Below are 71,100 nucleotides of genomic sequence, written 5' to 3'. Positions count from 1 at the left end.
CACACTTGTCTGTTTCTCTATCAGTGGTCCTCGTTAAAGGACCGCGCCGTCCGCCGAGCCGGTGGGACTAGCTTAGAGCAGCCGTTCCCACTCCGCTTTGGATGCTGTGCTTCTGTTAATGGAGCTTACGGTGCCCTTAGCCACGTTGGCAGCTTCCTGTTGTGGTTTCTGTCCCTCTCATCTCCATAATGAGACGGTTGCTCGAGATTTGACCCTGGGGGTGATTCGGTGAGAGGAGCTGGGATCTCGTTTTTTTTCATGCATTGTAGTGTGAGATTGCTGGGGAATCTTTGCCCTTGGGATTACAGTAGGAGTCATGTTCAAGGCCCTGAAGATCAGGTCCCCATCCCCATAAGGTCTGTGTCAGGCCCCAGGGGACTTTTGGCCTGGAAGAATGGGGGCGATGCCGATTTTCCGGGAAAGAAGGTCGAGTTAAACTCTAGTGTTTCAACAGTGTGAAAGCAGCCTGGGGCAGGGATAAAAGGGAGTTCAGGATGGATATACACACTGCTATGTGTATAACAGATAAACAAGGACCCGCTGTACAGCCCAGGGACCTCTACTCAATACTCTGAAATGACCTCTATGGGAATAGAATCTAATAAAGAGTGCATATAAGCCTATCTATAAGTGATTCACTTTGCTGTATAGCAGAAACTAACACAACACTGTAAACCGACTATACTCCAATGAGAAATTAATCTAAAAATATAAATAAAGAAAAGCACCTGGGTGTGGAGGCGAAAGGGGACCTGTGTTCTGGGTTCCTGAGCCCCATGCACCACCCAGGGTAGGCCTGCAGCGGGGCCACTGGGAGTGGGCATCACAGAACAGGTGCTGAGGTGCCAGGAGGAGGGGCAGCTGGGCACAGCGATGGGCCCACATGTGGGGAGCGCCTGCCCACACCTTCCCCAGATTCCCTGTGCTTTCAGGAGCCAGGAACCCACACACACACACGCCCCCCCTCCAGGACAGCAGGACCCCAGGGATGCTTCAGCTGTGTCTGTGAGAGCATTTCCCTACAGCCCACCCAACCTCAGTTTAAAAACCTTCGGATCAGACTGGCCAACCCTCGGTTTTTCACAAAGCAGGCTGCCCAGGAGCCAGCACCGTGGGGGCGTTTCTGGAGGGGGAAGATTCTCTCTCTCCTGATTTGTGTTATTATTTCCAGCGCCAGGGCTTCAGCAATCGTGAAGTCAGAACCTAGTTCTATAAATACTTCTGACTTGAAAAGCCACGTTCCCTTTCTCTACTTCAGAATCTGAGCCCGAGATGGCAGCACCTCCCTCACGTCCCACCCGCCGTCCAGAGGACGAGCAAGGTCGCTAATAAACACCACCGAACCGCACCTCCTTTCACACGTCGTGCATGAAAACATCACAGCCCCTTGAACAGCAGACAAGTGTAAGGGCTGGTCTGATGAGCAACTGAACGCCCGAAAACCCCGCAGCCCTGAAATGTGGCGTCTCCAGCAGCTTTCCTCTGAAACATCGATTGTCCTGACTTTACTCCAGCTGAAGTGAAGGCGCACTTGGAAGGTTTAGTTAGTAAAGGAAGGGAAATCCAGAGGCTAACTCCATTCTTTAAAAAAAAAAAATCCTTTCAAGAGCAACAAAGCCTAGGGGCCTCCCCTGGTGGTCCAGTAGTGAAGATTTCGCCTTCCAACGCAAGGGACGTGAGTCTGATTCCTGGTTGGAGAGCTAAGACCTCACACGCCTCGCAGCCAGAAAGCAAAACTTAAAACAGAAGCAATGTTGTAGCAAATTCAATAAAGACTTAAAAAAAAAATCCACATTTTAAAACAAATCTTAAAAAAACAACAACAAAAAGAGCAACAGAACCTCTTCTCAGCATGTGCACTGAACCTCCCAGGTGGAGGAGGAGAGGTATTGGCGGGCATTAGCAGGTACACCCGGAGAAGGCGATGGCTCCCCACTCCAGTACCCTTGCCTGGAAAATCCCATGGGCGGAGGAGCCTGGTGGGCTGCAGTCCATGGGGCTTCAAAGAGTCGGACACAACTGAGCAACTTCACTTTCACTTTTCACTTTCATGCATTGGAGAAGGAAATGGCAACCCACTCCAGTGTTCTTGCCTGGAGAATCCCTGGGACTGGGGAGCTTGGTGGGCTGCCGTCTATGGGGTCGCACAGAGTCGGACACGAGTGAAGTGACTTAGCAGCAGCAGGTATACGGGAATGAAGCAGTATTCTTGCTAGGAACTGTCAGTGATTCTGAGGCCAACAGAAGTCACGATGATACAACCACTCAGACAAAGCCTAACAGTGGGAAAGACTTCCAGTAGAGATGGGCAGGGGGTGGGACCACAGGAAGGTCCACGCTGTGCCCAGGCACGCCCTCCAACTCTGGGGCCCAGTCTCCAGCGGGGAGTGCCCCCCTGACTCACATTCAGGTCAACCTGCACAATCTTTGTCACATGGAAGGGTTCAGGTAGCAGCGTAGGGCCACCCTCTTCCTACCCTCAACACACATACAAGCACAAGCGCACACACACAGAAGGAGCAAACGGCTGTCTCAGGATGGAGAAAGAACAGAGAAACTTAAGGGTGACAGGCTCACAGTCAGACTGATGGCAGGCCGTTGCCCTTGACCCCACCTCCGTCGTTCGGAGGCGATGCTCTCAGAGCATCCAGGGAAGGGCCGAGAGGGACCAGAGAGCTCTTCATGGAAACAGAAATAAAGGCCTCACAGAAACCCCTTTGCTCTTCTTGGGCTCTGAAGACATTCCGCACAACATGAGACCTGGCGCCTGGCACAGATGGAATCAGCCTCCACCCCTCCCAAAGACTGTGTGACCAGGAGAGGTGAAAGGTCAGCGGGTACTTTGGTGGGGAAACAGATGCTAAGACAAAAGAGAAACCGGTTAAATTTATTCCAGCAAAAAGGTTGCATGAGAACAAATCACTGTATTACAGGTAACAAGCCTCAGCCAACCCTTTGTGGGCAGTGCCTAACTTTACATCTTTCCCAGGGTAACTCAAGGATGAAGAAATGGGCGCTGGGAGGGGAAGCATCCTTTGGCCAGTTGGGGTCTCTCCACCCCTGTGCTGCCTCACTTACAGAGATGGATCTGCGCCTGTGACCAGCCAGGAAAGGGAGGCAGACTCAGGTCTGCCCAGGCTGGTCCATCACAGGTAACTTTCAGCAGGATGATCCCGAGTAGGGCTGTCACTGGGGGAGCTTGAACACACGCCTGGGTCCCAACCCAGAGGTGCTGACCCAGTCGACCAGGAACACAGCCTGGCTTCAGGATTTTAAGTCATACCTTCTCGGGCTTCCCTGGTGGCTCAGATGGTAAAGAATCTGCCTGCAACACAAGAGACCCAGGTTTGATCCCTGGGTCAGGAAGATCCCCTGGGGAAGGGAATGGCAACCCACTCCAGTATTCTTGCTTGGAGAATTCCATGATAGAGGAGGCTGGCAGGCTACAGTCCATAGAGTTGCAAAGAGTCAGACACAACTGAGCAACTAACACGTTCACTTTTCACTTTGCTGCAGAGCAAGGGGAAATGGGAGAGAAGAGAACCGAGCATTCTGACTTTTAAACTTCATTTCCAGAGAAAATAAGGGTGGAAATGAAAGTGGAACTTTCTTCAGGCCCTGGCACGGGGCCAGAAAGGGGGGATGAGACAGGTGGAAGACTCACACTTGGTCCGCAGGTAGCAGCGCAAACCCACCTGGATGGCAGGGGAGCAGGACAGGCCTTTGAGTTTCCTGTGCTGAGACCACACTGATGAGGAAGGAGACAGGCTGGATCCCTAGGAGAGTGAGGGTGTCTGACCCTTTGGATTGTCTGGTTTTGAGGATGAGGAGAGGGTCTGCCTGGTAAGGACGGCCAAGGTCACCATGGGCAGGTAAGCAGCGGACTCCATATGCCTGTGTGACCACAGAAAGACATTAGGTGACCTCTGAAGGTTCTCTGTAGATGGTTACTACAGCCATGAAATTAAAAGACGCTTGCTCCTTGGAAGAAAAGTTATGACCAACCTGCTGCTGCTAAGTCGCTTCAGTCGTGTCCGACTCTGTGTGATCCCATAGACTGCAGCCCACCAGGCTCCCCCTTCCCTGGGATTCTCCAGGCAAGAACACTGGAGTGGGTTGCCATTTCCTTCTCCAATGCATGAAGGTGAAAAGTGAAAGTGAAGTCTCTCAGTCATGTCTGACTCTCCGTGACCCCATGGACTGTAGCCTACCAGGCTCCTCCGCCCATGGGATTTTCCAGGCAAGAGTACGGGAGTGGGGTGCCATTGCCTTCTCCAATGACCAATCTAGACAGCATATTAAAAAGCAGAGACATTACTTTGCCAACAAAGTTCTGTCTAGTCAAAGCTATGGTTTTTCCAGTAGTCATGTGGATGTGAGAGTTGGACTATAAAGAAAGCTGAGCACTGAAGAATTGATGCTTTTGAACTGTGGTGTTGGAGAAGACTCTTGAGAGTCCCTTGGACTACAAAGAGATCCAACCAGTCCCTCCTAAAGGAAGTCAGTCCTGAATATTCATTGGAAGGACTGATGCTGAAGCTGAAACTTCAATACTTTGGCCACCTGATGTGAAGAACTGACTCATTGGAAAAGACCCTGATGCTGGGAAATATTGAAGGCAGGAGGAGAAGGGGACAACAGAGGATGAGATGGTTGGAGGGCATCACCAACTCAATGGACATGAGCTTGAGTAAACTCCAGGAGTTAGAGATGGACAGGGAGGCCTGGCGTGCTGCAGTCCCTGGGGTCGCAAAGAGTTGGACACGACTGAGCAACTGAACTGAACTGAACTGAAGGTTCTCCATCCTCCATCAGGGCTGAGATGCAGCTATGGGGACCTGGCTGGCCTTCCAGCCTCTGACACACACCTGCGGGGTCTTGCCTGACACAGGAGCCAAAGCAGAGGCAGAAGAGCTGAGCCAGAAGCTTGCCTCTGCCCTGGGACTTGGCATCACCAGCAGCGTCCCCAGCATGCCATCCTCCCACTGACCATCCACCTGCTACCAACCTCCTGTATGGTACAAAAGTCCATGTCGGGTCCTTTCTGTCTTGGCTACTCTCGGTCAACCTCATGCTACCTGGATACCCAGCCCTGCCTATCCAGAGGGTCAGCCCTGTGGACCGTGGCCTCCTGCTCACTGGAGTGCTGCTCCTGTCAGATTCCTGGCTGCCTTCCCTGAACTCACTGAGCCCGTATGGGCAGCTCTGCCTTGCTGTGGCCTGTGCCTGGGCCCTGAGCTCAGCACCAATAATCCCACCAACACGGTAGGCTCGGCTTCACCAGCACCCCATGGACCAGGATGCAGGCCCCAGCATGCAGACGAAATGCAGCTGCTGGGGCCGCCTGACCAACCATGGGGGACGGCCAGCCCCGTACAGCCACCCAGCATGGGATCACAGCCCAAATAACAACCTAACCTGTGAAACCTTGGGGAAGGAAATGCAACCCACTCCAGTACTCTTGCCTGGAGAATCCCACGGACAGAGGAGCCTTGGGGTCACAAGAGTCGGACGTGACTGAGTGACTTTCACTTCACTTCACTATGAAACCTGGCTCGAAAAGTATATTTTTGGTTAAAAAAAAAAATCTATGAAATTCTTGGTTTGCCAGAGTCAGGAAATTAAAACCAAAAAAAAAAAAAAACCAAACAAACAAACTACGTTGGGCAAGATTTTATCTTGACAGTGTTCCTTTAACTGACGTAAAATGTGAAGAAATGGACTGTAATTGCCTCCAAGGAAGGGTGCAGAGATTCCTCAGTACTGGATCCAAACTTAAAATAGGGATTAGTGGGCCTGATGAGAATGCCCATACGATTTTTTTAAATCTCTCCTCTGATTTCCCCTGGGGGCCCACGTGATTTCCCCTGGGGGCCCACCTGATTTCCCCTGGGGGCCCACCTGATTTCCCCTGGGGGCCCACGTGATTTCCCCTGGGGGCCCACCTGATTTCCCCTGGGGGCCCACGTGATTTCCCCTGGGGGCCCACGTGATTTCCCCTGGGGGCCCACGTGATTTCCCCTGGGGGCCCACGTGATTTCCCCTCTGCAGTTCAGACATTCGTCCTTACAGACCAGGAACTCACCCATTAACAAACGGGTCACCCCCCCAATCAGGCCATGATGACAACTTAGTGCCATGTATCCTGCTTTGTGATGTAATGGCCAAGACCCAGTGAGGCTGTGTGCAGCGAGGGCTCCCCTTCTGGGCCGGGGATGTGACAACCGGCCGGCAGAGGTGGCTGACACAGCGAGATGCTCCACTTCCAGCTGAAAGTGAAAGTCGCTCAGTTGTGTCTGACTCTTTGTAACCCCATGGACTGTACAGTCCAGGGAAGTCTCCAGGCCAGAATACTGGAGCGGGTAGCCTTTCCCTTCTGCAGGGGATCTTCCCAACCCAGGGATCGAACCCAGGTCTCCTGCACTGCAGGTGGATTCTTTATCAGCTGAGTCACCAGGGAAGCCCAAGAATACTGGAGTGGGTAGCCTATCCCTTCTCCAGCAGATCTTCCTGACCCGGTAATTGAACCGGGGTCTCCTACGTTGCAGGCAAATTCTTTACTAGCTGAGCTACCAGGGAAGTCACTTCCAGGTGGGTCTGTGCAAACCCAGGGAACTCTCAGGGGCCGAACTGTCCCCTCCCTTCTTCCCTTCTTCCTGCCCCAGAGGTCAGCCCACAGATATCTGGGCACCCACACAGGCCTGAGCGGCAGGAAGGGACTGCCTCTATCCTTGGTCTACTGCCCTGAGAGACTGGGAGTAGGTTTGTAGAAGGGAATGGAGGCACAGCAGGGCCCCTCCGTAAAGCCCAGAGTGGATAGAGGGAGAAAGCGTGAACAGAAAACCGAATGACAGCCAGCTTGCCCACTTCATGGAGTAGGTGGAGATGGGGGGTGGGGGAGGGATAGAACCAAGAGGCGCCATCAAGAGTATGAAAAAGGAAGGAGGTGCTGGCCCGAGCTGCAGTTGGACGAACACGCAAACACCATGCTTAATGGACAAGCCGGAAACAAAAGTCCACAGATTGTGTGGCTCCACAGTACGAAAAATCCAGAACAGGCAGAGAGAGAACATCCAGTACAGAGACAGAGGGAGATCAGAGGTGGACAGGGGTTGGCATCGGGGGACGGAGACTGCGGCCGCCGAAGGCACAGGGGTCCCTCCAGAAAGGACAAGAGCACCTTGGGCCTGGAGAGGAGAGTCCCATACCGTAAATGTCCTTAATGCCACTGAATTGGACACTGTAAGCTCTCTCATTTTGTGTTAAGTGGATTTTGCCACAATAAAGTAATAAAATGTTTTAAGTGCAACACAAACACATCAGTCCCAAGAACAAGCAGTGGTTTCCAGGTAGCCTGGGCCCCCAGGGCTGTGTCTCCTTCCTGCACTGTGTTTGGAAAACCCCCGGAGACAGAGCAAGTCATTTCCAATCTTGGGGCCTCAGCCTGGGTTCCTGTCCCTCCTGCCACATAATGGTGGTGTCTTTAGACACGTGGGATATCTCTACGAACATGCTCATCCACAGCCCCAGATGTCAGAGGATAGACAGGCAGCAACAAGTCTAAGGGTAAGTTACAGGAAGCCAGGCTTCAAAAAGCCTAATGGTACCAAGTCTTCAATAAGCGAATGCTTGCTGGGTATTTACCTCTGGCCACGCCATTGGCGTGCAGATTGCCTTGGTGTATTTCACCGTCATAGGTGCTGACATGTGGTCGGAAGCTGAAGAGGCGGATAACGGGCTGCCCAGAGTGGCCGTGTCCAGAGCCAGCTGGTCCCACTTCTTCACCGGTGGGACCCACTTTCTCTTAGGTTCTGTTTTAATTCTCAGATTGTGCTGATATGTCTGTACTGGTCCTGGCCACATGGAGGGATCCAGTGGTCACCGGGGAAATTTAAGAGCACTGGACTGATGGACAGGAGGTCAGTGTTCTAGATCCATCTTGATCATCGGTGTGTGACTTCAGGCGGATTAGAAACCTCTCTGGCCAGCAATACCCTCTTCTGTAATAAAGGGAAGTTGAACTAGAGAAATGGTTTTCCAACTATTTAAGGTGGCTCAGACGATAAAGAATCTGCCTGCAATGAGGGTTCAATCCCTGGGTCAGGAAGATCTACCAGAGAAGGGAATGGCTACCCATTCTGGGATTCTTGCCTAGAGAATCCCCTGGACAGAGAAGCCCATGGGGCTGCAAAGAGTCGGACATGACTGAGCGACTAACACTGACTTTTCAAGTAGCAGAATTCATTCTTTTTAAAAAATTTCTTTTATTATATATGTATTAATATAGTTGTGCTGTACTATTCACTGTGCTGTACCAACTTCATTAGACAGCAAAGCGACTCAGTTGTACACGTACAGACATTCTTTTTTATATTTTCTTTTCCACGGTGGTTTATCATGGGATATTGAATATAGCTCCCTATGCTTTACAGTAGGACCTTGTTGCTTTCCCATCCTGTATAGAACACTTTGCATCAGCTAATCCCAAACTCCCAGTCCATCCGTCATCCACTCCCCTCCCCGCTGGCAACCGTAAGTCTGTTTTCTGTGTCTGTGAGTCTATTTCTGTTTCATAGCTATGTTCATTTGTATCATTTTTTTAGATTCCACGTATAAGTGATATCATATGGCATTTTTCTTTCTCTGACTTACTTCACTTGGTATGATCACCTCTAGGTCCGTCCATGTGCTATGTCACTCTTTTTATGACTGAGTAATATTCCACTGAGTAATATTCCATTGCGCATGTGTACCACAACTTCTTTACCCAGTCATCTGTCCATGGACATTTAGGTTGCTTCCATGTCTTGGCTTCTGTACCATTCTTAAAATGAAGCTTGACTCAGAAGCCCAATCTATAAAACAGATGAAAGTGAGCAGCAGCTCCAGCTTCAGGCGGAGAAGGGAGGGTGCAGACCCCCTCCCCACGGCCTGAGAAGTTCCTGGAACACTTCCCTGGAACTCCAGGACTTCGTGGAACACAGTTTGAAAACCACTTGACAGATATTCAAAGTCCTTTTGCAACTGAAACCTGAAAGCCTTCGTTCCAAGCATCACTCCTGAGACATCCTTTAACACTGAGGAGCGACTTGGAATCCTCTCTCCCTTTGCTCAGAGCTGCTCCTCTGTGTCGGTGGCCTTGTGCTGAGTTAGCAACGGTTTCAGGGAAGAATCCCTCTAAACCAACTTCTGAGTGCCTCCAGCCCAGCAGAGCCCTCTTTGGGGACAAGCTGTCCAATTCTGAACATGTGTGCTTTCTCTCAAGAGCCCTGGAATGATGAGGCTGGATGATCTATAAGGATTTTCTATCAACCATGGTAGCACCACTTCATTCTTCATAAACTTGATACTGTTGTCTTACTGGGTCCCTATAATTAAACTTGGCCAATAAATAACTGGGCAAGAAACGTCAGGGAGAATATGAGTCTCTCATCCTCGTTCTGGAAAGATCAACCAACAGAGACCTCCCCCAAGGAAGGAAACCTGTGTTTCGAACATCCAGGCTCAGGTCAACACCATTCTCCCCACTCACTCTCCGGGCATTTAGAAATTCAAGTTTGCTGCAGTGCTGGGAAGAGGTTATACAACTCTTATGATGCAACGTTCAAGGCAGCCGACAACCAGTAACTCAGAGGCCCCGACAAACAGGGATATATAAATAGCGGCCACAGCATAATTTATTTTCAGTATCTGGGAGTCGAGGGGATCCGCAGATCGGCTGTGAAGCATTTAGGCATTAAAGCTGAGGTGCTTAACAAACAAGAAAGACGCAGGAGAGAGACGGAGGGGAGACAGATTGGTCTCCTTCAGAGAAGATGGAGCATCTGAACCAATTAACTTACAATTATGTGGTATGGGCAACGCCATACAATAGGGAAGGAATATTCTCCCCAGCCCCTTGCTGTGCTATTTGGATGACCTGTATCCCCCGGGGGAAGAGGCACTCCTCTGGGGCTAGTCTCCACCCACGGGCAACGCACTCCTCTGGGGCTGGTCTCGAGCTGGAAGAGAGATTACATGGGAGACACTGTCCCAAACTTCACTCCCAGCCCCTGTCATCATTTTGCAGATTGCTGGCCTGACATCAGTAAACTAACAGAAAAACCCAGTTTGAATTTAGTCAAGCATCACAGTACCTTTCTTTGGGGAATAGCAAGAACACATTAGAAAGCTCTTTCTCCACTTATTTTAAACCCATAAAACCTGAAGGAAAAGAATCACTTTGCAGTTTCAGTCTTTCTTTTAAAATGTAGCAGCAAACACATTTTGATGGTGTTCTCCCAGAATGTATATCATATTGTACATGCCCCCCAGATGTCACAAATAGTCCTTTTTTTCACTTTTGATTGATTTATTATTCCAATTAGAAAAGTTAAAAACATAAAAAAAAGAAAAGTTAAAAACAGGAGCCAAAAAAAAAAATTACAGAAGAACCTCAGTTTGTAAGTAACAAAAAATAAAATATACTGATGTGTGTGGGGGCTAAGTCTCTTCAGTCATGTCAGACTCTTTGCAACCCTGAGGACTATAGCCCACCAGGATCCTCTGTACATGGGATTCTCCAGGCAAGAATACTGGAGTAGGCTGCCATTTACTACTCTTGGGGATCTTCCCAACCCAGGGATTGAATCCACGTTTCCTTACAGGCAGGCGGGGTTTTTCTTACCACTGAACCACCAGGGAAGCCCCAGTTCCTCTCTACTGAAAATTTAAAAGCATGAGAAATAAGTAGACTTCCGAGATACAGTAGGTTCTGTTTTAGACCACTGCAATGAATTGAATATCACAATAAAGCAAGTCACACGAACATTTTGGTTTCTCAGCACATATAAATTATGTCTACACTTTGGTCTGTTGAGTGTGCGATAGCACCGCGTCTCTAAGAACATGTTCATACGTTAATTAAAAATACTTTATTGATGAAGCATGTTCACCATCTTCTGAGCCTTCAGCAAGTCATAATTTTTTGGCAGTAGTAACAGCAAAGATCACTGATCACGGGTCACCATAATAAACAGAATAGTAATGAGAAAGTCTGAAATGTTGCGGAATTACCAAAGTGACATGAGACACAAAGTAAGCAAATGCAGCTGGAAAAAACTCTTCTTGACACAGGGATGCTACGAACCTTCATTTGTAATGTCTGTGAAGTGTAGTAAAGCAAGGTCTACACGTAGCAACGGGCTTCCTAGATGGCTCGGTGGGTAAAGAATCCATCTGCAATGCAGGAGACTCAGGAGATATGAGTTTGATCCCTGGGTCAGGAAGGTCCCCTGGAGGAGGAAATGGCAACCCACTCCAATATTATCAACTGAAAAATCTCATGGATAGAGGAGCCTGGCGGGCTACAGTCCATGACGTCACAAAGAGTCGGATGTGAATGAGCAATTAAGCACGCCTGGAGGAACGGAAAACCATTGAAATCTTACAGACATCATTAAGTGCGAACTATTAAAGACGTGTAGGTGCATATTTCACTTTAAATATTATTTAACACATTAAGGGCACAATCAAACAGAAAAAACCTGTGAGCAGATCAATCATGCCCTGGCTAGCGGGTCCCCTTGCACAACGAGGTGCCCCTAGAGGCCATCCCACTCCAGCCCCCTCCTCAAGCACGCCCACCTCAGGTCTCTCCCCTTCCTCCTTTCCCACAAGCCCGCCGGCTGCCCCCATCCAGCCTCACACCGTTAGCAGCCAGAGTGACAGCTCTCGGGAGTCACCATCTGGCCTCCGCTTCTGCGCCTTTGCGCTTAGTCATGTCTGTCTTGAGACCCCATGGACTGTAGCCCGCCAGGCTCCTCTGTTCCTGGGCTTCTCTAGGCAAGAATCCTGAAAGTGAAAGTGAAGTCGCTCAGTCATGTCCGACTCTTTGCAACCCCGTGGATTGTAGCCCACCATGCTCCTCTGTCCATGGGATTTTCCAGGCAAGACTACTGGAGTGGGTTGCCATTTCCTTCTCCAGAGGATCTTCCCGACCCAGGGATCAAACCCAGGTCTCCCACATTGTAAGCAAGACTCTTTACCTTCTGAGCCACCAGGGGAAGAATACTGAGATGGGTAGCCATTCCTTTCTCTAGGGGATCTTCCCAACCTAGGGATCGAACCCTTGTCTCCTGAGTCTCCTGCATGGCAGGGGGATTCTTGACCCACTGCGCCACCTGGGAAGGCATGCCTTCAGAAGCATCCGCAGATCCGTACCTCTCAGTGGAGGACTCCCTCCTTAGGCAACATTCAAGGGAGGGTTAAAAAAAAAATGTCTTTTTAATGGGCTTGGGACTGCAGCTTGCAGGTTGGTAAGAGAGCAGATTAGGACAGAAACCCCAGCCTGATGGTTAGGGGAAGGCTCTACTTTTGTTTCACCTGATGGTTCTGTTCACACAGACATTCGAGCACTGTGTGTTCAGAATCAGAGTTGCCACATCTTAAGCCAGGTTCTCTGTCCCTGCCAGGTAAGGGTCAAGCTGAACTGAGTTTTTGATTCGTTCCTTAAATAATCTCATTCTATTTATTTTTGACTTTTGGCTATGCTGAGTCTCCATCGCTGCACAGTCTCCATTTTCTCTGGTTGCGGAGAGGGGGAGCTACTCTCTCGTTGCAGCATATGGGCTTCTCGTCGCAGTAGCTTCTCTTGTTGCAGAGGACGGGCTCTAGGGCAGAGGCTCAATAAACTGTGCTGCACAGGCCTAGTTGCTTCGAGGCATGTGGGATCTTCCTGGATCTGAAACTGAATCTGTGTCTTCTGTGTTGGCAGTATTCTTCACCACTGAGCCCCCAGGAAAGCCCCTGAACTGAGTCTTTTTCCCCAAGTTGGTTGAATCACACTGGTTTAGACAGGGGCCCAAATTCACCCTGCAACAGCCCTCCTGTCCATGGAATGCCAGGCCTGGCTCATCCCAGCTGATGGTGAGGCTCTTTGTCCACAGCCTTGAACTTCATTGTCGGGGGCCCCTTCATTTTAACCCCCAACACCTCTTGACACTCTGACTCCCCTTTCCCTAGAAGAGGTACTCAGGGCTGGCTTGAACCAGTTCAGAGAGGAGAGTGCTGCATCTCCAGAAATTGTGTGAACCAATTGTCAGAGAGAGCCAGCATTAAAACTGAGTTCTGTCCTCCTACAACTAAACAGATGATGACATTCAAAACAAAGGGAAGGAATACTCAGAAGCGCATCACTTCCCAACCGTTTCACTGCATTTAGTGCCATGCCTGTTCTCGGAGTTCACCGCGTCACATCTGTGTGGCGGAAACACCTCCCACCGTGGACCTCCATGTCTTCCCCAGGCCCACGTCCGGCCAGGATCATGCTGTTATTCGAAATCAAGTCACGGCGAGGGTATTTACAGCAGGAAAACCAGAAAATGCCACCTGTCTGCCCTTGATGTGTTGTTTTGGGGTCTGCAGACTGGCCAGTGGCTTGGTTTTTCAGTCCCTTGAGCTCAGATTGCTCTTTACATTTTAAGAGCTGTGAAAAGTGCTCAGGACCTCACTCTGATGGGACATGAGTCTGTGTCCATTTGGAAAGTAGCTGACGCTTTGTCTAAGTCGGGGGAGCCTTCCAGCCGAGAGGGGCTCTCCTACGAGGCTTCTTATCCCCCGACTGAGTCAGCGTCAGGGCTCAGCTGACAACAGACTGAACCTGAAGGAGCTCGAGGGGAATGAATCCTGACGTCACCAGCAGAGACGTGTGAGCAGACCCAACAACAGTAAAATTGTGTTTTGATGACTGGAAGCAGGAGATAAAGGAGAAAACACAGAACAACAGCCATCTCCGAATCACAATGTTAAGTGGGTGCTTGGCCATCATCCAGGTAATTGAATCAGCATCAGCAGCCTCCCCACCCCTTCTCTGCCCTCCCTCTGAAAGGTCTGTTTAGGAGCGCAATGATCGCCAAGATTACCCAAGTAATTACAAAATCTATCTGTGCCCTTTTATTTTCATAAGAGTGGTAATTCATCTCCATGTCATTCTGAAACCCATACATGGCTGAGGGCTCTTGAAGGAGCCACCCTCATTTAAAAACCAACCTTCTAAGTATCAGCAGAATTCCCTAGATGTTTAGCGAGAAGGCAGTGATTAAGTCTCAAAGCTGAAAAACAACAGAAGCAAACATCTCAGTCACCCTGACTCCCTGTACTCTGTTTCCGGCCCTGTCCCTCCCCACATTACAGCCAGAATCATCTTTCTGAGACATAGGGGTCACTTCTCCTTTAAAAATCTTCAAGTGCAACCCACTGTCAAGACCCAAAGGCCCAGTCAGATGCTATCTCTGGCCTGTTGTACCTAAGTTCTATCCTTAACGAGTAGGAAGCTTCTAAATCAGAGGTTCCCATACTCTGATGCACATTTAAATCACCCTGGAGCTTGAAAAATTCCCCACGCTCACATTCGTTGATGAGTTGTGTCCGACTCTTTGCGAACCCACGGACTGCAGCCCGCCAGGCTCCCCTATCCTCCACCATCTCCCAGAGTTTGCTCAGCCTCATGTCCATTGGGTTGATCTGTCACTAGTTAACAGCAAAACTGGAATAATTTTTTGTTTTCCCAGATTGCCTGGAGAACTGGAAACTGTTCTTAGAACTTTTTTTTTTTTTACAAATCTACTGTCATAATAAACACACAGTACAATCATTTGTTTTAGTGGTTTTCCTCCATTAAACTTTAAAATCCTGGCAAGCAGGATCTATATTTAATTTATTTGTTATATTGATGATATTTAAACAGCACTTGGCACCTAAGAGACACCCAATAGATGTTTGTCAAATCAGAAAACAACTGAATGAGCAGATAAACAAACGAATTCTATTAAGCGGGAGACACCGAAATACACTGAGGCTTAAGAGGCCTTAAAAATAAGGGATAAGAAACAAGGCCGTTGGTGTCACTGTAAAGGACAAAGCGCCCCATTTTACACTTAATTGATCACCATAGGCCTTGATAAATGACCGCATTGGAAGGAGCATTACCTGGAAATCAGGAGGCCCAAAGCCTCACCGTTTTCTGCTATTAACAAATAACATCTCAGTCATTTATTTTTATTAAGTACTCGATATGTTTCGGCTCTTGCATTCTTTGCTTGATTCTCAACAAAAATCCTACAAAGTCAGGACCATTAAAAACCTCATTTCACAGGGAAGGAAGCTGACGTCTACACGAGATAGTAAACTGCCCACATCCCCTCCTCAGCTGAGCCAGATTTGAACCCAGGGGGCTCGTCTTTTGAAACAGGGGCTGCAGTGAGGACCACTCTTAGGACACTCCCAGTTTATGCCAAACATGGCTAATTCAAGCTAATTAAAACTGTTTGCTTTTTCTGACGGTTTCTTACTTTCTTACCAAGCCCATGTCATCCTTCATAAGAGCAAACAAAATCAAACAGTGACTTCAGTGTCTGAAGTTCTTAAAAAATTTACTTTAGGGATTTCCCAGGTGGGCCACTGGTTAGGATTCCATGCTCCCAACGCTGGGGGCACCAGTTCCATCCCTGGTCAGGAAACTAGGATCCTGCTTGCTGGACAGTGTGGCGAAAAAGAAAAAGGAAAAAGAAATGTATTTAAGATAGATAAACAATAAGGACCTACTGTATAGCACAGGAAACTATACTCAATATCTTGTAATAACTGCAATGGAAAAGAATCTGAAAAAGAGTATACACGAGCGTATAACTGAATCACTTTGCTGTATTTGGGAAACTAACATGACGTTGTAAACCAACTCTTCATGCTAAGTGGCTTCAGTCCCATCCGACTCTTTGTGACCCCATAGACTGTAGCCTGCCAGGCTCCTCTGTCCATGGGATTCTCCAGGCAAGAATACTGGAATGGGTTGCCATTTCCTTCTCCAAAATCAACCATATTTCAATTTTAAAAAAATTAGTGTATTAGTTTGAAAGGCCTCAGAGGCAGCCCCCACTACCTTGTCCCCCCTTAAGCAGACTCCCCGTGTGTCCACAATCAGCAGTGAAGGTCGAGCATGGCAGAGGCCGTTTGTCACCAACAGGAAACGCAGTGATCACCCTGCCTTTCATCTTCGAGTAACCTCCAGGGAGACAGGCAAGGCTGCTGTCAGGCTTTGTCCACAGAGGAAGCAGAGCTGGCCCTGGACACTCAGATCCTGGTTTAAAGCCTCGTGTTCTGTGATGACATCAAACAGAGCATCTCAGAGGGCTCATTCAGCAAGGCTCACAACAGTCACAAAAGTAAGTGCTAGCATCTCCTTATCACACGTCAGGAGAATCTGTCTGCTTTAGACAAAATTCTGTCCACAATGGAAGACGTGGGTGAAAATGCAGGAAAGCGCCCGCCACCATCCACGAGACCGTCACACTGCCAACCTGCCTGGCCTCTGGAGGGAGCGGGCACCCCGAGAACACCAGCCATGATTCCTGCAGGTGGGGACCTGAGTCCCGTCCCAGGATCTCCAGGACACCACAGAAGTGAGCTGGGGGCCTGGCAGTGGCCATCATGTGGAAAATTAAGACTCACGCCCGTCAGTAACCTAAAGAGCGGGGAGAGGTTATTTGCACTTTGCAGTAATGTGCTTTGTTCTCTGCTCAACGTGCCTTAACAGTGCAGCACCCGTTTTTTTTCTGGAAGCGAGGACGGCTCTCTTGTCCAGGACAGACATAAACCCTGCTGTCACCCAGAGCAGTGGCCAGCGGCGGAGCATCCACAGAGCCATGCCTCGTAGAGTCTGAACTTCACGTGCCTTTGCTGTTCTCACGACCATGTGAAGAGGCAGACATTACCATTGTCCCTACTCCGCAGATGCAGAAGCTGAGGTCCAGAATGCTCCAGAGTCCTCAAGGCTTTACAGTGTAGAGGGGACCAAACCCCGGCCTCCGACCCCAAGCTCACAGCAGTGTATTGTCTCCAAAAAAGAGCGACATCATGCCGCTGTAATGAGATTAAATCCTCTGAACTTTAGGGAGTCTGTGTGCCTGCTCAGTCGTGTCTGACTCTTTGTGACCCCATGGGCTGTAGCCCGCCAGGCTCCTTTGTCCATGGGATTTCCCAGGCAAGAATACTGGAGTGGGTTGCCATGCCCTTCTCCAGGGCATCTTCCTGACCCCAGGCTAGAACCTGACTCTCCTGCATTAGCAGGAGGATTCTTTACCACTGAGCCACTTAGGAAGCCACGAGGGAGATTGAAGGAACCCCAGATCCTAGAAAAATCAGTCAGCTCAAGGGGCTCAGATATATTTCTGGTCATTAAAGCATCCCGTAAACACGAGGCCAAAAATCTCAGTGACTTAGATGACAAGAGTGGGAATAGAGGCTGAGTCCAATCCCAGAGGACCCCAAGGGGTGTCCATATTGTGTTTGTCCTAGAACTTCATTCCATTCAGTATCACCTTCTCAGCCACTGGGGCTCTTGCCAACCCTCCCGTCTTTTCTGCAAACCCTAGTGCTTATCTACGTGTCACAACTTAACCCTTGATTATATATTGTCTTTCACTGCCCCCATCTTTCCACACATGCTAATCGTTGTCTACTTGACCAGATTATTATTCCTTGAGCAGAGTAACAAGGCTTCGTCCTGTCCCCCTTCCAATCCATCGTGTGTTTACAACAGACACCAAGGGTGCCTACTGACATGTAGAGGGTCCTTGATGCAAGCTACTCACTGATCTGTTAAATAACATAGACCAGGGGGTCAGCAGACTTTGTCAAGGACCAGAGAGCCACCGATTCAGGCACTGAGGTTTGTCCGGTTTCATCACATCCACCGCTGCGGGCTGAAAGCGCCCCAGACAATGCAGCGGGTGTGGCCGTGTCCCAGTGAACCTGGGACCAGACTCAGCCTGTGGGCCAGGCAGAGACTATATTTGCTTGGACTGTGGGACACAGCCCTACAGCGGCAGGTTCTGTCCCCACCTTGGGCCTCCAGTCCCTTCCAGGGTCCCTGCTCCCCGCCAAGCCATGTGTCTTTCCAAAGCCTCTCACCTTGAACTTTGGTGTAGTTCAGCCCAACATTGCACAGTTCATTTTCCTCTGGGGATTCATACGTTAGTTCAGAAAGAGAAAAATCAACCACAAAGTGATAAGCTGCTGTGGTCAGTTGTAACAATAACAAGTAATTAGAAAGTTCTTTAAGTGCATTCCACCCGTCCCTAACACTTCTTCCTGACCGCTTCCTACACATCTCTGTGGAAGGCATCTCAGAGAGTCAGAAACCTGCCTTTCACCTGAACTAAAAGTCCACAGCAAGCACTGATCACCCTGGCAGGAGGCCATTGGAAAGATGGTGAGGATAAGCGTTCCTTCCTCCCAACGCCCTCCCAACACCTCTGAGAACAAGAAACACAACCAAGGAAAGAAGGAAAAACCTTCTTTTTTTTTTTTGGCTAAAGTATTCCACCCTCACCCTTGATAGGACATAACATTTCAGAGTCCGTAAAGGGCTGCTCCCTTGAACTAATTGCAATACATATAAATGGATTGTTTATTACTGCTTCTGGGTTTCTCTCCATGTTGGCAAAGATTGCTGTACCTGACCTGGACGGTTCAACAACACAGAGTCTGCAAGCACCGCCCAGACCCTTTACTCCACAAGAGTGAGGGGACTTGCCCAGAACTGTGGATTCTGCTCAAGTCAGAAGGCCATCATGCCATCCCTAGATGACTCAGCGCCACTGCGATGAACCGGCCAGGACCACACATGCCCACTTCATGTGACAGGCAGCTCAGAGTCCAGTGGACGATCCACCAACACCCACACAAGCCACTCTGCCCTGGGAGAAATTCCTCCACATGAAGTCAGGCCCATTGAACAGCAGCTTCCTCACTTACAGGACACAGAGCTGCCTGTGTTTCCACAGACCCAGCAGCTGGTCTCTGCATGGCTTCCGCCATCCCCTCCTCGGGGCAGTCATGAAGCAGGGAGAGGGTCCACTGCCTCCGTCTGTCCCCCCCACATCCCACTGCCCTGAGTAACCGGGGACTGGGCCCATGCATGTCAGTCACCAGTCAGGTCTTAGGGTGTTAAGCCTGTTATCTCTTCATGAGGACTCAAGGCCCTTTTCGCAGCCTGCTCTGGGCTCTGGGCAGCAACTGAAAAGATGCTATCATAGACGCCCTCCAGGCCCATGAAGCAATCACCTGACTCCTGACGATAAGTGTGGAAGGACTAGATTTTTTGAGAGTGGCATAGAGAGGCAAGAATGAGAACCAGAAGAGAACATGCAAGAATGGTCCTCACTCCAAAGAACCCCAGTTGCCCCAGGCCCTCTCTGGGTCAGGCAAGCAGAACCTCAGTCCAAGCAGCTGCTGGGCGCAGACTAGAGATGTTCTGACTCTTTCTCCAAGTCACTCTCTCCTCCCCATCAGGCCTCTTCCCTCCTCACTTCTGCCCTTTCTCACTCTGTTTCAAGACCCTCTGATGACTGTTTTCAGTCTTAACCCCTGGGACTTCCCTGGTGGTCCAGGGTTTAAGAATCTGCCTGCCAATACAGGAGACACGGGTCCAATCCCTGGTTCACGAAGATCCCACATGCTGCCAAGTAACTAAGTCCATGCACTACAACAATCGAGCCTGCCTGCCACAATTCCTGAAGCGTGCATGTCCTAGGGCTTATGTTCTGCAAGAAGAGAAGCCTGTGTACCTCAGCTGCAGAGTAGGCCCTGTTGGCCACAACAACTAGAGAGAACCCGCATGCAGCTAAAAAGACCCAGCACATCCAAAAAAAAAATCTTAACCCCTTTGCAATCATGGGACACCGAGCTATATCTCCTACATCATTTCTTCCTATAATTGTAAACTTCCTGATAAACATGTCTCAGTTCACAGCCTCTACCACATAAAAATATTGGGATGAACTGCCTTGGGGTTTAATGTATCCCTTGTCCCTTATGCTGAACTTTGTTGAGATGATCGGAGCCCTGGCTGGGTAATTAGACAAGAAGAATCCCACCCCCACCCCCCAGGCTTCTACTAGAACTAATGGGTGAGGGTAATTATAACAGTAATAGCATTTTCATTCGCAGAACATTTTACACATTGCAAATCTTTTCCGGGGATATTTTCTTCTCATTTCATCTACCCTGTGAAGTTGTGATATGATGATCTCCAAGCTCCAGTACCCCAAGTACATGAACTGTGAACTTCCAGATGTTCAAGCTGGATTTAGAAAAGGCAGAGGAACCAGAGATCAAATTGCCAATATCCGTTGCATCATCGAAAAAGCAAGAGAGTTCCGGAAAAACATCGACTTCTGTTTTACTAACTATGCCAAAGCCTTTATCTGTGTGGATCACAACAAACTGTGGAAAATTCTTAAAGAGATAGGAATACCACACTACTTGACCTGTCTCCTGAGAAATCTGTATGTAGGTCAAGAAGCAACAGTTAGAACTGGACATGGAACAACAGACTGGTTCCAAAACGGGAAAGGAGTACGTCAAGGCTGTATATTGTCACCCTGCTTATTTAACTCACATGCAGAGTACATCATGAGAAACGCTGGGCTGGAAGAAGCACAAGCTGGAATCAAGATTGCCAGGAGAAATATCAATAACCTCAGATATGCAGATGAAACCACCCTTATGGCAGAAAGCAAAGAAGAACTTTAAGAGCCTCTTGATGAAATTGAAAGAGGAGAGTGAAAAAGTTGGCTTAAAACTCAACATTCAGAAAACAAACATTATGGCATCTGGTCCCATCACTTCATGGCAAATAAATGGGGAGACAGTGGAAACAGTGACAGACTTTATTTTCCTGGGCTCTAAAATCACTGCAGATGGTGACTGCAGCCATGAAATTAAAAGATGCTTGCTTCTTGGAAGAAAAGCTATGACAAACCTAGACAGCATATTAAAAAGCAGAGACATTACTTTGCCAACAAAGGTCCATCTAGTCAAAGCTATGGTTTTTCCAGTAGCCGTCTACGGATGTGAGAGTCGGACTATAAAGAAAGCTGAGCACTGAAGAACTGATGCTTTTGAAATGTGGTGTTGAAGAAGATTGTTGAGAGTCCCTTGGACTGCAAGGAGATCCAACCAGTCCATCCTAAAGGAAACCAGTACTGAATATTCATTGGAAGGACTGATGTTGAAGCTGAAACTCCAATACTTTGGCCACCTGATGCGAAGAACTGACTCACTGGAAAAGTCCCTGATGCTGGGAAAGATTGAAGGTGGGAGAAGAAGGGGACAACAGAGGATGAAATGGTTGCATGGCATCACTGACTCAATGGACACGAGTTTGTGCAAGCTCTGGGAGTTGGTGATGGACAGGGAGGCCTGGTGTGCTGCAGTCCATGGGGTTGCAAAGAGTCGGACGTGACTAAACTGAACTGAAGTACCAGGTGAGGTTAAAACTAAGTAAAACTAGTTTCTCTTTCCAAGGGGCTGCCTTTACTGCTGTGCTCCGCCACTTCAAAAGGAAACGGACCATGAGCTGAGAACAACTGATAACACACACAGCTTCTGACCATCTCCTTCCACTGGCAGAAAGAGGGCATTCACTGCTCACTCGTGTCATCCTTTTGTATAAAATTTCCAGCATGAAGAGCTGGGAATCCATACAGGCAGCACCAGCAAGGTGTCAGAGGCTATTTAAGTCATTTTAGGGTCGCAAACTCTTAGGGGCATCCTGGAAGCTCTTCTTTCCCCTCCAATACATTCTGCTGCTGCTGCTGCTGCTGCTTCTAAGTCGCTTCAGTCGTGTCCGACTCTGTGCGACCCCATAGACCGCAGCCCACCAGGCTCCCCTGTCCCTGGGATTCTCCAGGCAAGACCCCTGGAGTGGGTTGCCATTTCCTTCTCCAATGCATGAAAGTGAAAAGTGAAAGTGAAGTCGCTCAGTCGTGTCCGACTCTTCGAGACCCCACGGACTGCAGCCCACGAGGCTCCTCTGCCCATGGGATTTTCCAGGCAGGAGCACTGGAGTGGGGCGCCATCACCTTCTCCACCAACACATTCTACAACCTGACAAGTGTAAAGGTTCTTACACAGTCAGGGCTTCCCAGGTGGAGCAGTGGTGAAGAAGCTGCCTGTCATGCAGGAGACATAGAAGACACGGGTTTGATCCTTGGGTGGGGAAGATCTCACGGGGTCGCAGAGAGTCAGACATGACTGATCACAAACACACACACACAAAAGCAAATAAAACACAGAAAGGGGTACTGATGGAGCAGACTGTGTATTTATGTTTCTAGACTAGCAAGCTGTAAAACATCAGTTTACATTTGTATACAAACATCCATACGTGGCTGAAACCAAACATTTTCCAGTTTTATATCTATTTCTAAACAATTTAAGCATACTGTGTTCTTACAATTACCTTAAGTGGTGAATTTTATCTTAGTCATTGCAATGGTATAAACAACCTAAACCCAGACATTATTTTTTAAAAATACTGTAACTTGTTTTAAGTTGCGGTTTACAACTTTGTAACACCAAATGTTAACACAGATCTTATCTCCTAACAACAATTATAAAATAATCGAAGACTCCAATATTTGTCCAAGGTGCCATGATGAGGGGCTTCCCCGGTGGCTCAGCAATAAAGACCTCCTGCCAATGTAGGAGCTGCAGGAGACACGGGTTTGATCCCTGGTTAGGGAAGATCCTCTGGAGGAGGGCATGGCAACCCATTCCAGTATTCTTGCCTGTAGAATCCCATGGACAGAGGAGCCTGGCAGGCTACAATCCACGGGATCACAAAGAGTCAGACACAACTGAAGCAACTTAGCACACACGGATGCACCATGATGAGGTTTCTGAAAACACAGGGTAAGTATGACCACGCTATGGAAGGCAGTGGAAGTTGAAGTTACATGAATTTTAAAAGAATTTGCCCATTTTAAATGGCCTTTGACAAACCTGGAGCCTGCAACTTAGTATATTTGGATAAGTGATGGTGATCCAAATTTACAAACATGGACTATTCAAGCAGAAATTAGACAAAAGTCTGTGTTCTTCCTAGAAGCTTACATATTTAAGCTTTGGTGGCCGGGGGGCAGGGGTGGGGGGAGCGGATAAAGAACAAAGCTCTCAGACCAGGAGATAGGTAAACAACACAGCGGTGCTAAAGTCACTGCAGTATCACATATCTCCTTTCTCTGAGTGTGATCTCTAATCTTCAAGGTCTTTCACCTTTTCTTTCTTGTTTTCTTTATAATATGGAAAATTAAATAAACCTTTCAAGTTTTTAATCTTCCTTAGGGTGTGAACTCTGGAAGTTCAGGACTTGTGTCTTCTCTTTCATGCCAACTTAGATCTGCGTGTTCTGAACATCATGGGCTCTTATAGAAAGCTAATATTTAATGAGTACATTCTGCCAACTTAGGGCTGAGTAAAACAGAATCAGCATCTACATTCTGTATTCAGCACAAAGCACTGGACCAAGAACGAGAGAGACGACGATACTACCTGAAATTATCAGAAAGTAGACCTTGCCTAAAGACCTCCAGACTCGAAGATAAATTCCTTTATAAAAGAAATATTAAAGCTTTATTGAAACATTTTAACAAAAATGTACATCCAGTTATACATGCACCACAGTGATTAACAGTTCACCTTTCTCTCAAGTTTTTAAAAGCAAATCCCTCATCACAGGCTTTCCAAGCACTCGGCCATCTTATCAGAAAAGACGTAGTGTATTGAGAAGCTGTCAGGCTCATGGCAGTGGGTACACATTTTGTAAACTTCTCAATCTTGCTTGAAAGCTCAAAAATTATCACTGGCGACAATAATTACCCCCTTGTTTTCCTGGAAGTGACAGGTGCACGTTATTTATTTTCTAAAAGTGTCTGTCAAATGCCTTCCTGAATAACCATACTTTGTCCATCTTCCTTTCAAGTAAAAATAGCGCTTGGTGAAAATAAAAATAAAAAAACTAGCTCAGCTTGCAACTCAAGCATCCAAGTGTTTTCCTGGAAGTAAATATGGCAGCTTGGAGCACGTGCTTTACGCATTCTTCCTATTTTTTTCACACAGAATTTTTAAAATGTACCAAAGAGCTGAAATGCAATAAAAGTAATAATTTTCCTGCCTTACTGCATATCTGGCGATACTGGCCTGTAAAGCGCGGTGCCTGCCGGGATTCCTGCTAAGACACCTGCACTTTCTCCCACCATTGTCTTTGCAGCATTCGTGCAAAGCGAGCACTGGGCATGAGTCACGTGAGTCTTAGCATTGTCGTGAAAATGGTTCTGACCCGCAGACCCCCTGAAAGGTTCTCAGAGCCCCTCCTACTCCCCCACTCCCGGCGTCGAGGACCACACTTTGCGAACCACCCGGCGTCCGAGCACGAGAAATCGCAGTATTCCCTCCCTGTTCAGTTACGCACGCTCGAGGCGTGTACATTACTACAGGTCTGACCGCGGAGCGCCAAGAGCAGAAGTGCCAGGCGTTCAGCTACGCTCGGGTACCCGGGAGGCGCACAGCTTCGCGCGGGGGCAGCCTGGCGGTTTCCGTGGCAACGATCGCGGGCCCGCGCGGGGTGGCCATCGACCAGTGACGCCTGCGCGCTCCGCGCTCCGCCGACAGGGCTGCGGCGCCCCGCGGGCGGACGGGAAGATGGCGGCGGCGGGTGGCCCGGCGGGGAAGGGGCGCGACATCAGCCTGGCGGCCCTGCGGCGCCACGACCCCTACATCAGCCGCATCGTGGACGTGGCCAGCCAGGTCGCCCTGTACACCTTCGGTCACCGGGCCAACGAGTGGGTACGTGCGGGAGGACGGGGTCGGGAAGAGGCTGGGGGCGGGGCGAGCGGGGACGACTGTCCCGCACGGCCCCTCGGTCCGGCGACCCCGACCGCCCGTCCCCGGGCCCCTCCCGTGGCGTTGACCAGACTCACGGAGCGCGGACTGGACTGAGTCCGGAGGAGCGGGTCGGACACCTGGCACGTCCTAGCCGGCCGCGAGGAGAACCCGGACGGGACACAGCCCCGCGCGTTCCCTTCGCCTCGCCACTTCTCTCCGCAGCCGGTCATTACAGTCCCCTGAAAGCCACTCACAAAAGCGAAAAGACTAAGAAGTGGGTCCTGACGTGAGAGAGAAGAGAACAGCTTTGCTCTAAGTTCGTAACCGCGGAAATTCACCGAAAGGGGCAGGAATGGAGGGACGCGGGGACACCTGTCCCGCGTGGTCCCGGGGGAGGAAGCGGGCTGTGTGTCCCCTGTTTTCGGGGGAATGTGTCGCCTGTGTTTGTGTAAAGGACTTTGACCGACGTAGTGGACAGTTTCAACGCCATCTTTTCAAATGCAGATATTCTACAAGTAGATGTTTGCTGCAGCGTAGAAAAGTGCCAGAGGCATAGTGTCTTAATTCTGCCGAGGAAATCCCAAAGTAGAGATGAGGGTCGGAAGTGTCGTTCCCTGGAGTGACTTGACACCAGGCAGGGCTAGAGTCTGGGGATTCAGAGAAGTTAACCTGTACAGAAACGGGTCCCCCTTGAGTAAAGGTGGTTTCCTACAGGCTCTGGACAGGGTCAGTGAGTCAGGCACGTGTTACCATAGTTACCGAGTAACTAACTATACTGGGTACCTGGCGAGGCCTTTATACAGCCTCATCGGACAGCCCAGGTGTCACAATGCATTATTTACAGGACTTATGTTTTCTTGCTTCCTGGACTTGTTGCCTTCAGACAGTGCATAATTCATCCCACAAAAGGTCATTCTTTCAGAGTACTCATCTTCAAGGTTGTGGTAGCAGGGAAAAAAGACCGAGACCTGGTTTAGCTGCAGGGCAGTTGCTGGGGCAAAAGAACTGTCACTGTGTCTCCACAGTGGGGGCTTTTGGGCAAAAACCTGATGGAGGTGTGTGGGACATTCTTAAGATAGAGGAGACAGTACTTGGAGGTGGACATAAAGGAGGAGGGTTCTTATGACACTAGATATGGATGAATGATGACTTCAGGCATTCAGCAGGAGGAATATGGAATGAAGAAGGGAAAATGAGCTGCTGTAAGGAAAGTTAGGGCTTCCCGGGTGGCATGGTGGCAGAGAACCGATCTGCCAATGAGGAGACCCGGGTTTGACCTCTGGGTCAGGAAGATCCCCTGGAGAAAGAAATGGCAACCTACTCCAGTGTTCTTGCCCAGAGAATCCCACGGACAGAAGAGCCTGGCACTAGAGAGGGGCCAACTAGAGAGCCCTTGCATCACAGCTGCTGAGCCCGCTCCCCCTCAAACCCCCTCACCCTCAAGCCTGTGCTCCGCAACTAAAGAAGTGCCCGAGTGCCACAGTGACAACCCAGTGCTGCCCAAAAGGAAGTACAGCCCACCAAATCAGAGTCTCTGGGTATGAGGCCCAGGCATCTGTTATTCGATGAAAGCTTCTTAGGTGACTCAGATGCTGCATATGTTCTTGAGAAAAGCAGGTTTAGAGGGTAAATGGAGATTGACTTTTCATTATTTTAACAGAATAATCAGATGTAGATTATGTTGTTTTGAAAGTGTCCACTAGTCTGCCAAGCCCCAGTAGTTTGCGGACTAGCATTATTTTACATTCTACTTTATTATCTTAAATTTTGAACTGCTGAATTTTTTTTTAGCACGTCTTAGATTTTATAACATAGTACTGTACTTTTAAAATTTAAGCTAAAATCCCTCAGAACTGTAAACTTAATACTTTAACATAAAAGTCTTCTTTACTTGCAGGACGTAAGGAGGATCTAATAAAATTTTGCTTTCACTGTCTCTCAAACCCCCAAACCTGGCTTTGCATAGAAAGAAAAAAAATCTGATTACCCTGGATAACTGTGGAGGGAACAAGAAAATGCATGAATATGAGCTGTTTCAGCCATAATAAACCAGAAATTGACACCCAAAGGCCTTTTCATCTAAGTGTCATAGAGCCTTTGATGAAAAATATGTTTTTAATAAAAAAAATCTAGGTGATGTAAGCTGGTCATCCCTTTTCAGTGGAGAAGCTGAGACAAAGAACATAAATCAATTCAGAATTGCATGTTTTGAGTCGGAGAATAATTTCAGGAGAAGCATGCCTTGAATTTCCAAATCTAAAATTAAACATTAAAGCCCTTTTTTTCCCCTTAAGGAAAAGATAATTTCTGTTACTGCTTCGTTAAGGAAAAAACAAGTCAGAGGCTATTAGCTTTCTCTACACTGATCTGTTCTCAAGGCAAGAATATTGAAGTGGTTTGCTATTCCCTTCTCCAGTGGACCACATTCTGTCAGACCTCTCCAGTCCAACCAGTCCATCCTAAAGGAGATCAGTCCTGGGTGTTCATTGGAAGGACTGATGCTGAAGCTGAAACTCCAATACTTTGGCCACCTCATGCGAAGAGTTGACTCATTGGAAAAGAGCCTGATGCTGGGAGGGATTGGGGGCAGGAGGAGAAGGGGACGACAGAGGATGAAATGGCTGGATGGCATCACTGACTTGATGGACATGAGTTTGGATAAACTCTGGGAGTTGGTGATGGACAGGGAGGCCTGGCGTGCTGTGATTCATGGGGTCACAAAGAGTCGGACACGACTGAGCGACTGAACTGAACTGAACTGAACACTGATCTGTATGAACATCCTGCCTAGGATATGGGATGAAATAGTCCAGAGTCAAATACTGAAAGACAGAAAAGTGTTCTGTCTTCATAGCAAGTGGTCACTTTACTTAATCCATTTAAGGATGATGAAATTACTTGAGCGTGGAGAAGCTCATGCTTCCAATTTCTTGTGTGCCTCTTCAGAATTATCATTTTAATACTACACTTCTGTTTCCTAAAGAAAGTGTTTTTCACCAAAAAGACAAGAGTACTTAAATTTTGAATGACACTGCTAAGGGACATAAAAAAATGACAAAATATTGAAAGATTTAATAGAATGCTGAGATTAAGCCATGTAAATAGCAAAAGTATATTTAAAATTCTGAGTTACATATTCTAACTACTAGTTAGTCAGACAAATGCATACCTAAGTTTTTTTTTTTTTAAGTAAGCAGAGCATTCTCATCAGCGGCTGGAGAGATGGAAAAGAGCCCTTCCTAGGGAACTGAAATGATCACTTCTCATTTTCACTTTACAAGTTTCCCGCTTCCTCTGAGGCAGATTTCTTGTGTCCTAGCTGGGGGATGTTTCCGTCTTACTTTATTTCAGTATTCTGCACCAAATAAGTGATTAATTGTCTGAGAACCGTGGCTGCATTGCTGTCTTCTGTGTAGCAGATGAGGCAGGGTGACAGGCAGGTCCTCTGTTCTCCTAGGTGACAGGACACGACGCGAGAAAAGGAGACCGAGGAAACGGAGATGGAGGGGGACCAGTGGTTTCTGCGGCTGGCTGTGCCCCCGCCCAGAGACGGGTGGGCAGCACCTTTACTACCGTCCCTTCTTTCTTAGGGGGCTGTGGAGCGTGTTTGTTTCCTTTGTCCAGCCAGAGGTGTTGTGGCCCCTGTGCTTGGTAAAGAGAGGCATCAACAGTTTGTTTGTAAATGGCAATAGGAGTGCACTTCCTGCTGTTTAAGCGCAAAGTCACCACTGGCAAAGTCTGCTTTTCGCCTTTCCCTAAGAACCACCCCCACTTGAAACAGGATCGAATCCCTGTTCTCTAAGATGTGTGTGTTCTCTGACCTCTGTGACTGTTTCCCATCAGTGAAGAGCATATGCTTATGTTACTGTTTGTTTTATTTCTTAGGAAAAGACAGATGTGGAGGGAACCTTATTTGTTTACACAAGGTAAGAGTCCTTCACTTTTATAAAGAAGCTGACAGCCTTTGAGTCGCGTCTTTAGCTCTGTGTGTCACCCTTCCTCGAGTGGAGTTTTATTATAGTTCAGAGAAGTGCAGGCACTGAGTCTGAGTTTGAAGTAACTAGTTGACGTACGGAAGGGAATACTGAACAATGTCATCTGTCTAGTGTGGTGAATACTAATTACAGAATACAATGTGAACTCCAGTATAGCTGAACTTAAATCTTTGTGTTCTTTTTAAAACAGAATGAAATATTTATTCTTCAGCTCAAGTGAGTGGTACAAAGTGCTTGAATATAGTGAACTGATGAGGAGCTGGGAGTGCACTGTTGAGAATGTTAGATCATTTAAGCAGTGTCTGGAAGAGAGTGTTATTGGCCACTCCCACCTCTGACTCTTTGAAGAAGCATGATCCAAGATTAAAGATGTTTCTGAGTCCTCCCTTGTATAGCTAACAAAATAGGTATTAGGAAAGATTTAATAAATTCATGTTTTGGGGTAATTTTTATCACACATTGTTAATATCTGTATAGTTAACACATACATACAGAGATATGTAGTGGGAGTACTGTCTTAACAGCTAAACTTCTTGTTCACATAAACATTCATGTAAAATGTCATAGCTGAGTCCCGTCACCATCAGCAGGTTTCAGAGATACAGGACAGAGGCCTGGTGCGCACACACACACACACACACACACACACATACATGCACACACACACTCTCTCTCATCTGTGTTTATATGCCCATTCACCTTTGAAGATAAACCACAGTGTGGCTAGACCATCCCCAGGCTCAGGTGACAGGCAGTGCCTGGACAGCTGCAGAGGCTTTGCAGAGCTGCCGAGATACTGGAAGGATCAAATTCTGATTCTATAAAAACACCTAACCCCATTTTAAAAACAATGTCTTTGCTTCCCCCCATGTCTGTCTGTCTGTAATAGAGTTATGCCCAGTGGTGGTTTTCAGAGCACCCTCTGTTGAGAGCTTTGGAAGTCACTCTTCACACTGCCCCAGAATTTAACTTAAAATGATGGTTGTGATTACATCTGGTATTGCTTATATGCCCAGCACCGCTCTACCACTCAGTAAAGTAAATTAGGCAAGGATGGCCTTCCATCACTTTTAAAATAAATCTCAAAACCGTGGTTAGTAAATCAGATGGTTGGAGGTGAAATAAAACTTGAGATCCAGACCCCGTTTCCCCGGGTTGCGCACAGCATCCCTGTGGGCGTGTCCCCCGGCCCCAGAGTGCATCTGCGGTCCTGCATGTGTGCCTTGTTTTGTTATGGAAGTTGCACAGTTGGGTTGGTGTCTGGCTATCCTCCAAGGGTAGACAGATGCACTTGTTAGTTTCTGTGTGATCAGGCTTTTCCTTGCCTGTCAGAGAGTAGCCGCTGCAAGTTTATTGAACAAAATTAAAAATAAAAAGTCACTAAATACACGGTTTTATGGACAAAAAATGTTATAGTAGCTTGTCTGTTGGCTTTATTTTGAAGAAAAGTAGATATCTGCTCTTTGCTTTGAATTGTATAAACTTTTAATTGTACTGTATATCCTCACTAGTTCATTGACCAGAGTTACATCGTTTCTGTAAGAAATTATGCAACTTTCAATTTCAGACCAACAGTAGCATTTCCTGTGACTGTGATATACAATGTATATCAACGGTCTAGCTTCTTTAAAAGTATGTGTCAGTAATTTTTTTTAAGTGGTTACCATGTCTGCCTTAAAGGAGCTTGCAGCCTTCGTAGGGAAATGAGCTGTGTGTCTGTGCACCCCCCACCCACCCAGATTCATAGGGCTGGACTTCACCGTACGCGTGCGCCCGTTGATGCGGCCCACGGTGAAGGGGCAGGAAGGCTGAAGGTGCGACGGCCGCCCCTGTCCTGGAAACGCTTTGCTCTGAACGCCCCCTCTCCATGTCCCCTGCCCCGGCGACCTGTAGGTCCGCGTCTCCGAAGCACGGCTTCACCATCATGAACAGGCTGAGCATGGAGAACAGGACGGAGCCCATCACCAAAGACCTGGACTTCCTGCTACAGGACCCCTTCCTCCTCTACAGAAACGCCAGATGTGAGTCTGCACATGTGAGGGACTGTGGTGACTGTCGTGCTGCTTGCTGTCCGGGACCGGGGTCGGCACGGGTGGCCTGGGAGGTGCAAGGCTCGGCAGGGGATGGCGTCTTCCTCCGGAGAGTTTAGACGGAGACAGTGTGACTGTGAAGGTGTGAGTGTGTAAAGCTCGTCCTCCCACAGCTGGGCCGCTTTGTGTCTGAGCCCAAGCGGGGCCGGGGAGGGGAGTCCTGGGCCGGGAGACCGCAGAGGACCTTGACTAGCGATTCAGCTTGTGGGTCCCTGCAGCTGAGCATCCGATGGGATGCTCGAGGGAGGGGGCCTGTCTTCAGAAGCACTGTCTTTTGAGTACATAGTAAATGTACATTAAAGTCCAATGAGTTTTGGTTGTTAAGAACTTCCTAACACTTGGTAAAGCTGGAGTCCTGTTAACTAAACGGTCCCTGTCGGAGGGAAATGAGGTAGCAGCCGCCCAGCCACCATCCTATGTCCATTTCACTCTTGTGTCTCATCTGACCGCTTGCTGCACTGTGGGGCAGCCCACAAAAGTGGATGAGAGTGATATGATTCAGGAGCTTCTCCACACAGGAAATGAGAGCAGACTCAGAGCTGCAGAAACACGGGTGCGTGTGCTTTGCTCTGTGATGACTTTGCAGTTCAGAAACGGTTTCTGTTCATCTTCCACCCTGTTCTTTGAGCTCAGGGTCCAAGAATTCGCCTACTGTGTACTACTCAGTGTTACCTTAGTAACAAATGTAACACAAGTCATATTTTGTGCTTTATCCCCATTGACTTGTTCTGAAGTAAATATAGCATCACTTTAATATTATATTTATTTAAAATTATATTCACTTGTAACTGAGTTGTCATAATAATTGGTCATCCTATTTAGAGAATGCAGTTAACCTTTCATAAGAAAAAAATTACAAGAAAGCTATTAAACATGACTTTCTAATGGCAGGTCCTGTGAAGTGAGAAGTTTAGCATAATAGAGAAATATTTTGTTTTCTACTACTGCTTCTTTGCCCAAAGGTGTAGTTTAATCAATTGTAACTTGTAGTTCAGATTTTTTGTGTACTTACTGTTATGTCAGGTTATATTTTCTTTTTTTGAGATTATTAGATTCTATGTGAGATTGATATGTAATTCAAATCCTAATGAAATTAACCACAAAAATAAATATAAAATGAACGACTATTAGTGGCTTATAATAATTTTTGGTTGCTCTTATTTTGGATAAATACTGAGTCTAGTCAGTATGGATAATACCGACCAATTCTTGCTGCAGTATTACCTATTAGGTATTATATACTATACCAAAGATAGGAAAATTTGTTTGATGTGGTTGATCTTAGCCCCACAGGGTTTGTCTGCTAGGGTCTGGTAAACATGCTCAGCTCCTCCTGGGCACCACGCTGCGCTGTCCCATGCAGTCCTGTGGGCAGCTGGTCTGAATTGAGGTGATCTGTGTGTGTCAGAAACACACTGATTTTCACAGACTTTAGTACCAAAAAAAAAAATGTAAAAAAGAAATCTCAGTAGTCTTATATCAGTTTACCTGTTGAAATGGTAATATATTTTTTAGTATATTGAGTTAAATAAAAAGTATTATTAAACTTAATTTCACCTGCTTCTTTTTATTTTTTATTTAAAATTCCTTCTGTGGCTCTCCTTTGTGGTTCACCCATGTTTCTGTTGGATGCACCATTCCAGGTGTTTTCCTTCATTTTCCCAGTTTCCTCGTCCGAGCTCTGAGGGGCAGACTGCTCCCTGCTGCTTTGCAGCTGAGAGAACCACGTGTCCGAGGGCCGCAGCCCTGCCAGACCCACACGCTCTGACGTCAGGCCCGCTGCTTTCCCTACACCTGCTGGGCTGCCCCGACCCTGTCCCACATGAGCGCAAATCGAAGGCAGCCTTCTTGGTGCATGTTCAAGTGTCTCTAATGAGCTTCCATAGGAAAGAAATGAAGTCAGTTGGACAGCGGGGAATGAAAGGGAGTGAATCTGTTTACCTTCCTGAGTTTATTTTGCTTTTTGTCTTTATTATCTGGTGTGTCTTGACTGTGCAGCCAGTCATTCGGTTTTAGTTTATTTACAAAAGCCTCTTCAGCCTCTGACGTCCGAGTTTCCCAGAAGGCTTTGCTCCAGGTGCTCTCAGAGGGTCAGTACTTTGCAGATGTTTTTAAATAACTCTGATACTCTGTGTAATAACTGCCCTGGGTTTGTATATTCTCTGATGATGTGAAGATTCATTCATCAGCCTTTGGAAGATGAACCCAGCTTCCCTCAGGACTGTGTTTTCGACTGTACCTCTTGAGTTCTGTTGAGTCAGGGATCTCTGTTTAGTCCTAACATTGCACTTGGGCCGACGTGTGTCACAGGCCAGGCTGGGACACGTCGAGAGGCAGCACTGAGAAGGGGTTCTAGTGAGTTTTTCAGACTCTGGGTTTTTAAACACTAGGTTTAAAAAAATTAGTACCTGAGGAGGTAACTGTCCCTTCCTAGAATTGTATGGATTTAGAAGAGCAAAATAAAGAGGTAGAAATCTCAAACTTTCATTTAATTTAAAAAAATGTTAATGAATAAGTAACTTTGGATTTTGGCCAAACACAACTTATATGGTTTTATTACAGTAAAACATTCATGATGTTTAAGCCTGGCTGTCATAAAGTTTGACCTCTGTAAGTTTTCAAGGTACATAGGGTAGCTGCCGTGTTAGGACAGAAATTTTATTTTCTCAACAAACTTACACTGAGCATTTACTGCCTCCCAGGCATGACGTCATGGCTTTCTATGGGTTATTTAATTCTCATCACTTTTCCTTAGAAATCCTCCTATTTCTGTTTTGCAAATGAGGAAATGGAGATTAGAGGGATTACATAATTTACGGAGTCTGTAACTTTTTTGAGATGGAAAGAGCATCTGAACTGAGTAAGCCCAGCCTCAGACGTGCAGGCCCGCGCAGCGAAGTGCCAGCAGAGGAGCGAGGGGTCTGAGCCAGGTTTACCTTTTAGTTTTAAAGTGTACACTCCGGAGGTGAAAAAGCGAGTTTCTTTTTTTTTTAGGTTGAGAATCTACTATATCTCAGTTATTCGAAAAGAGAACATCAAGTAAAAATAATGTAACATGAAGCTGAATTCGACCATTTCTTGTGTACCATTACCCTCTAGTAACTGTTTGCCATTTCAAAACTAAATAAGATTCTGGTATAGGGAGATGTATTTTAGAACCGTATTTTCCTGTAAGACTAAATGAGACTATATTATCTTATTTAAGATAAGTTACAGACAGCAATGACAGGAAGATTTCAGAGCTTGGCCATCATGTTGAATACAGTATTGTCTATGGTGACAGAATTAGAATGAAATTCTTTTGAGCTGGTTGATTTTATTGCAGACATAAGCTTGGCGCTTATAGCAGATCCGAAAAGGCAGAAGTCAAGATACTTAGAATCAAAGCTGTTTTAGAAAAACTGCAATGCTTCATTGACATTTTAGGATCTGAGAAAAGCTGCCTCAAATAGTGGGAAAGGGTGAAAGTGATAGTTACAGACAGTCCTCATCTTTCCGTTACACTGTGTCCTACAAGTTCCCTTTTAAAGTGATTGGTTGGCAGACTTTTGGCTCAACGTGGTAGATTGAACACATTCCTAGAACAACTGAAATGACAATAAAGGAGTAAAAAGAAGATAGAAAGAAGAAGATGGAGGGTGGATTTCACGAACAAGATAGAGGAAGGCTCTCTGTGACTGCTTCGTTGTTCACGACCACTAGCTGTTGCCCTGCAGGAGACGGTACCTCTGGTCTGTTAACATCAGACCCGACAGTGTGATCTGATTCCTCCCCACTCACCCCTCCAGGTGGCTCTTGTATAATCCTCTCCCCGCTCCAGGCATCAAGTACGGTTGTGTGAGTCACTTTGGCCAGAGAGATGTGGGTAGAAGTGAGCAGATATGTACGAACCAGCTCCTGACTGACCACATCTCTTCCTTCTGCTGTGAGGACTCAGGCTGTTTAGGCAGAAGCTGCCCTGTCAGCCTGGGTCCTGGAATGATGGTGACGTGGTACAGAGGTGGCCCATGACAGACACGTACTGTGTAAGCCATTGACATTTGAGTGTTGTTTGTTACTGCAGCGTAACCTGGGCTATTGTGACAGATACACAAGCCACACAGGAAAGGGAGGGAATCCAAGCACAGGTTGGAGGTAAAGGAATTCTGAGAACAGTGGTAAAGAGTCCATGGTGACCCCCTAGGCAGCTGAACTAAAGAAAAGTCTGTTTTAATTAGAGTAGGAAGATGGAGGGCTTCAGGAGGGTGTCCAAGAAAAAGTTTACACCTGAGAGTTTGAATCTCTTAGGGTACTTACAGTTCCTTTTTCAGTGATTTTGCTTAATGATGTAGAAACATTGAAAGCTAAGGGCATGGAAAACAACAAAGGAAGCAATTCTTAATTCCTGGGAAAACAAAATTTTGTACAGAAAAGGAAATTGAGTCATAGTACACCATTTGGCTCCACTGATGATGAAGACAAACACCAAAAGTGAGATAGTGTTATACTTTACATTGGAAATATGGGGGGGAAAGTGTGTGTGTTTCTAGATCAGAGTGTGCATGTATTGTCAGAAAACTAAATTCTCTTTAGTGGATTTTTTTTAAGAATCAAAAAGTAGTGTAGGGACCTCTCTGGCAGTCCAGGGGTTGAGATTTCACCTTCCAATGCAGAGGGCACAGGTTCGATCCCTGGCCAGGGAGCTAAGATCACACATGCTCCACAGCCAAACAACGAAAGCATGAAACAGAAGCACTACTGTAGCAAGCTCAGTAAAAGACTTTTAAAATGTTCCACATCAAGAAAAAAGGCCTTTAAAAAAAAGTAAACATGACATATAGGAAAATAGATTGACACAACAGAGAAACCAATGGATCAGAAAGAAATGGAAAGCAGAAGTCACTGTCACGGGGAAGGTTGCTTTTGGGGAGCAGTAGTCAGGCCCATCATGCCTGGAGAAGAACTCTGCTGTCAGTCATAAAACCTCACAGCGTCTGATATTTAAAATTATATATATATATATTTTATGAAATTTAAATTAAAAATACAACTGGAGAGGGCTTCTCTGGTGATTCAGTGCGCCTGCGTATCAGCCAGCAGGGGACATCTCGTGCCCCTGTCTGTAGAGCTCGGTCTCCACGGAAGGGACTTTAGCGTGCAGTGATGGCAGAGTGAACTCAAGGCTCTCACGGCTCGTGGCCGGGTCTTAGCCCTTTTCTCTTTCCAGTCCCACTTCCATCCCAGGCCAGGCTTCCGTTACGTTACCTGGGCTAGCTCATAACTCCTTAGAGTGAGAGATAAGCTTCCAACACCAGCCAAAATAGAGCAGGTTCACACTGATACTCCTCTCACTGGCTACAGTGAAAGTTGTGGACAGAACAGAATTCCAGAGAGCCTGCAGATTCTGAGAGTAAACAACAGCAGGTTTATCAAAAGGGAAGTGAGAACTTGAAGAACAGCCAGTGTGGTGGCAAGTCTCCTGGTTTATTCGCTCCTGCTTTATCTCCTGAGTGTGACTCAAGAGCGAGCCATGTCCCAGGACTGTGGACAAAACCATCAGAAGCCAGGGGGAACCTCTCTGTGGAGGCCTGGAGAATGTGCTCCTGTGAGCTCAGAGTGTGAAGAGTCTCTCCTCCTCTCCCAGCCAGGCCCGAAGCCGGCTGCCCTGCAAACCCAAGCTGCCACCTCGGCACTGAAGGGTGACAGGCACTTGACATCCCACAGAAAAGCTGCCTGAGAGACTGGAGAAGGGGCCCCTGTGGTCTCAAGTGTGCAGGGAACTCCTAGGAGATGTATATATATATATATACATAGGCTTCCCAGGTTGCACTAGCAGTAAAGAATCTGCCTGCCAATGCAAGAGACGTTCAGTCCCTGGGTTGGGAAGATCTCCTGGAGGAGAGCCTGGCAATGCACTCCAGTGTTCTTGCCTGGAGCCTGGTGGACTACAGACCATAGAATCACAGAGTCAGACACAAGTGAAGCAACTTAGCATGTATACACACACAGAGACACACACACACACACACACACACACGTCTTCCCTGGTGGCTCAGACAATAAAGAGTCCACCTGCAATGCAGGAGATGCAAATTCAATCCTTGGGTTGGGAAGATCCCCTGAAGAAAGGAACAGCTAGCCACTCCAGTATTCTAGCCTGGAGAATCCCATGGACTGTATAGACACTGGGGTCTCAAAGAGTCGGACGTGGCTGAGCGACTTTCACTTTTTCATATATATATGGGCTTTTTTATTGATATTTCTTTGCTTTACCCTGCAAGCTGCCCAGCTATGGAGTCCACTTGACAATGTGAGAAGTCAGACCTCTTGAAAGAAACCCTGAGTCTGGCCAGAAGACTGGGGAGAAGGGCCCCTGTGAGCTGGAGAGGGCGCTGGATGAAGAGACCCCCTGATTCTGTCCCTGAACTGACACAGATCCCGATCTCACCTGTGAGCATCATACACGCACACACGCCAGAGCCACAGAACCGCAGCCGAGGCCCGGAGAACTAACCCACCACGTCCGCCACCACCACGCACCAGGCCAGCCCCTCAGTGGCATCTGCATGGGGCAGACACACCTCTGAAAATAGAGCTGACGTGGGAACCATCGTGCACAGAAGGCGGGACGGGACTCCCTGTCTGTTGTTGTTCCGTCACTCAGACGTGTCCGACGGCAATCCCATGGACTGCAGCATGCCAGGCTTCCCTGTCCTTCACCATCTCCCCAAGTTTACTCAGATTCATGTCCATTGAGTCTGTGATGCTATCTAACCATCCTCCTGTCTAAACCTGAACAAGTCCATCACCGTTTTCAGAAGACTCTGAAGAGTTTTCAGAAGACAGATTCTCACAGTCTCAACAAAACGTCCGAATGCAATGCAGCATTATCCATCACACAGAGAGCCAGGAAAATCCGACAGCTCTCGTGGGGAAGGTCGGTCAGCAGATGGCTGCCCCAAGATGACCCACATGCTGGCATGGTAGGCCAGCGGCTGGCTGTAAGGCAATTACTGTGCCCTGTGAGGTGGGACAGGTCCTCAGAGATGAGTGGAAAGATGGAAATTCTCAGCAGAGAAGCAGTGTAAGAACTCAGAGGGAACATTTGGAACAGAATAATAGGGTGTCCAGTGAATGGCCTTACTAGCAGTACAGAGATGGCAGAGGAAGGACAAGTCAGTGAACATGAAATACATCAGTAGATACTGTCTAACCTGAAGAATATACAGGGAAAAGGTTAAACAACAACAACAACAAAAATAGGGCCTCGCAGCACCTGTTGGCCAATGCCCAAAGGCCTGAATTTGTGTCATTGGAGTCCCATGAAAGGAGAAAGACTGCTGTTGGAAAAGTAGTTGAAGAAAGCATGGCTGAAATTTTTCCAAATTTGGTGAGGCACAAATGTATGGATTCAAGAAATTCAGAAAACCCCAAACAGGGTAAACTCAGAAAACCCCAAACAGGGTAAACTCAGAAAAAATCATGCCCATAAACATCATCAAACTGGTGAAAAACGGACTTTAACACACCAAAAGCCTTGAGCCAGAAATGATGCATTACAGAACAAAGTTTTGAACGACAGTCATTTCTTCTTTCTCTCCAAGAAACCTTGGAGTCTGGAGACAGTGCTGTCACCCTAGAATTCTATCTCTAGTGAAAATGTTCCTCGGAAAGGAAAGTAAAACAAAGATACTCTCAGATAAAGGAAAACCTTCAGTACTTCCCTGTCAGCAGACGTGCTGTGAAATAAAGGCTGAAAGTTCTTCAAACGGAAGGGAAGTGTTGCTGAGGGAAGGTCGGGGCCTCGGGGTAAAGGAGGAGCAACATAAATAGTAAAAAAAAAAAAACCGCCCTCGGATTCTTTAAAATGCAAATAACTATCAAAAGCAAAAGTTACAGCAGTATCAGGAGGGGGATTCATTGTGTATAGATGTAACTCACATGCCAGCTGTGGGGTTAAGGGCGGTGGGAGACGAGCTGTGTAGTTGTAAAGCCTTTACATTTTTCTTGAAGTGGTGAAATAACTGTAAACTGAAGTTAGATATGTATAGTGTGATTCCTAGAGCAGCCAGTTAAAAAAAGAAAGAACCAATAGATAGCTGAAAACTAAAACATTTTGATAATCCATAAGGAGACAAGAAAGGAGGTACCAACAGAGCAAAAGATGGGGAGACAGACCACGGAAATGCTAATTAAAAGAAAGCCACTTGGGAGAAACATACACGCACTACTATGTACTAGAAAAACAACAGGGACCAACGGTATACCACAGGGAGCTCTACTCAATACTTTGCAATAACCTATATGGGAATTGAATCTGAAAAAAGAATATATATATGGCTAAATCATTTGTATACCTGAAATGAGCACAATATTTTAAATCAACTATACTTACATTTTTAAAACGAATAGTTTTTTAAAACTTGATGAAAGCCAGAGATGCTATATTAATATCAAAATAGACATCAGAACAAAGAAAATTACCAGGGGTAGAGAGATACCTTGCATAATCTTAAGAGGATTAATTCACCCGAAATACTTAACCATCATTAATATGTGCACCTGATGATAGAACTTCAGGATACTCAAAAGTTAAAACCTGCAGTTGTGCTTGGAGACTTAAGCTCCGCTTTCTGTGACTGGCCGAACAAATAGCAGCAGCAGGTCTGTAGGAGACTTGAATAACACTATCAGCTCACTTGAGGCAGTTGACGTTTATCAGACATTCCACCAACCACAGCAGAAGACAGCCTCTTCTGAGGTGCTCATGGGCCAGCACCCAAGGTCAGCTTTATCATGGGGCATAAAGCAAGCCTAAAGATTTTTAAAGAAATAGGAACCAGAGTATGCCCTCTGACCACAGCAGAATTGAACTAGAAACCAGTAACAGATAACCTGGAATACCCGTAAAAGTTTTCAAATTAGACAACACACATCTAAATAACTCATGTGTCAGAGAGGGAAGAAAATTAGAAAACAAGCTGAATAAAGATGAAAAGACATGGCAAATGCGAGTGAAATTGGGCTGGTAGGGAAATTTATAGTATCAGATACTTCTACTAGGAAAGAAGGAAAGTCTCAAACGGGTAATTCAGGTTCCACTTTAAGAAACTAGAAAGAAGAGCAAATTAAGCCCAAAGCAAGCAGAAGGAAAGAAAAATAAGAGCAGAAATCAGTGAAATAAAACACCGAAAAACAGGAGAGAAAATCAGCAAAACCTAGAACTGGTTCTTTGAAAAAAGTAAAACTGATAAACCTAAACTCCTTGCCAGACTGATCCAGCTTACCTGTCCTGTCTGTACAGGTAAACCATGACTGCCTTCTTCTGTTCTAACTAAACGTGTACATTCCCAAAAGACTTCTCCACAAATCCTCGTAGTAATTTTATTTGTAAGAGGATAATAGCAGTGAGGTTTTAGAAAAGGCAGAGGAACCAGAGATCAAATTGCCAACATCCTCTGGATCATCGAAAAAGCAAGAGAGTTCCAGAAAAACATCTATTTCTGCTTTATTGACTATGCCAAAGCCTTTAACTGTATGGATCACAATAAACTGTGGAAAATTCTGAGAGAGATGGGAATACCAGACCACCTGACCTGCCTCTTGAGAAATCTGTATGCAGGTCAGGAAGCAACAGTTAGAACTGGACATGGAACAACAGACTGGTTCCAAATAGGGAAAGGAGTATGTCAAGGCTGTATATTGTCACCCTGCTTATTTAACTTCTATGCAGAGTACATCATGAGAAATGCTGGACTGGAAGAATCACAAACTGGAATCAAGATTGCCAGGAGAAATATCAATAACCTCAGATATGCAGATGACACCACCGTTATGGGAGAAAGTGAAGAGGAACTAAAAAGCCTCTTGATGAAAGTGAAAGAGGAGAGTGAAAAAGTTGGCTTAAAGCTCAACATTCAGAAAACGAAGATCATGACATCTGGTCCCATCACTTCATGGGAAATAGATGGGGAAACAGTGGAAACAGTGTCAGACTTTATTTTGGGGGGCTCCAAAATCACTGCAGATGGTAACTGCAGCCATGAAATTAAAAGACGCTTATTCCTTGGAAGAAAAGTTATGACCAACCTAGACAGCATATTCAAAAGCAGAGACATCACTTTGCCGACTAAGGTCCGTCTAGTCAAGGCTATGGTTTTTCCAGTGGTCATGTATGGATGTGAGAGTTGAACTGTGAAGAAGGCTGAGCGCTGAAGAATTGATGCTTTTGAACTGTGGTGTTGGAGAAGACTCTTGAGAGTCCCTTGGACTGCAAGGAGATCCAACCAGTCCATTCTGAAGGAGATCAGCCCTAGGATTTCTTTGGAAGGACTGATGCTAAAGCTGAAACTCCAGTACTTTGGCCACCTCATGCGAAGAGTTGACTCATTGGAAAAGATTCTGATGCTGGGAGGGATTGGGGGCAGGAGGAGAAGGGGACGACAGAGGATGAGATGGCTGGATGGCATCAAGGACTCGATGGACATGAGTCTGAGTGAACTCCGGGAGTTGGTGATGGACAGGGAGGCCTGGCGTGCTGTGATTCATGGGGTCACAAAGAGTCGGACATCACTGAGCGACTGAACTGAACTGAACTGAACTGAACTGAATAGCAGTGAGAAGGTCAAATTTGCACAGATAGGTCAGAATTTGGAAGCAGCCTCTTGTGAGACATTGGTTCTCGGTGCCAGGTCACCATGAATGAAGTAGTGTTGACCACCTGTGCTATGCTGAAAGCATTGGCGTGAGTCATAAATTACAGGCCCCTTCTGCAGAGACCTGATCTTATATTTTATTTGTATTCTGTGTTACCAAATAAACACAGCAAATGACCAGATCTGGGTAAGAAAATAGGTATAATGTACTTAAACTGAAGTGAAATCAGTCAGTCGTATCCAACACTTTGCAACCCCATGGACTGTAACCCACCAGGCTCCTCCATCCATGGGATTCTCCAGGCAAGAGTACTGGAGTGGGTTGCCATTTCCTTCTCCAGGGTATCTTTCCGACCCAGGGATCAAACCCAGGTCTCCCGCATTGTAGACAGATGCTTTACCATCTGAGCCACCAGGGAAATCCAGTCACTGGAGGTACTTTAAGTACATAAGTACATCCAGTCACAATGTACTTAAAGTAACTCCCAGATACTTGTATCTTAATCCGAGTCATTACACACCTACATGTGTCTGATGTTTCTGTCCAGTTTAATGATGTTCTGCTCAGGGTGATCGAGAAGGAGCCACAGAGTGGCCCCACTTTCCCAAAATTCCTCCCTCTTTATGACTTCATGATGGAGATTAACACAAAGATCCCGCCTTGAGCTCAGGTCACAGCGCTTGAACCTGGGCAGGTGGCAGAAGATGCCGGGGGTTTCGGTGCCATCAGCCTCTCCTTGGCCTCAGGCCGCTGGGAGGAGCGAAAGTGAAAGTGAAGTCGCTCAGTCGTGTTCAACTCTTTGCGACCCCATGGACTATAGCCTATCAGGCCCCTCCGTCGTGGAATTTCCCAGGCAAGAGTGCTAGAGTGGATTGACATTTCCTTCTCTAGTGGATCTTCCCGACCCAGGAATCAAACCCGGGTCTCCCACACTGCAGGCAGATGCTTTACCATCTGAGTCACCGGGGAGGCAGGGAGGAGCAAAACCTCTCCCAATCCAGCAGATTCTAAGACCTTGAGGCTTTATCATCTGTTGTCTTAACCTTGGAATCAGTTCAGGCAGTTACTACAAAAGCAATTTGAAAGGTTAAAAGTGAGCCCTGTGTAAATTTATTACTAGGGAAATGAAAGCCCACAGATAATGGCGAGTTTATTTTTCCATTCTGAGATCCTTACTGGTATGTCCGTAGCCTCAGATAGTACTTCCTAACCTTTTGGGGGTCACAGAGCCCTTTGAGAATCTGATGGGCTTCCTGCCTGCCTGCCTCCCCCACACCCTCAAATATCAGCTATTTTCCTGCTACGGGCCAGGCCTTGTTCTGGGGAGCTGTGCTTTGTGCTGACCCACCTCCAAAAGCACCTGTCTGCACATGCACACACCATCTCCCATACAAACTTCAGGCATTGAGTATTGAACCGCTGAAGTTGTCTAGAGTCCAGAAATCCCTTCAAAGTAATTGTACGGGACCTCCCCGGTGGCACGGTGGACAAGAATCCACCCGCCAATGCAGGGGACACAGGTTTGATCCCTGGTCCAGGGAGATCCCACAGGCCACAGAGCAGCTAAGCCCGAACAGCACCACCACTGCTGAGCCTGTGCTGCAGAGCCAGCGAGCCGCAACGCCTGAGCGTGAGTGCTGCAAGCGCTGAAGCCTGTGCATCCTGGAGCCACCGCAGTGAGAAGCCCACACACCTCACCTAGAGAGTAGCGCCTGCTTACTGCGACTAGGGAAAGGCCCACCCAGCAACTGAGACTCAGATACCTGACGCTCTTACTAGACAGAATCTCAGTGTTTGCAGGAATGACAACAGAATATTGTCCGTTCAGGACCTGGGCAGGGAGAGGAAGATCCTTAAACTCGTTCAGACCACGTTGGCAGGGAGGGGTGGGTAGGAGTTTGACCTTTCATGGCGGTCAGAAGGGGTGCCCTGTGCCATCAGTGGGCTCATTGCTATGCATGAGTGCAGTGGCTGGGGCAGCCTTCAAGGACACTCTACCCGCCCCCCTCCCCCTCCTCCCAGCCTGTGCTTCTTAAAAGAAGCAATTTTAAATTTACACTGTGGTCAACAAATCTTACTCATTGTAGCCTCCTCTGCCATTCTAACTGAAAAACTGACCTCTTTCCATGGCTCAGGAGCTAATGTGTTTTCATACGTGATTAAGGGGCACACGTCTACAGGGAACTGAGTGATGACGCTTGTCACTCCAACCTTAAACCCAAGAGTTGCTTTTTGTTCTCTTGCCGGGGTTCAGCACATGAACAGGTCTAAGCTCTGAAGGAGACTGTTTATCTCAAGAGCTGGCCCACTCTAAAAAGCCTCATGACAGCAGAGCCTCACTGTGGGTTCTCGTGTTTCCGCTCTTGCTTTGGGATACCCGACAGCTCCCTGGGTTACATGCTCTGTGCAGGTCCTCAGCGCCCCTCCCGCCTGGCCAGCCAGTTCACGCGGCCTTCATTCCTCATGCTCTGGGACCAGGGGACTCACTGCAGACAGGACCTCACCCGGAGTGCAGGGAAAAGCTCTCCTCTGAACTTAACAGTCTGGCATGCGCAGACGAGGAAGACCGTGCGGCAGCCCTGTGTAAGTGGCGCAGACTCGATGTGAGGGGAGCCAGAGAGGGGTCACTGTGCAGAGACTTCCCTGGCGGCCGAAGACCCCGCTCCCAGTGCAGGGCCCCTGGTTAGGGAGCTGGACCCCACGTGCCGCAACTGCAAGAGCCTGCATGCCACAACTAAGAACCCAGCGTGGCCAAAAAATACATACATATGTTTAAAATGAGAGGTCACTTTTTACCGAGAAACATCTGTGTAGCAGTGCCGTTTGGATTTACGCGCTGCTCTTGTGGCTCGACAATGACTGTATTTTATCATTTGTGTTTGAAAGTCCAGACTGACACGCTAGAAGTCTGAATCTCGGCAGAGAGAAACTGGATTCCAAAACGTTTTCTGAAATGCTTAACGAGCGAAACGTCTTTTAGTTTCCCTAACACAGTGCTTTGCACGTGGCAGTTGCTCAGGATGGCTGCATCGAGTGTTTGTGTCTATTCTTGTCCAAAAATCACTTAGAAAGTAGTCTCAGATAATCAATTTGAAGCTATTGGGATGTTATTTTTAACCCACAGAAGGAAAAAATTACAATTTTTTCATGTTCTTATGGGTTTTGGAGGAAGGAAATTTTAGGCAAGAACTGGTGTTAGAATTATCCTCTATGTCAACCATAGGACTCTAATTTAACAAAGGAACCAAACCATAATTTGACTGCTTGTAACTGAAAGGGCTCTGGGTTAAGTGGGGTCTGCTGTTTCCATAATTATAGATTAAGGCCAAAAAGAAAGACGTACAGAAACTCCAGCTTATTTTCCCTCAGTCACAGACTGGCATGAGGCCCCATTACTAAACCACTGTTCTGTGAAATCTTAGAAATTTTTCATTGATTATATATTTTTATGGTTAGTGTATTTCAACAAAGCTATTCCTATCGCTGCTGCTGCTGCTGCTAAGTCGCTTCAGTCGTGTCTGACTCTGTGCGACCCCATAGACGGCAGCCCACCAGGCTCCCCTTGTCCCTGGGATTCTCCAGGCAAGAACCCTGGAGTGGGTTCCCATTTACTTCTCCAATGCATGAAAGTGAAAAGTGAAAGTGAAGTCGCTCAGTGGTGTCCGACTCTTAGCGACCCCATGGACTGCAGCCTACCAGGCTCCTCCATCCATTGGAGTTTCCAGGCAAGAGTACTGGAGTGGGGTGCCATTGCCTTCTCCGATTCCTATCACTAGTAAACACTTAATTCAGTAATCTGATTTCAGCATGAGAAAGTCTGTTTTTCATCAAAACAAGTTTCTGACCTGTAAAAAATACTCTGTTTTTTGTTTGCCTTAAACGTATATTTCCCACAAACTATAATTCTATGAGACAAGACTTATTTTGCTATATCAAGATTCACTCTGGATAACACAGTTTCAGTGTATTTTGGGAAGAATTGACAGTTTTAAGATAATGTAGGTGCTTTTCTATGTAAGCTTCAGAATACTACCATTAGATTCGACCGGAATATGCTGTGTTTTCTGCCACACCAAAGCACTAATGCTTGTACACCAAGAGAAACACTTGTAAACCTGCAGATTAATTGCATTATTTGAGCTCTGAGTTGCCGGTGCCTGACAGATAGTCCATCAGGGAACTGGTGTACGGTAGCCTTGTTGTAATAATAAATACACAGAAAATGAGAACATTGGTACCCACGCAGTGCTAGGCTGTGAGAATTTACAGCCGCAGGGAGCTGATGGCAAAAGCCCATCAGCATAAGTTATGCCGAAGATGATCAAAGATGATCAGGTGTTTGATGCAAATTAAACTCGGATTGAGGGCAGGAGCATGACAGGGTTGGTGGAGGAGAGCCCCATGCTGTGAGTCCCGGGGAAGGTATGGTCCGCCATGGGGAGGACCTGCCTCGTCCAGACTACAACATGTAAGCCAGGATGGAGGTGCCTGTCGTGAAGATGGTTCAAGATCTAACGTCTTGGATTTCAGTTTAACTCAACAAACATCTGTTGGATACACCACACTGCTTGTGATGCGGTGGTTGTTTAGTCCAAGAATCTACAAAAAACTATAGGAGCAAAGAAGCAGGAGTCTAGAGGAGTCTTGAAGGACAAGGCGTTGGGAGGGAAGACGCATCAGAGAGCCCACACCCATCTTCTTGGAGATTTGGGGGTTAACCAGCCAGTTTATGGGCAGAATTAAACTATAAATTTAAATGGCCAGCAAAACAAAATAAATTGTTCCTATTTATATTTGTTATCACCCGTGACTATTTCTGCTTCTTATTTTTGTGTTTATTTACTCTGTTAAATCTCCCAGACTAAAGCAACTTTCTCCTCAAATAAATAAAATTAGGAAGTTAGTATATAATTGAGAAGATTCCATGTGACCGTTCATGAACCTGAGGGCAGAGACAGACCTCAGATTCCCTGTTTGGGGAGCATAAAGACCTCTGTGGAGGTTTGGAAGGTCTGATGACATAACATGCATTTGTTAGAAGTGAAACCTTTGGAAGATTAACCCATCTTTTCCTCTGAAGACAGTGAATTCTCATTTACAGTTGGGAGATTCATATAATGTGATCCAAATTAGTGTACCGGCTTAGTTGAGAGGCTGACTCTTTGTCATTGTCTATGGCCTTAACTTGGTAAGGAGGTTGTTTAGGAAAAGGAAGGTTGTTTCACTTCACAGCACTCGCCCAGGCTTTCTCCTGTTTTTCCCAAAATGTGCATGCCTCAGTCACTCACAGAATACAAGCTGCTTCTCATCCACTGGGCACCTCTAATGTTAGGAGGTCATGGGACCCCTGATGTGTGAGGTGCAGTACAACCATGTCACATGAAAAGAACCAGACCAGGCTGAAGATAGCAGTGCTGTGTGGACTCTCGGGGCCAGCAAAGGTTCTGTCCGGTTTTGGTCAGTGGAGCTGAGGCAGAAGATGAATGAAAGAATGTGACTTTATAGGCATTAAAGAACATGCTGATGGAATGCGTCTTTAGTGCAGAGTCTGAATGGGGTGGAAAGGCCGGTCAGCACAAAGCAGCCATGCAGCCCGTTGCCCAGCCATGGATACAGAGCCCCCCTCACGGCCCCTGCCCTCAGACACCCCGCTTCCTGCACCCCCTTCTCCTCCTTCCCTCCACCCTACCTTGGGTCCTTGTGAGAGTTCACACGAACCTTAGTTTAAACAAGATGACTTCCCATCTCTTATAACCAAGTCTCCAAGTCATTCAAACATAGACACTGTTTTTATGCGTTATGTATTCTGTTTGTAAAGCCGGAGGAGGGGCATATTTTACGCAAACAGATTGAACCTGGAAACAGAGAAACAGGACTGTGGCCACAGGAGACCACCGTCCACCCCAGGTGTCAGGTGCTTGAACTGCCCACCTGTGCCCACCTCCAGCTCTGAGGGTCCACGCCCTCACTCTCTGTTTAACTATCCTGTGGTCTTTCGGAGGGACAGTAGCTGTGTATGTGTGCATGCGCACGCACAGGCACGCTTAGGAACAAATGCCAGTAATCAGTCACCATCCTTGAGGTCGAGCTACAAAAACTATCAAGGGAAAATCAGGACAAGAAATCAAGCAATTCTGTATTCGAGCAAAGCCTCAACAACAAGTGTTTACACCAAGTATATGATTAGATGTTCTTGGTCCTTCCACTGGGATTATTATTCCGCTCATTTGAGGAAGACTTACTGAAGGGAATGGGGTTTGAAGGAATTTTAAGATTTTTGGCTTATCCTTAAGTGCCCAGAAGAGGTTTGTGTAATTACACTCCCTGGTTTCCATGGCTTTTCCCAGTGCAAAGAGAGGACTTAAATGCCTTCTTTGCTGCCTACTGTCCTGCCCTTTTGAGAGAAATTAGTGAGATCACTTTGAAAGGGAATGACAGCAGGGTGGAAGGGGCGGGAGCAGCACCACACCAGACATCCTATCCTGCTCGCACAGACGTCACCATCGCCGTTCTAGCTTACCTACTCAGTGACCATATGGAAGTATGGCTTGTATTTTAAAGTTGCGCACGTTAGCGTGAATATCGCTGAAAGATCACAAACCCCCTTCACGATTTGGAGTTGAAAGATTTTTGAGGCCAAATATGGAACAAATGATGACTGTCTTCAAAGAAGAGATTTCTAGAAATAGTTGTTAAGACATAAACTAGATGAGGTAATCCCCAGGGAGGCTGCAGAATCGCCTCATGCACCGTGATAATGAGGATCGGAGATCCCCGGATGCAGGTGCGCTCAAGGACGTTGGCTTTTCCCTCTGTGACCTTTTCAACCAGCCTCTTCAAATATCAATTTTAGACTTTTCTGCTGGATAAATTTAAAAAGAAGAAAACAACACCATCAGATACCATCAGCTTGCTCTCTCTCATGTCTGTTATACCCTCAACATTCAGATGTGAAATCTAATACATAAATTCTGCTTGCTCATCTCTCTTACGGAATTAGAAGGAAAGTAGAAGGTGTAAATAGATGGCACCTTAACAGACAGGTCCCAGCGGTGGTACCTTGCCTGCTGCCTCAAACATTGCTCTTTTCAACCAAGAATCCCCAAAGCACGACATAAACCAGGTTAAGGCAGTTTTAAGGCAGAATTTCACAGCTGTGCTTTTAAAGGCCTGTATTCATCAACAGGATAAGACTGCACGCAAAATGTGTTCATGACATGGGGAGGCCCATCCTGGGCGTCATTAACTGATTTAAAGTGAATATCAACAGTAGCTCCCTAGTTCTCCCCCCATCTTGGGGTCTCTTACCTCCAGGAGAGACATAGGAGCAGCTCAGCTGAGCCTCATGTACCAGCGTACCCCTGGAGCCCGCCTGGGTGGCGGCAGGGCGGCGGGGCAGCGGCTGGTACCCGGGCGTGGAGTGGGGGAAGAAGGCTCGCAGCATGGTGGGTTGGGGCCCCAGAGTGCTCAGAGCATCTCCCGCTGACCGCTCAGCACCCCGTGTCCCAGGCTCGAGCTAGGCTGCAGCGACCACTCCCAAGCCTGAGAATGCCGGGAGCACACCTTCTCCCTCGGTCCTGTTCAGCTTGTCTTCTTTCCTCCCTGCGGCGCCCACTGCCCACCCCAGGCTGGCCTCACCCTGTGGCCGCCCGGGAAGAAGGGAAGCGAGATGTGATGGATCTATCAGCCCGTCAGCTCGGCACCTCCCGGCCGGTGACAGGCTCTGGTTTGCGTGGGTCACCACCAGCCGCTGGGACACAGGACAGCGATAGGCCTGCCCAGCTGGGAACGCGGGCCCGAGAGGCGGGGGCTCCCGTGGAATGTGGCCCAGGCTGGGAAACTATTTTAAGGAGAAGAAAGTTAGGCCCAGTTCTGTGTGTTATCTCATGCTCTCTCTCGGGAGCGAGGACTTGGTAAATCTGTTTTTCCTCCTCGACTGTTTTAAGTTGTACATTCAAATGGCACATTAACTGGGATGAAAAGGGTCGTTTCAATATGACCCCGTTCTAATCTTAGAGCCATGCTGCTTTAGAGATAAGCAGTCAGTCGGGTCCTCAGGAAACCTCCACGGTGTCCCTCCATCCCTTTAGGCCCGGCCCCCTCTCCCTCCCCCCCATCAACGTCTGAAAGATGTTCCCACGGATATCTTCCCCTCCGTCTGTGTTTCGGGTTTCTCGTAGTAATGACATAGTCAGACTGCTTTCCCATTTATGTCATAGTTTGCTTGGCGGCCGATCCTTACGAGAACCTGGTTCCTTATGTCAAGTGTCACACGTGTTTAACATCCCCCCAGATGGCAACAGATGTATTTCTACTTTCACGTTCTCCTGACGAGGCATAAATGGCTGCTCTTCCCCGGTCACCAGGCTTCCACTTCCTCGGTGACGTGTTTTTCTCCGCTGCTACCACTTTCCTCCTTTGGTAGTTCTGGAAAATTCTGTCTCCACGGAGAGGAAGTTTTCACTGTAACCAGAGAACGGAGCTAGATCCTGGGTTTGTAACGAGGACTGAAGCCTCCAAAACACACACCGCCTGCAGGTTTCTTAGTCGCTGTGATCTTAGTGTCGGTGGTCCAGTCCACTCTCACGCGGGGGCACAGGGCGGTGGGTCGGCCTGCGGGAACCTGTGGGGGCAGCTAGCACCGGGGATCAGTGTCCGTGAGCCGGGAAGAGCCCGGAGTCAAGTCCTGAGAGCCTCGCTTAATGGTCTTGGGGTGAAAGACTTTTCTTGGCTACTAAGGCTCTCAGCGTATCGGCTTCAAAACTCTGACTCTTTTTTTCCAGTGTCCATGTATCAGAGAGCAGTATGTGTGTGTGTTTCAAAGAACAGTGGTCCGATCAAGAGAAAGCTGGAGTTTTTTCCCACTTGCCCCGCCCCTGCACTCACAGAGAAGATAGACTCCTGGTGCACGGACCACAAAAATTACCCCCATTTATAGGGGTCAGATTTACAGAGTCCTTTTAAAGGCATCTGCTTAACAGCACTAAAACGACACTTCCCGTACCTTTTGATATCTGAATCTTTACTGACAAGAAACAGAAAGACCCACAGGGCCACTGGTAGGTGAGTCAGGATGGGACGGGGGCAGTGAGTAAAATGTCACAAATGTTTGAATGATCAAATAATACCCATATAATTAAATATTTTGGAAGTTTAAATTAAGAAAATTATTTTCTTTTAAAAGTATATTTTGTTGGCTCTCATTGCCCTGTCATAACTTAGCAGCTGTTTTCGGTGAAGACTTTTTAAATGTGTGTGTAGTTAATGTGTTATTAATGTGATTAATATTACCAGATCCTCAACTAGATCTTTATAAACTTATTTTTTACTTGTTTGTGTCATTGTTTAGTCACTAACTAGTGTCCAACTCCTTTGAGACCCCATGGACTGTAGCCTGCCAGGCTCCTCTGTCCATGGGATTCTCCAGGCAAGAATACTGGAGTGGGTTGCCATTTCCTCCTCCAGGAGATCTTCCCCATCCAGGGACTGAATCCGAGTCTCCCACGTCTCCTGCACTGGCAAGTGGATTTTTTACTGCTGGGCCACCTGGGGGACCTTTGGACCTGTTTAGCCTTTGCTATAAAAATGACATAGATCGTACATACTAATATATACGACTTACTTGAAAATTAGCTGAATCAGTAGCAACTGTATTATGCCACATTGTTCTTTCATCACTAAATCATTAAGTCGTGGCTGCATCTAGTCTTTAAACAGTTGTAAATATTCTGTGCAGACACTTTGGTGTTGCAGATTCATCACTGAATTTTATTTTCTCAGCACTGTATCCTCACTTAAGGCCTCCAAATCTTTCAGTTAATAACACCTTCCCAGGAAAAAGGAGAAGGGAGAGAAGCTTCCAGGCCTAATATGTGTGTCAGGTGTCCAGCAGTTACAGAAGATGGAGCGTGTGTGTGTGTGTGTGTGTGTGCGTGCACGCGCGCGTGTGTGTGAATGTGTTCTCTGTGTGAGTGAGAGCTCTGTGTGAGCGTGTGTATGTGAGTATGTGTGTGTGTGAACGTGTTTGTGTGTGAGGTGTGTGTGAGCATGTGTATGTGAGAATGTGTGTGTGTGAACGTGTGTGTGCGTGAGTTCTGTGTGAGCATGTGTATGTGAGAATGTGTGTGTGAACATGTTTGTGTGCATGAGTGAGAGTTCTGTGTGAGCGTGTGTATGTGAGAATGTGTGTGTGTGAACACTTGTGTATGAGTGAGTTCTGTGTGGGCGTGTGTATGTGAGAATGTGTAAGTGTGTGAACATGTGTGTGTGTGAGTTCTGTGTGAGCATGTGTATGTGAGAATGTGTGTGTGAACGTGTTTGTGTGCGTGAGTGAGTTCTGTGTGGGCATGTGTATGTGAGAATGTGTGTGTGTGAACACGTGTGTGTGTGAGTTCTGTAGGCGTGTGTATGTGAGAATGTGTGTGTGAACATGTGTGTGTGCGTGAGTTCTGTGTGGGCGTGTGTATGGGAGTATGTGTGAGTGTGTGTGAACGTGTTTGTGTGCATGAGTTCTGTGTGAGCATGTGTATGTGAGAATATGTGTGTGTGAACATGTGTGTGTGCGTGAGTTCTGTGTGGGCGTGTGTATGTGAGAATGTGTGTGTGAACATGTTTGTGTGCATGAGTGAGAGTTCTGTGTGAGCGTGTGTATGTGAGAATGTGTGTGTGTGAACACGTGTGTGTGAGAGTGAGTTCTGTGTGGGCGTGTGTATGTGAGAATGTGTAAGTGTGTGAACATGTGTGTGTGTGAGTTCTGTGTGAGCATGTGTATGTGAGAATGTGTGTGTGAACGTGTTTGTGTGCGTGAGTGAGTTCTGTGTGGGCGTGTGTATGTGAGAATGTGTGAGTGTGTGAACACGTGTGTGTGTATGAGTGAGTTCTGTGTGGGCGTGTGTATGTGAGAATGTGTGTGTGTGAACATGTTTGTGTGCATGAGTGAGAGTTCTGTGTGAGCATGTGTATGTGAGAATATGTGTGTGTGTGTGAACACGTGTGTGTGAGTTCTGTGTGGGCGTGTGTATGGGAGAATGTGTGAGTGTGTATGAGTGTGTGAAGGCATGTGAGGCAGCGACGCTGCAGAGCTGGAGGTGAGAGAGCTGGGGCTCGTCTTCAGTCTGCTCATTGGCTAAGCGCTCGCCACGTGCCTGTTGTGTCCAGGTGCTGTGTTTGCAAGGACAGGACACTTCGGTGTGCGTCTGTGCATGCGTGTGTATCTGAGTGCCTTCTCTTGGGGCTTAAAAAGCCCCAGCTCAAGGATTTCAAGCTTCAACTCCAGCAACTAGTTCATTTATTCTACGAGTATGTACTCCCCTCATGGTGGAAAGGGGATTTGTTTCCCCTTCTTGAAGACACTCATTCACTGGTCCTCTGTGTTTCTTGCAGTGTCCATCTATGGAATTTGGTTTTATGACAAGGAAGAGTGCCAAAGAATCGCAGAGCTAATGAAGAAGTAAGTGCTGTGGGATGTGTTCTGTGTTGCTGAGTGTGTGGGACTGCACCGCGGGGTAAGCAGAGCCCGTCTCTGATAGCAGCTCCTTCACCACGCTTAGGAACACCTTCACCATTACTCACCAGATGAAAAATAAGCGTAAATGACAATGTCTCACACTTCCACTCGGCAAGATTTATTATGTAGAATAGTCCCCCTCTTTTTTTTCTGTGCATGTGATCTGTAATATCAATTTTTCTGGGTGGCAGTTTTCCTTAATACCATCCTCATTTGTAAATTAGCAGCTTTTTCCTCTGAAAAGCTATTAGTATATCTCAGTATATCTCAGTATATCTCAGAGTCTTTCTGAAAGGCTGCCCCTTCTCCTCTGGGGTCCCCATGCCCTCCTGCCCCAAGGACTGCCCTCCATCTGCCTGTGGGTCTTGAACCTCCTTCCCGTGTGACTCTTTAGGGCTTTGCTCAGTCTTTGTTTTCAATATCTTTGGAAATACCTGAGCTAATACTAGTTTAGTGATCAGCAGATGGACTCTCTCTCTCTCTCTCTCTCTCTCTCTGTCTTGTGTTCCTAGTCTCTTTTCTATTAACCTTTCGAGGCCTTGTTGACTGGTGCCAGTAGGCATGAGACTGGGGGGTGCTTACATGACTGTCTCCTGGTCCCGCTCTTGCTCCCCTGATGACCTGAAAGGAAGCCCAGGGCAGCACACTGTCCCCCTGGGGATCTGTCAACCCTCTGAGGTTCTTGAGCCCCAGGGCCGCTCTGGGAAGGGAGTTATTTCCCTGCATTCCTGTGGCTGGTTCAGAGCTTGGGAGCGAGTGAACTTCCTGCATGCCATGACCCTGGGCCAGGACTGGGCTCAGCCATACACGGAATCCAGCTGCCTCCCACACAGGCTCGAGCAAGCAGCTCCATCTACAAGAGAACCAACCATTTGTCAGTTTTAAATCCTAGGTCACTGAAATGGCCAAAGTAGCAGGGAAACATATACATTACCATCTGTCAAATAGATAGCCAGTGGGAATTTGCCGTGTGGCTCAGGGAGCTCAACCCAGTGCTCTGTGACAACCTAGGGGTGGAAGATGGGAGGGAGGCTCAACAGGGAGGGGCCATATGCAAACCTGTGGCTGATTCTTGTTGATGTATGGCTAAAAAGTGGCCCTAAAATATGGGCTGGGGGGAGCACTTTTTTATAGATAAGACTGATTTCTGAAAAGCCGAGCTGGTAAGAGCTAATTTTAAGTAAGCAGCTCAGGCTGCAGATGGTGATTAAGTGTGTTCAAACTGGTATTTACCACCGTAACAGCTAGTTCCTAGAACATTCCTGTGATTGTAAACTGCGGTGGATAATAATAGCAGGGCTTCATATAGATTAAAAGGCACCGTGTCCCCCAGCCAGGAGGCCCTGTGAAGACACTCAGGCTCTGTGGCGATGCCTCAGCAGCCGGAGCAGGACCTGCTTGGTGTCGAGCAATTAGCCAAGCACGATGCATGTGGACTCCCCGCCCATCCTCAGAGCTAAGCCTCAGCGAACCCGCAGCTTGCTTTCCCCACAGACCTCATGGCAGCGATGGGGAAGCACGAGCCGCGGTCAGAGCCCTCCCATGGGAGGGAGACGCACCCCTGCCAGCAGGAAGCGGCCTGGCCTCCCCTCTGCAAGGTGTTCCGGAGGACGGAGGCGCTTCCCAGCGCTGTGTTTTCACAACCCCTCTTCTGGGGTGGTACCTTCACTGTGCTTCTAAACCACCCGGGACACGGGGGCTGGGCTCAGCTGCGCTTCGACTCCCAGGCACTTTGGAAGAAGGGGGAGACTGGAACTGCCGTGTTGGGAACCTAGTCTCCAGGTTGAGAACCCTGAATTGGGTTCCTCAGCAGTTCAGGGGTCCCTCCTTATGCTCACAATGAGGAGTCACAGACTTCTTCTGAGAAGGACCCGATAGTGAATACTTTCAGCCTTTCGGGGCCACCTGGGTGACCGCGCCAGATGCAGTCCAGTGGTCAGTGAACTTGGGACCCCAACTCCCATGTTTCTCCCATCAGTTCCAGTGGTCTTTTTTCTAACACGATTGTAACAAGATAAAAACAGCTGGGTGAGAACTGGCTGGTTGTGTTGAGCTGTCTTTTCTGGTATGGATGTCGTCTTTGTTTTTCTAGCCTCACTCAGTACGAACAGCTGAAAGCCCACCACGGAGCGGGAGCCGGGGCCTCGCCCGTGAGCCTCAGCTCAGGAGAGGGCAAGGAGGCCGACATCTTGCGGATGCTGACCAAGGCCAAAGACGAGTACACGAAGGTGAGTCCCGTCCCCACGGTGACGCAGACTCAGATTCCAGGTGGGGGCCTGCCCGTTGAGGCAGACTTGGTCCCCTTCCTTCCGCCAAACAGAAACCTATGAGTAACACCATCCTTGTTGACTTTTAGTAGACTGAAGACTGTTTGCTTTTAAGTGGATGAAAGTGCAGTCCCAGGGGCTTCCCTGGTAGCTCCACAGTAAAGAAGCCGCCTGCCAGTGCAAGAGATGCAGGTTCGGTCCCTGGGTCGAGAAGATCCCCTGGAAGAGGAAATGGAGCCCACTCTAGTGTTCTTCTCTGGAGAGTCCCATGGTGGGCTGTGGTCTATAGGATCGCAAAGAGTTGAACATGACTTAGCAACTGAGAAACAACAGCAGAACACATCGTGTGCACACTGTTCATCGCTCAGCTGAGCGATGAGGAACAGAGGACGCTCTTCCTCCTGCCGTCGCCAGCCAGGGAGCGTCCAGAAGCACCTGCGCAGACACACTGTCCTTGCTCCACGTCCTTCTCGCCTCCCACTGCCCAGCGTGTGACACCAGGGCCCTGCCGGGGCACCCACCATGTGACCAGGGCAGGCCAGCCTCGCCGCCCCTGGAGGAGCCGCCTCCTGCTCTGCTCATCCGTCGGCAGGGGACACCTTCGGAGGCTCACTTCACATGTTCTCGGTCCCTCATGTGGCTTCTGACCCTCCCACTGGGGGTACCTGCCCCGAGAGCCCCCAGGTGGGGCAAGTCTGCTCACGTCTGTGTCTCTTCCGATACACAGAGCGTGGGCATCATAAGCGGCCCAGGCCTGGGTACGGGAAGGTGGGCATGGAAACACTGCCCTTCCTCAGGAGTCTTGCTATGAGAGCATGGATCTCCAGTGACCACAAGTCTTCAGGAGGACAGAGTGCTGGATGTTGGGCACATCCCAGGAGAACAGCACAGCTCCGATTGAGTCTTACACCAATTGACCACTGAGGCCTCTGCAACTCCAAACCTCTTAAATGTGTGATAATCCCAGAAAGTGAGTGAGGAAATACTTTGAGCTGGAGGAAGATGATATTGATAAAGCGAAGCCTGGCAACACTACAAATGCCTTTTTACATGAAGTTAATAGAGTAATTTGAAAAACTTATTTTGGACAATATTTTATGTTTTCTCCCTGAAGAAGCAAATGCCTAGCAGCACCGTGACCTTGAGCTTCCTCCTCCATTAGACTTAGTTGGAGGGCAGGTGAGGTTGGGGCAGTGGCCGGGCCAGGGGGGTCAAGGGCTGTGGGGCTACATGCCGAGTCTTTAGAAGTGGCCTGTTTTGAAGAACATGTGTGCACACGTATAACTGAACCACTTTTCTGAACACCTAAAGCTAATACGATTTTGCAGCTCAACTGTACTGCAATAAGAAAAATAAAATAATCGGTGGACTATTCTGTATTTAAGACTGTTTAAGGCAAGAAGGAATATTTGTCCTCTGGATATACATCTGAGTTAGCTATGAAATTAAAGAACTGTTGTATTTTGATGTTCAATGAGAAGATTTAGTGGAGAAAGGGAGATCAGTGGAGAAATAACTCCAGAAATAATTCAGAGAGCCAAAGCAAAAACAGCACCCAGTTGTGGATGTGACTGGTGATGGAACCAAGGTCCGATGCTGTAAAGAGCAGTATTGCGTAGGAACCTGGAATGTTAGGTCCATGAATCAAGGCAAATTGGAAGTGGTCAAACAGGAGATGGCAAGAGTGAACGTCGACATTTTAGGAATCAGCAAACTAAAATGGACCAGAATGGGTGAATTTAACTCAGATGACCATTATATCTACTACTGTGGGCAAGAATCCCTTAGAAGAAATGGAGTAGCCATCATAGTCAACAAGAGACTCCAAAATGCAGTACTTGGATGCAATCTCAAAAACAACAGAATGATCTCTGTTTGTTTCCAAGGCAAACCATTCAAGGTCACAGCAACCCAAGTCTATGCCCCGACCAGTAATACTGAAGAAGCTGAAGTTGAACAATTCTATGAAGACCTACAAGACCTTCTAGAACTAACACCCAAAAAAGATGTCCTTTTCATTATAGGGGACTGGAATGCAAAAATAGGAAGTCAAGAGATACCTGGAGTAACAGGCAAATCTGGCCTTGGAGCACAAAACAAAGCAGGTCAAAGGCTAACAGAGTTTTGCCAAGAGAACGCATTAGTCATAGCAAACACCATCTTTTCAACAACACAAAAGAATACTCTACACATGGACATCACTGGATGGTCAATACCAAAATCAGATTGATTATATTCTTTGCAGCCAAAGATGGAGAAGCTCTATACAGTCAGCAAGAACAAGACCGGGAGCTGAATGTGGCTCAGATCATGAACTCCTTATTGCCAAATTCAGATTTAAATTGAATAAAGTAGGGAAAACCACTAGACCATTCAGGTATGACCTAAATCAAATCCCTTACAATTATACAGTGGAGGAGACAAATAGATTCAAGAGATTAGATCTGATAGACAGTGTGCCTGAAGAACTATGGACTGAGGTTTGTGACATTGTACAAGAGGCAGTGATCAAGACCCAAGAAAAAGAAATGCAAAAAGGCAAAATGGTTGTCTGAGGAGGTCTTACAAATAGCTGAGAGATGAAGAGAAGCTAAAGGCAAAGGAGAAAAGGAAAGATATACTCATTTGAATGAAGAGTTCCAAAGAATAGCAAGGAGAGATAAGAAAGCCTTCCTCAGTGATCAGTGCAAAGAAATAGAGGAAAATAATAGAATGGGAAAGACTAGAGATGTCTTCCAGAAAATTAGAGATACTAAGGGAACATTTCATGCAAAGATAGGCATAATAAAGGGCAGAAATGGTATAGATCTAACAGAAGCAAAAGATATTAAGAAGAGGTGGCAAGAATACACAGAAGAACTGTACAAAAAAGATCTTCATGACCCAGATAATCACAATGGTGTGATCACTCACCTAGAGCCAGATGTCCTGGAGTGCAAAGTGAAGTGGGCCTTAGGAAGCATCACTACAAACCAAGCTAGTGGAGGTGATGGAATTCCAGTTGAGCTATTTCAAATCCTAAAAGATGATACTGTGAAAGTGCTGCACTCAATATGCCAGCAAATTTGGAAAACTCAGCGGTGGTCACAGGGCTGGGAAAGGTCAGTTTTCATTCCAATCCCAAAGAAACAGAATGCCAAAAAATGTTCAAACCACTGCACAATTGCACTTATCTGACACGCTAGCAAAGTAATGCTCAAAATTCTCCAAGCAAGGTTCAGCAATACGTGAACCGTGAACTTCCAGATGTTCAAGCTGGATTTAGAAAAGACAGAGGAACCAGAAATCAAGTTGCCAGCATCTGCTGGATCATCGAAAAAGCAAGAGAGTTCCAGAAAAACACCTGCTTTATTGACTACACCAAAGCCTTTGACTGTGGGGATCACAGCAAACTGTGGAAAATTCTTAAAGGGATGGTAACAGCAGACCACCTGACCTGCCTCCTGAGGAATCTATATGCAGGTCAAGAAGTAACAGTTAGAACTGGACATAGAATAACAGACTGGTTCCAAATCAGGAAAGAAGTATGTCAAGGCTGTATATTGTCACCCTGTTTATTTAACTTACATGCAGAGTACATCATGTGAAATGCTAGGCTGGATGAAGCACAGGCTGGAATCAAAGATTGCTGGGAGAAATATCAGTAACCTCAGATATGTAGATGACACCATCCTTATGGCAGAAAGTGAAGAACTAAAGAGCCTCTTGATGAAAGTGAAAGAGGAGTGAAAAAGTTGGCTTAAAACTCAACATTCATAAAACTAAGATCACAGCATCCAATCCCATCACTTCATGGCAAATAGATGGGGAAACAATGCAAATAGTGACAGACTTTATTTTGGGGGGGCTCCAAAATCACTGCAGATAGTGACTACAGCCATGAAATTAAAAGACGCTTGCTTCTTGGAAGAAAAGCTATGACCAACCTAGAAAGCATATTAAAAAGCAGAGACATTACTGTGCCAACAAAGGTCCATCTAGTCAAAGCTATGGTTTTTCCAGTAATCATCTGTGGATATGAGAGTTGTCCTATAAAGAAAGCTGAGTGCCAAAGAATTGATGCTTTTGAACTGTGATGTTGGAGAAGACTCTTGAGAGTCTCTTGGACTGCAAGGAGATCCAACCAGTCCATCCTAAAGTAAATCAGTCCTGAATATTCATTGGAAGGACTGATGCTGAAGCTGAAACTCCAATACTCTGGCCACCTGATGGGAAGAACTGACTCATTGGAAAAGATCCTGATGCTTGGAAAGATGAAAGTCAGGAGGAGAAGGGGACAACAGAGGATGAGATGGTTGGATGGCATCACCAACTCGATGGACATGAATTTGAGTAAGCTCTGGGAGTTGGTGATGGACAGGGAAGCCTGGCGTGCTACAGACCATGGTGTTGCAAAGAGTCAGACACAACTGAGCAACTGAACTGAACTGAAAAATTTTAAAGTAGAAGAAAGAAAATGAAATTACGCATAACCCTACCACCCAACAATGTCTGCCTTTAGCACTTCAAGTATATTTTCCCCCAGGCTTCCCTGCCTCGTGGGTACTCGTGTCTGTGTGATAAACAGGCTCATGTGATGTAGCTGTTAAAGCCTCAGGTTCTCTGCAAAGAATCCGTTATACACTTTTGCCAATTCTGTCTGTTTTTCCAAGTAAGGAAGGGCATAGAAGCTTTGGGTAGGGAGAGGCGTAGAAGCTTCAACCACTGGATAATGAGCTGCAAGCCTCGGAAGTCAGTCTTGTTCTGAGCACTTTTTACATGAAAGTGAAGCTTCATTGGTAGATGGCCTGTGGTGGTGACTCAGGAAGCAGCTGCTGGCCGCTTCCCCTGGGGGGTGCTGTCCACGGCCCGCCTCAGCGTGTGCAGAGTAAAGCAGTTGGCAACCCAGGGACCCTGAGCGCAGAAGGGAGCACTCGCAGAAGTGAGCTGAGCTCCGCTGTCTTTGGCATAGCCAGCAGGCTGTCCAGCCTTTTCACGCCAGCATTCCACCAGTGACTCTGTTGGGGACCACACTCTGGTCTCCTGTTGGTGATCCACATCTTGGAAGCCAGGCCAGTGGTCCTGTGGCCATAACTCACCTGAGAGTTAGAAATAACTTTTTATGACTCAGAAAGTGATTCCATGTGCCATTTAATACTAGCGCCAAATATGCGAATGGTGGACGGAATTCTTGGCTGAAAAAAGTCCTTTGTGCAGCGAACTTTCCAAACCGAAGCAAGCACACTGGTGATCAGCCCCAGCCCCAACATCCTCGGGTAGAAAGTGCAGCCAACAGCCATGAAGCTTACGGAAACACTCAGGGTCTGGGGGCGGGAGTTGGGGGGGAAAGTTGTATTCACGGCCACTCCACGCTGAGGGCAGAGAAGTGTGTCCTGGCCCGAGGGCACAAGTGTGCCATGGAAACGAATGACGCCACAAAGCCCACCTGGCAGAAGCCCGCACTTTACAGTTTTATTTGCTGTTTCAGAGAGGGAGTCACAGACAGCGCTGCTGCACCCTCCCTGCTGTGAATCCCAGTGTGTGAGCAATTGCATGGTTGATTAGATTAATGAGCGGTGATGACTCGGGATCTGAAATGACGAGGCTTGTCTCTCATCTCTTTCTCTGTGAAATTCTAATTTGTAGTGAGCGGTTCAGAACACTCGGATTTGAATTATTCTGTTTATGCAAAAATCACTCATTAAATAAGGATGATGTTAGTAATTTTTAAAAATCAGTGGTTTGAGTCAGCTTTCCCCATTGGTTTATAGACCAAGGTCAGTCGCTCTGAGAACACAGCTCTCCAGTCTTAAGTCAGCTGCCAACTGGGCTTGGAGCCCTCCCCTGACCCAGACGAGGCGCCAGGGGAGCCTTTGTATTGCTGATTACCGTGGGAGAGCCGGAGACTTTGTTAAAGCTGCTGCTTCTCAGGCAGACCCCCAGACTGTCACACCTCCGGGCGTCTCGGGGCCTCTGGATCCTGCAGGCCGATGGAGTACCGCTGAATTGTGCCGCTGCGACACACTCAATCTGAATTTGGTTTAGACTCAAACATAGCTTGGGCTTCCCAGGTAGCACTAGTGGTAGAGGACCCACCTACCAATGCAGGAGATGTAAGAGACCTTGGGTTCCATCCCTGGGTCAGGAAGATCCCCTGGAATAGTAAATGGCTACCCACTCCAGTATTCTTGCCTGGAAAATTCCATGAACAGAGGAGCCTGGCAGGCTACCATCCGTGGTGTCACCAAGAGCCAGATACAACTTAGCAGCTGAGCACACAGATACGATAAAGAGCATGAAGATGCGTTCTTCTCAAGAGATTAAAGTTTCTTTTACACCGAAAATGAGGTTCTTTTTTCCATTTCAGTGTAAAACCTGCTCCGAGCCCAAACAGATCAGCAGCTCGTCCGCCATCCACGACAACCCCAACCTCATCAAGCCGATTCCAGTGAAACCCAGTGGGAGCCGGCAGCAGCGGGGCCCTCGGCCCGGCCAGGTGCACGGTCCTTGCTCTCCACCCGGTCCCAGTGATTCCTGAGGGACTTTGGCCCTGAGGCTGATCAGAGGCGAGGGGGTGGGGGGCTGTGCTATGGAGGTGCCCTAGAGTTGATCCAGGAAAGAGAGATTTCAAAGTGGAGGTTTTGTCATTATGTATAATTTGCTCTTCCTACAAAGGATTGCCGTTTTGACATTTGGCATTTCCCTTACTCTGTGAACTTGATTCCTTAGAGGTTAATTTGTTCCAAAAAGACAGCAGCCTAATACCACATTGGAGCTGACGATACTATTACCCGTTGGGCCATATCCTTCTGAAGTTGGCCACTGACAAGAGATGCAGCCCTCCCCACTTGGCGCCCAGTCTGGGGCCATGTGCCCTGTGTGGGTGGGACTCCTGGCCTAAGGACTGGTGTCAAGTCCCCCTTTAGACCCCATGGCCCGTCACTGCATTTGCATCTAAGATACAAACTTGAAACATGACATCAGTTTTTGTATGAGTATGTATATTTTTCAGAATACCCCAGCATCAGCAAAAGGGCTAATCTGCAAGTTCCATCACTGAGTGTGGGTGTAACCAGTACCTATGGTTATTCTTCATCAAAAAAAGTTTTTATAAGGGAATTGTTGGTTTAAATCAACTTTAAAGATGAACATGGAGCCAAAAGACAGTCTCATGCAAGTCTTGCATTGAATTTTTTTAAAATGTCTTTTCTAATTATTTTTTAGTTTTTATTATAAGTTTGCTTTTCGTGGAAATTGTTTACAAGAGAAACTGGAATATGTGTCTTTAGGGTACACACATGTTCTCCTAGCAGAGGCACCAGGGCACAGGCAGGAAGGAAGAAGGCCTGTCGCCAGCCACAGGGGCATTTACGCCTCTGACGGGCTATTAGAGCTACTACTATGTATTCAGATCGAGTTAGAGAGAGTGATGACTTAGAACTCTCCAGCTCTTAATTTCTATCATTCTGTGGAAAACTGTCAGGAATTCTGAAGCCCGTGTGTTTCTGTGTTTGCTCGGTGTCCCAGGTGCTTTGCAGGGGGAGGTATACTTCCTGCTGGGGAGATGGTCCTCCGTCTGTCAGTGTCTGTGCTTTTGCACACGGTCGTTCCCAGGCCCAGCAAGCGTCTCCTGACTGCTCGTCAGTCAGCGGATAGTGAGGGACTTCCACGGTGGCCCAGCTTTTAGGGCTCCGGGCTTCCGCTTGCAGGGGGCCCGAGTTCCATCCCTGGTTAGGGAACTGGATCCCTCATGTGGCCCAGCCCCCCTCCCGAAAAAAAAATTCAATAGATACTGAAATATGACAGCTGTCTTGGGAGGGAGAAGCCTGTGACAAAATTTGATGTTAGAAAGGCAGTCCCAGATGGGTAAAGTTTATGATCATTAGGCTTTTCTATCCTCTAATCGACCCCTTGTAAATAGAAATCATCGTGTGGGTAAGTTAGGTTTCGTTCCCCCCATCACGCATAACCAGATCACACATGGACACGCTCTCAGACGTGTGTGTTTGTTCCAGACCTCAGACCCGGAACCCCAGCACCTGTCCTTGACGGCGCTCTTCGGGAAGCGGGACAAAGCCCCAAGTCAGGAGGCCGCAGGGCCTCCCCCGACCCCCCCCCTGCATCGGCAACAGCCAGAGAAGCTCCCGGTGCGGCAGGGGGTCGTCCGGCCCCTGTCCTATGAGGAGCCCCGGAGACCCTCGCCCCCCGTTGACAAGCAGCTCTGCCCTGCCATTCAGAAGCTCATGGTCAGGAGCGCGGACCTACAGCCACTGGCAGAGCTGCCTGAGAGCCGGCCCTGCACAGACGCCCTCAGGGCGGCCTGCGCTGGGCCCGCCCAGACAGGGTCTCCCCACAGGCACGCACTCGCAGCCCCTGGGACTCAGAACCCCCTCCAGGTGCAGAGCATCCCCGGGGCCGAGAACAAGTGTGAGCCCGGGGTGCCAGCACCTGCCAGCTCGGCCACCACCCCCGCGGCCCCGGCCCAGCCCACCCGTCTCGGCAGTGCCCTCCTGCCCCAGACTCCAGGGCCCTGGGCCCTCCCCAGACCAACACCCCCCGGCCCTGGCCCCGGCCATCAGCCAGTGGGGCCAGGCGAGGTCTCCCCACGGGAGCTGCTGCGGAGGCTCCAGGCGGTACAGCAGGAACAGCAGCTGCCAGCGCCCGGCCGCCCAGCCCTGGCAGCCAAGTTCCCCACAGCAACCCCGAGCACCCGAGTGCGGAACCCCCTGGAGCCCTGGAGGGACCCGCCCCCCAGCACTGAGCAGCCAGCTCCCCTCCTTCAGGTAAGTGTCCTGCCGGGGAGCACTGGACGGGGTCCATGCAGGACACCGCACCCGCCTCCACCTCCTGCCAGGAAGGGGTCTGCTCTCTGCCCAGTGGTTCTGGGAGCCCTCCTTTCAAACACGCTTCATTCCTAGAGAGAAGACTTCTTGTTTCCACGTGTGACATGGATACAAGAAAACCCTAGGTCTTTGTGGTTGGAAACTTAGGGTCTGAAATTGTTCCAGGATGCCATGCCTCAGGTCCCCGCTGGTTACGTCGCCCACAGTGAACTGTTGTGTATTCACGATGCAGTACGTGCTTTCAGGCACTGGCTGCGGGCCAGGCCCCTCTGCACGTGCTGCGTGGAGGTGAGCCGGGCGCCCTGTCCCTGTGGAGGCCGCAGCCCGTGGGGTCTTGAGGTCAGCGGAAAAGCGGGTCACTGACCCTGGAAGGCACAGCCTCCCTGCCCATCTCTGCAGGGATAGCTTAGTGAGAGTCAGGAGAAGCCAGAAGCTGCCGCTGCCCCTGCCCCCGCCCCGACGACATGCACACTGACTGCCAGAAAGGAAATGTCCTTCTTAGAAGTGCTCCGTCCTCCGGGGAAGCTGGTTCTCTGTGGTCACTAATAACTCGGGGAAGTGACAAAACTGAGAGCTTGTCCATTTCTTCACTGCTCACGCGCAGGCAGCATCTGGAGATCTGAGGGACGTTTTTCCGTTTGGGCTGGTACAGATTCATTGACAGTGCCTCAGGGCTCAAGTTCAGGAAGTTCTTCCTATGTATTATGTGTCCTCGTTGCTCCTTCTGTCCTGTTTCGGCGAGCGGCTTACAGCAGGGCCCCAGAATCGTTCACTTTCAGGAACCAAGGCTGCAGGCGTGGAAACACAGTCTTCATGTTTGTCAGACTGTGGGTCGAAGTGCTCCTGTGGGCCGTTGATGGAAATCTCACCTGTGAGCACCTGCCGTCCTGAGACAGAGGCTGCTCCCCGCCCTCATCCTCGCCCCAGCGCGACCGTGCCCCCTTTCTCTGCTTGTTCCCGAGGATTCAGACCGGGCACTAGGAAGCTGGAGTTAATGGTTGGCGGTCACCCTCACGGGCACGCCCCCCTTCCCTGCTCACAGGCCACAGAGCCGGTGCTCCACTAGCCGCCCGTGGAGCCACCTCTGCTTCAAACGACGACCAGGGACAGTTACACAAACCACCTGCCCCCTCCGCCTGCTTTCTGCCCAGGACAGTGCCAAGAGGGTGACTGAGGTCACAGCAGCTCCCGAGGGGCCAGGAGACACTATGGAAAACTTGGTTTTAGATCAGGTAGCCAAGAAAGGCAGACTGACCTGCCCGGACAGACCGGTCACTTGCAGGGCCTGCAGGAATAGTCCCCAGGGCGCTGTCCCCCCAGGCCCGAGTGCAGAGAATCAGGAGTTTGGGGGGTGAAGATGTGACCCTGCCCGTTCTGCCTACGCCAGGCGAGGAACAGGGCGGCTCCCTCACAGCAGGAAGATGGGCCCCAGCGGGCAGGGGCATGGACAGCCAGCCCCAAGGGAAAGGACAGGTTCTAGATGCGGTCAAGTGGTAACCGGAAGCGGGGAAGTGAGGTGCTACTCAGAGCACAAGCCTTCCTGCCGAGTGGCCCGTGGGTATGACAGCGGACGCCAGGCCGATGGTACCAGGGTGGGGCGGGGGGCGGTGCAGGCGCAGGCGCAGCTGGCCTTCTGTGGGCTGCCCCGATGCTGGAGCCGCGGGCGGTTAGCCTTGGAGCCTGCCGTGTCCCCCTCACTGTCCTCGCCCTCCATGTGCGCCGGCGCCGGCCCCCTGCACCTGCCCACCTGCCTCCATCTCCCCGGCCAGGCCCTCTCGCCGCAGCGCATCCCGGCCACCGTGACCCCACCTCCACTCATGTCGCCCCTGGTGTTCGCGCAGCCCAGCTGGGCCCCGCCGCAAGAGAGGAGCCGTGCGCCCTTGCCCCCAGGAAACCAGGACCCCGCTGCCACCCCCTCTGGCCTCCTCCTGCCCCTGCGGACGCCCGAGCCCCCAGGGACCCCCGGCAGCACCCTGAGCAAGCCGCAGCTCCAGGAGGCCCTGCTGCACCTCATCCAGGTAGGGAGCACCGCCCCCTCCTCTGCCTCACCCAGGGCTCCCTGCCCACTCCTGCTCCCCAAGAACCAGAGGGTGATGCGGCAGCCCAGAGCTTCCGGGTGGATGCGTCCGCTCCTCAGGATGCTGTCCTTGGAGGAGGGACTCGGTCCTCCAGTGCAGGAAAGGAAGAGGCAGGCACCACCCCTGCCACTGGAGGGTCCTTGGCCTGGGGGCATTGGGAACCAGCAGGAGGTGGAGAGAGGCTGCCCTGAGCCCCGGGGAGGGGGCAGCGGGGACAGCAGGAGTGTCTATGACAGCCCAGGCGTGTTTTACAGAGATCCTTAAAGCCTGCAGTGAGGATGGGGTGGGATGACTTCCTGTGCTCACTCGTCCCTGTGAAATAACAAGAACAAGGACACTTGCACAGAGCTGTGCCAGGCTGGGTTTCCAAGACCAGGAGGCTGAGGCCGAGGGACAGGCCTGCGGGCACCCGCCAGCGAAGAGCAGAGCTAAGGCCGCAGCCTCACTGTCCAGCCCCCCTGCCCACCTCACAGACCCGCCACGAGGTGGCTGGGCGGCCCAGAGAGAGCACACCCCAGGACTCAGGGCAGGCCCTGAAAAGCTGGCGGACCCAGACAGCTCAGGTCTCACGTTCAGGGGTCTTTTGTGTAGTCTCTTTGGGTAAAAGGATTTTCGTGTCATTTTGCTTGAGTGTCAGGGGGCCTTGAGAGAGCGGCCAGCACTTCCTTGCTCTGTAGTCCGGCTCAAAAAATGGAAGTCTCCTCTAGTCAGACTGTTTAGTTTGAAGGTAACGCATTTTAGAGAGGAGGGGAAGGGGTCAGGAAGCAGCTGAGCATGAAAGCGGAACAGATAGGAGTTGCCCGAACCTCCCTGATTGCCAGGAAGGGGAGCCCCCTCCTTTTCCAGGGGCCGCTCGTGGTAAGTTCATGAAGGCTTGGGGACGACATCTATACACCTCTGTGAGCAATAGACAAAAACCCCTTAAATGTGAATGTAGAGGCACTTACTCCATCTAATAACCCTGTCCACAGTTCTCGGTGCAGGGGCAGAGACGCTGCGGGGCTGCAGCGGCCCCTCCCCCAGGCCTCGCTAGTTAGATTTCACAGTCTGTCACCTGCACTGGCCGCTCCCCCGTGAGCCCCTGGGAGTGAGCAGGCGTGTGAGCCATGGGTGGATCACCAGAGCGCCACAGAGCCCGGCGGGAGGGAGTCTCCAGCTTCAGAAACAGAAAACCTCCATGGGTCCCTCGGCCCCTGGAGCAGCAGCAGAGCCCCCCGGTCTCATCGCTGTCCCCCAGCCAAGGCCAGAGCCCTCCTCAGCTAACGGGGCCAGGGCAGGGCTCTGGCTCTGGCTTCACCAAGCACATTGCCCTGAAGTCTTCACTTTGGCCCACAGTAAAGGCCAGCCTCCCCGGTGGCTCAGTAGTAAAGAACCTGCCTGCCAATGCAGGAGACCCAGGTTTGATCCCTGAGTCAGGAAGATCCCAAGGAGAAGAAAGTGGCAACCCACTCCAGTATTCTTGCCTGGGAAATCCCATGGACAGAGGAGCCTGGCGGGCTACAGCCCATGAGGTCGTAAAGAGTCGGACACAACTAAACAGCAACAACCACTGCTTGTGGGTGACTTGGGGACCTTTCAGAGCCACTAGTGATCTTGCAGCCAGGCGGGCAGGATCGAGTGGGTCCTGTCCTCCCCCAGCAGCCTCCAGAGGCCTGGTGTCTCTGCAGGCAGCGGACTGACCAGGCCTCTCTGGAGCTGGCCTCACTCCGTGCTTCCCCAAGGCTGGGGCCCTGAGCTGCAGGCCACAAGCACCTGTTGCTTCCCCACCTGACCGCTGAGGACCCACAGCTGACTCATATCCCTACCACCTCCACAGCCTGGCCTCAGCCCCCCTATTCACACAGGTGCTTAGAGACCAGGCACGTGAGCACCCAGGGTGGGAGGAACAGCTTAGGATCTGGTGCCAGCCCAGCCCCAAGACAGACTAAGCTTCTGGTTTCTGCAGCCGAGTCTCACCCCCTCGGGGCCTCTGATTCTGTTTTCCAGAACGACGACAACTTCTTGAACATCATCTACGAGGCTTATCTCTTCAGCTTGACACAAGCGGCTGTGAAGAAGACTCTATGAAAGCAAGACATTTCAAAACCCATGTCCAAAGTCCTCCAGTTCAAGGCTGTTTCTTGTCAAATGTTTCCCTAAATGTTTCTGCCTTTTTAAAGGAAAGGAAAGGAAAGGAAAGGACGTATAATATGAAATAAAAGGTTTCAGACATTTTCAGTCGCGCGTCTGTTTTCATTCCATCCTTCAGGGCACCGGGTGCCAAGGATTGCGCGCGTGGGAAAAGCCCTTAGCTCACGTCACATCGCAGCGAATGCGGCGCTTCAGCAGTGTTTGCTTCTTCCCATCCTCATTTCTGAAGAGTATTCTCCCCGTGGAAAGAGCCCTTCCCTTCCAGGAACGCGGTTTCTTTTTCATCAGCAGCTGCAGTTATTTCGGGACCTCAGAGAACATGCCAACCACCAGGTGGCAGTGTAGGCCCGCAGCCACCGACGCGCCCCACCGGCCTCGCCAGTAACAAGAGGAGCGATTTTCCAGACAAAGTCAACCTGTTTGTCAGCACCCATTGGCACCGATTGCTGGGCCCTTGATGGGAAATGCTTGCCGAAAGTATTCACCGCTGGTTTCTATGGGGGTCATCCCAGGACTCCAGACACGTCCCAGGCTTCCAGCAACACAGCATCTGTCCAGCCCCTTCGGCAGAAGCCAGCCTCTGCTCCCAGGGGAACACTTTGCAGTCTTCAGCGAATAGAGCTGAGAGGAAGGCCACAGATCTTGAAGCCAGTTCTTGGCCTCTGCAGGATGGCTGCGGCCCAGACGGGCTTGTGTTCACAGAGCCAAGGGGCTCGCCCTCGGAAGGAGGCAGGAGGGCTCTGTCCAGGTTGACCTAATCCCTGCCGAGCATCGGAAATGAAGTCAGCTTTGCATTTCTACAGCCCTGTTTCTTCTCGGACCATAAAAAGATCTCCAGATGCCTACACTAGCCAGGCCTCGCGCTCCTTTCAGGGTCAGAAAAGAGGCGGGGGAAGTAGGTTTCCTCACAGCTTCTGCCGCCTGGACATGGACCGGGAGCACAGACCTGGGGCAGGCGCGTGGCCAGGCTGGGTCTTGGGGCGCCTCCTCGCCCGCCCCTGAGGGAAGGAGCTAAACTTTCTGGGCCCTTGAAGTACACCCTGAGTCCAGGGACCTGCTGTCACCCCCTGAGTCAGGGAGGGACAGGCCCTTCTGTTTCTCCAACACTCACAGCATCTGACGCGACGGCAGACCCTCAGGGCACTTGAAGCTCGTCGCTGCCTGTGCAGGATCTCTGCGTTCCTACAGGGCAGGAGGGCAGGGGGAGACACGTGGACCTGCTGCCCTCACAACGGGAACTACTCCCCTCGGCCCCACACCCCCCATACTCAACCTGGAGCAAAATCAACCTTCTCCCCAACTGCAGGCCGACCTCTAAAACAAGCCTGCGTATCCTTGATCAGTGTTCAGGGTCGCTTCTCCAGCTGAGGGAAATGAAAGCCACCGAAAAATTTCCCAATATACTTGTGGTGGCAAATGGCTGATTTCTGAAATAAGGATTTTATTTACTTGATTTGGATAAACAGCCCAGTCAGAACACTGACAGTGCAGACAGCTGGGAGGGCGCTCCCCCGCACACCCCCTCACAGCGTGGTTGGAAGGACGCCCCCGCCCGGCATGGTCCCGCTGTCACCACAGGCTTCACTGGGCCGTTCCAGGTCGGCACCGCAGTGATCGGGTTTGAAGACGGATTCTCCATTCTTTCCTGGAATGAATCGCTTTGGAAATGACAGGCCCAGTTTGTTCAGAACAAGCACGGAGCCCCCTTCAAAGGGCTCTCGGAGGTGGGGGAGCTGAGTCCCTCTGTGTTTAGGGGGCGGGGGCTGCTTTGTCCAAAGGCCTTTCCCTGGAGGGTTCAGGAGGTGGACTGCCGGGCCACCTACACATAAACTGACTTTCCTTTTTCCTACCTCACCCCAATTCTGAGACCATTGCAGACAGCCCCCCTCCACGTCGTCGGCTCCCGACAGCCCCTTGAGGCTAACGGAATCCCACAGGAGGAAGGTGAGATGCGTCCCCGGGCTCTGGGCTTTAACCCTGGAGACGGAATCCCACAGGAGGGAGGTGAGATGCGTCCCCGGGCTCTGGGCTTTAACCCTGGAGACGGGACCCAAGTCAGTTCTGCCTGCTGTGGGGACAAAACACAGGGCCTTGGTCAGACGGCCTTGCCCCCAAGTCCTGGATGAGGGACCCCGTCTCAGACGCTGCTGTTTCATTTATAAAGTGAAAGCTGCACGCGCCTCTCAGGTCCTCATGGGGATTAAATAGGAGTGACTCGGAGCTGCCTCCCGAGGCCACAAGGGCCCAGCTGGGACTCCCGTGACCTCGCCTACCGCCCCGAGGGGCGCTGTTCTCCCCTACTCCTCTATGGATGATGGGGGATAGTTCCCCTCACCCCTTCTCTTCAGAGGAGAAGCCCTGACCTTCAACGCACAGCAACCCCATCCCCATGACCCAGCTGCTGCCGCCACCACCCTACCCTCATTGCGAGGCTGGAAGAAAAAGAAAGTGCCACTCAGTCGTCCGACTCTGCGACCCCACAGACTGTAGCCCTCCAGGCTCCACTGTCAATGGGATTCTCCAGGCAAGAGTACTGGAGTGGGTTGCCATTCCCTTCTCCAGGGGATCTTCCCGAGCCAGGGATCGAACCTGGGTCTCCTGCATTGGAGGCAGATTCTTCACCGCCCAAGCCACCAGGGAAGCACTCATTCTGAGGCTGGAGGAGGAGAAGTTGAAGGGATATCCTGTCCTGCACCGTCTTTGCAGAGACTGCGCTCTGCTGTTCCCTACTCATCAGCGTCCTTAGGAACGTCTGAGCCTGGCCCTGCAACGCCCACCCACAGGGCCACCTCTGCACGACCCCCCTGCACTGACACGGACTCCAGGCCAGGGGCCACATCCCTGGTACTGGGTGACCGCCTCTCCCTCAGAC

At 48.8% G+C, this 71,100-nt stretch overlaps 1 protein-coding gene across 6 annotated transcripts; it reads left to right on the top strand.

Moving 5' to 3' along the window:
• Positions 1-24,315: 24,315 nt before the first annotated feature.
• Positions 24,316-68,315, top strand: DCP1B (decapping mRNA 1B). 6 transcript variants are annotated; one of them, XM_069585933.1, is made up of 9 exons: positions 24,316-24,666; positions 28,591-28,631; positions 30,594-30,721; positions 52,808-52,874; positions 55,024-55,159; positions 61,545-61,673; positions 63,193-63,960; positions 65,862-66,038; positions 68,085-68,315. In XM_069585933.1, the coding sequence occupies exons 1-9, from the start codon at positions 24,523-24,525 to the stop codon at positions 68,163-68,165; spliced, it is 1,671 nt and encodes a 556-aa protein (XP_069442034.1). In that variant the 5' UTR covers positions 24,316-24,522; the 3' UTR covers positions 68,166-68,315. The 6 variants fall into 6 exon arrangements, with proteins under 6 accessions (XP_069442034.1, XP_069442033.1, XP_069442039.1 ...); XM_069585932.1 differs by having other exon boundaries at positions 24,360-24,666; positions 65,790-66,038; XM_069585938.1 differs by having other exon boundaries at positions 24,485-24,666; positions 30,440-30,721.
• Positions 68,316-71,100: the final 2,785 nt, after the last annotated feature.

Source organism: Ovis canadensis, chromosome 3, assembly GCF_042477335.2.
Source record: "Ovis canadensis isolate MfBH-ARS-UI-01 breed Bighorn chromosome 3, ARS-UI_OviCan_v2, whole genome shotgun sequence".
In the NCBI taxonomy this organism is placed as follows: Eukaryota; Metazoa; Chordata; class Mammalia; order Artiodactyla; family Bovidae; genus Ovis; species Ovis canadensis.
This window is presented reverse-complemented; position numbering and strand designations above follow the sequence as displayed.

Bases quoted from the DNA above. Each gene is read 5' to 3' on its own strand.
- DCP1B (XM_069585932.1), top strand. From the start codon at position 24,523: ATGGCGGCGGCGGGTGGCCCGGCGGGGAAGGGGCGCGACATCAGCCTG. The intron at 28,632-30,593 runs GTAAGAGTCCTT...GGCGACCTGTAG, and splicing joins ACCTTATTTGTTTACACAAG to GTCCGCGTCTCCGAAGCACG. The intron at 61,674-63,192 runs GTGCACGGTCCT...TGTTTGTTCCAG, and splicing joins GGGGCCCTCGGCCCGGCCAG to ACCTCAGACCCGGAACCCCA.